This window comes from Nyctereutes procyonoides, unplaced genomic scaffold, assembly GCF_905146905.1.
Source record: "Nyctereutes procyonoides isolate TBG_1078 unplaced genomic scaffold, NYPRO_anot_genome, whole genome shotgun sequence".
In the NCBI taxonomy this organism is placed as follows: domain Eukaryota; kingdom Metazoa; phylum Chordata; class Mammalia; order Carnivora; family Canidae; genus Nyctereutes; species Nyctereutes procyonoides.
Genome location: NW_026575046.1, coordinates 37348684 through 37409631, shown reverse-complemented (window position 1 = coordinate 37409631; position 60948 = coordinate 37348684). Strand labels below are relative to the sequence as shown.

General features: G+C 42.4%; 1 long non-coding RNA gene across 1 annotated transcript; it reads right to left on the bottom strand.

Moving 5' to 3' along the window:
* Positions 1-2468: 2468 nt before the first annotated feature.
* Positions 2469-51197, bottom strand: LOC129509874 (uncharacterized). Its single transcript, XR_008664426.1, has 4 exons — positions 51085-51197; positions 21664-21790; positions 11067-11143; positions 2469-2868 (listed from the first exon to the last, which is right to left on the bottom strand). It is a non-coding gene; the product is annotated as an uncharacterized LOC129509874 (long non-coding RNA).
* Positions 51198-60948: the final 9751 nt, after the last annotated feature.

The following is a 60948-nucleotide window of genomic DNA, read 5'->3' as shown; positions in this document are numbered from 1 at the left end:
GCCTTATGTTAGTTAACATTTATTCAACACTTGTTATGTGCCAAACAGCACGCTAGGTACATTTTGCATTTTCTCACAATCCTAAGAAAGAAGGGCTCTTCTCATCATTATTTCCATTTCGTGGGTGGGACAAGATACAGTGAAGTTTGTCTTTGCCCAGGTCCACACAACCATCATGGAGAGAAACTGGGAACTGAACCCAACTGCAGGTCTATCTAGAGTTGAGCACCAAGCAGCTGTGTCACATTTCCCCCCTAGAAGCACCGAGGGGCTGGATTTCCGCACCCCACCCCCAGATCTATTGAGATATAACTGACATATAACGTTGTGTGAGTTTAAGGTATACAGTGTGTTGATCTGATATATTTGCAAAATAATTACCATCATAGTGTTAGCAAACATCCTTGTCATGTCACATAAATACTATTTCTTCGGTGGTGAAAATATTTAAGATCTACTCTTTTAGCAAGTTTCAAGTATATAATAAGTATTATTAACTATAATTACTATGCTGGACATTAGATCCTTAGAACTTATTTATCTTATAACTGGAAGTTTGTACCCTTTGATCAACATCTTCCCATTTCACGGTCTCCAGCTCTTGGCAACCACCACTCAATTCTGTTGCTATGAGTTTGGCTTTTAGATTCCACGTATAAGTGATATCATCTAGTGTTTATCTCTATCTTACTTCACTTAGCATAATGCCTTCAAGTTTCATCCATGGTGTCACAAGTGGCAGGATTGCCTTCTTTTTCTTGGCTGAATAATATTCCGTTACATATGTGAACCATATCTTTTCAATCTACCCACCAGTTGATGGACACTTAGGTTGTTTCCCTATCTTGGCTCTTGTGAATAATGCTGCAATGAGCATGGAATTACAGATACCTTTCTGAGATCACGTTTTTATTAGCTGTGGCTACATATCCAAAGTGGAATTGCTAGGTCATAGTTCTATTTTTAATTTTGGGGCAGACCTCCATACTATTTTCGGAAGTGACTCTACCAATTTACATTTGAAGAGGGGAGTAGAGGGAGCTGTCCTCCAAGGAGTAAACTTTGGGACCTGAGTGACTAGTGCTACAAGGGAATTCACATTTATTGAGCTCCTACTGAGAGCCAAGCATGTACTCATTTTCTTTTATTCTTCATGACAATGCTTTGAGAGGGGCATAACCATTGCCCATTGACAGATGAGGAAACTGTGGTTCTAAGAGAATTAGTACATTTTTGAGGTCATGTGGCAGAGCAACAGAGTGACAGATGCAGACTGAAAGGTAAAGCTTGATGCCTCCTTTTCCTGTTGTCCAGAAGCCCACATCTAGGGCTTTCCACTGTCTGCCCTTGATAATCACTATAACCTGATATGCAGGGGTGAGGAATGAGGAAGTCACTCAGGGTGATTTACATTTAAACTCCTCAACCTAGAGGTAGGTTCTTAACCTCTTTTAAAAATTATATAAACATATAATAAAAATAGAAACACCTTTATATATGTATTTGGGGAGTAGGTAGTTATCACACATCTATAGAAGGTTTTAATCTAAGGCTTTAATCTTCTCCACCAAAATGCAGAGATTCCCAAATGCACAAAATATACAGTTTCCAGGGGTTCCCTGAGATTAAGAAATATGTGGTAGCCCTGAAAACAGATTTTTTTTCCTATTTCAATTAAATTTGCTTAAGTTGTATCTGAAGATTCTAAAATAAGAGATTCACAGGTTTATAGTGATTTAGCTCTTCAAGAGCTAACAGAGCTTTCACTTGCCCATCTTCCCATTTTGGAGGTGGTCTAGGAGGCAGAGGGAATTGGTAAACTCTCATAGATAGTCAAGTATAGAATTGGTTATCAAACTCCATTTCCCCTAGACCACAGAGTAGTGCTCCTTCCTCTGCCCCAGAGGGAAGTCACACATGATAGCCACTCACGACTTGGTTCAGGTATCAGAATGTGGAAGAGATTATTGAGCCAGATCAAAAAGTTCAAAATCCGTGTAGATTTTAGACATATTAGCATTTACCCGTGTCTTTTATGAAAGCAAAACAAACATCCTACCATAAGGGAAACAGGTATTAGCTTTAATAGTGGTCATGTACCAGGACCCCACTAAGCAACCTTTGCTGCTCCTCCCCTCCCTTTGCTGGAGATGCCTCTTAACCCCTCTGGCTGATATCTGACCCATGGAATTGACCATTTGTTTAGGTGTCATGAGGATACAGACGATATTTCATTTTCTCGGTACTCCCTGGGGCAAAGCCAAGCATAGAGCTCTGACTCACTCGAGGCTTGGGGAAGAAGAACCTTTTCATTATCCATCTGATTACATTAGAAACCTCTGATGTTGCAGACTCCCATTTCTGTGAGCCCTCTAGGAGAAGCTGTCACTGAGTTTGACCTGTGGGAAGACCAAAGCTATGGGAGGTCCCGAGATCACCTTATACGCTTGATGGGAGGAGATCTCTCACCTGTGACCAAGCAGTTTTTCATGGCATTTCCTCTCTAACTCTCTCAACCAGCTGCAAACAGCGACATCTGCTCTGTGTAAGGTATCATGTTAGGTACTGTGGGCAAATCAAAGATAAGTTAAATCAAGCAAGCGATGACCTATCCCTGAGCTAGGTGCTGTGGGAGAGGATGATGATGGTAAAGCGTCCCTCAGAAAGTACCTGCTATGTGCCAGGCACTGTACTATGTACCCCATGTGTGTTTACTCAAATCTTCACAATGGTGCAAGGTAGGAATTGTTCCCATTTTACAAATGATGAAACTTAAGTCCAGAGAGGCTCATTCACTGAATAAGCAGCATTGGTATTCGAAGCATTGTTGTCTGGCTCCAAAGCTTGCATCCTTCTCTCTGCACCAGACTGAGATAAAAAAAAAAAAAAAAAGTGGCAGAAGGTTCATTGTTAGCCCTGAAGGAAATTACAGCAGAAAACAGAATGTGATCAGGGTCCTGAGCAAAGCAGAGGTCAGGGAGGGGACGGCAAGGCAGAGCTGTCCAGAAGAGAGGGCTCTGCAGAGGGACTCTTGAGGTCAGTCTTCCTTGCCTAGGACAGCACTCGGTCTGCCGACTTGGATTCTAATCCTGCTTCCCTCATTTAATAGCTATCAATGTGACCTTGGGCAAGATAATAAAGTGAACTCTAGCATCAAACAAACCTCGGTTATATCCCAGTCCTTCTAATTTATTAGCTGTGTGTCCTTGGGCAAGTTGCTTAATCACTCTGAGCCCCAGTTTCCTCATCTGTGAAATGAAGATCAGGATAGTCCCTAACTCAGATTGGGCTGAGGTGAAGATTGAATGTGACAAGGTGTGTAAAGTGCTTAGGACAGAGTAATAGTAACAGTATCAGTCAAGAGTTATTAAGGGCTTACTAGGTGCTAGGCATCGTGCCCCAAATGCCATATATACATTACCTGATTTAGTCCTGATAATAATATTACGAGGTGGGTGCTATTGCTGTTATGAATGACATTTTATAGGTGAGGAAACTGAGTCTCAGAGTGGTTGCCCAAGCCTGCAGGGCTAGCAGGTGGCAGAGCTGGAATACAATGCACCCAGCGAATGAGAGTAATAATGTAAAAAGAATTGGAGGTGTGTGAGGCGTCTGCTTCATGAGGTAGATTGAGGTCTTAGGGACTTGAAGGAGAATTTTTGCCCTTGATGTAGCACAGATGGGAGAGATGAGAAGCTCCCCTTCTCCTGGACAGGGGACACTGGCTATAGCAGAGGCATTTCCTTTGCCTCCAAAGGCAGCAGATCAGAGGATCCCAGAACTGAGAGATTCCAGCTCCCTCTGGGCAAACCTGTCCTCTCTGGTAATTACAATTTGTCAATTTTGTTGTGGGTTCCCCAGCCCTGAACTTCCGGTAGCATAGCATTGCCCGCTAAGGTAGAGCTCTGTAGCAGTCCTTTGTGCAGTAGGCAGGTGAAGATTAATTGCCAAGTCATCCAGGGCTGAATTCATATCACGTGCTCAGGGAAAGTCTGGAAACCCTGAACTGGGGGCTGGAGTGTGAGGGCACAGGGTGCCAGAACACAGAGTGTGAAAACCTGCGTACTCTGGAACCAGGGAACCGGTCCCTTCTTCCTTATGCCCCGGCAGCTCCTCTGGTAGGACAAGGGAAACAGGTTGCCAACGCCAACCTGTGTGCTGCAGCCTGGAGGGCAAAAGGGAGTGTGTGCAGTTTTCTCAAATGACTCTGGCTGTCCTCTTATGGCTGTGGGCTTTGCCCATCATTTTGCCCAGGAATCTATGGTGGTTCCAAAATTTCTCCAGAAAGAGCCTTTAAGTTGTGATCTGGTTTGAAGGCAGGTGGCGGCTGTGTTTGCACTGTGCTCTCTACAAGCCCGATGCCATTGTCCATAACAAAGAAACAAAGACCGAGGGTAGGGAGCTGTTGGGAGTTTTACTGGGGCTAAAGCCCTCCCAAGATGCCTGTGTATTGCCACTGCCAGGATTTACTTTCCAACCAGATTTGTTAAAACCATCAAAGTTAATGGAAAACATCACAAAGCAAAATTTATGGCAGTAGGCTCCTTACAGCTGACTTTCAAGTCACTGGCCTGTCTGAGCTCTTCTGGTATAGTCAGGATCACCAACTTCTGAGATGTCAGAATCAGAAGGACCCTAGAGATCATCTAGTTCAGGGCTCAGCAAACTATAGCTGGTGAAACAACCCAGCCCATGCCTGTTTTTGTAAATAAAGTTTTATTGGAAAACAGCCATACTCATTCACTTGTGTTTTGTCTGTGGGTACTTTCATGCTACCAAGACAGAGTTGAGTAGCTGCAGTAGAATGATCTGTCCTGCAGAACCTAAACTATTTACTCTCTGATCCTTTATAGAAAATGTTTGTTGACCCTTGATCTAGTTTAACACTGTTATTTTACATGTGGGAACACAAAGGCACAGAAAGGGGAAGGGATTTGCCTAAAATAGAGCCAGTGTTAGTAGCCTAGATGTTTGACCCCATCCCCATGACTGTTTTTTGCCACTGGTTTTTTGTTTTGTTTTTTTACCTCTGTTTCTGCAGCCTGGTGCGGGTTCTGAGTTTGAATCCTAGTGACAGTTGATGAGATGTGAGACCTTGGCAAGCTATGTAATCTCTTGCAGCTTCCATTTTTTTCACCCGAGACCTGGGGATAATGCATCCTTGAGATAAGGCACATACTAGGTGGTTGTGAGAATTAAAGGAGCTGTAGTATATAACACTTTAGGATGGGAACTGGCTCATAAAAAAGCACGATAAAAAAAGTGTGCTACTATTATTGGTGTCCTCTGTGATTTTATATGTATTAATCTTATCCCCTACCCCTGCCACATTTCATGAAGGAAAGGGCTACCCCTTACCACTGGTTCTTTAACTTTTTCGGTCCTAGACTTTGTTGGGGGTCTACTGAGAGCTGTGGACACATTGCTTTATTCCACACTTTGCCTGAATTTTTTATAGGAGCTTTCTCAGTGCCAGGTTCCTGTCAGGTCCCCTTGATCAATTGATCTCCACTCTGTTACTTCTTATTTTTGTTTGCTAGGCTTCTCTCCCTCTAATTCTATCTTGGTGTGACATCTTTCACTCTTGGGCAACAGAATGAATCCAGTGTTTTACCTTTCATCGTGGAGCAACACTTGAACTGAATAAAGTGAGTGGATGCTGACTTACTCTGTCTTTCCAGACCTCATGGTCTAAGATGAATAACGGGAATGTGCATCTGAGGGTGCACAGAGAATTGTGTCTGACATTGAACATGTATGTGAGTTAAATAAAGAAACAAATACATGGCATAGGTCTTGAATTTCTCCATCCTTCTTCTTCCTCTTTTGTACTGTCTGAACCAAATCATCCAACCTTTTTTGGGGGATTTTCACTTGCGTTGGCCACCAAGTTCAGAAAGGTCTAAAGGAAGTGGTGGGAAGCTTTTTCCTTGGGGGCATCTAAAAATTGTATCGGCTATTAGAAACCAGCTTTGGAGAGGGCAGACCCGGCCTCTGGGGAGCAAGGCGAGGAAGTGATGTCAGAGGACGATTTCTGTCTTCTTATTTCCATTCTCTGACAGAGATGACAGCGTAAGGCCCTGGGGTGAGGATGGGCTCTTTTTGGGAAAAGATTGTGCCATCCCTGTGGGTCCTGTGGGCATGGCAAAGGAGGGAGGAGTGTGAGAAAGAGGCAGTTTTCTTTGCCTATCACTGCCATAGACTGAAGAATGCTGGGACAGGAAATGTCCAGCGTTTCTCAGCTATTTACTGGACGCCAACCCGACAAATTTGGAAGGTTGCCTCAGGAGTCCTGAAAAGATGAAGGAAGAAGGAGGAGCCTTGTTTGTTTGTTTATTTTTTTCTTGCTTTTTGTGGGACTTCCCTGGTAAGTGCTTTTAGGTAGGTGGTATGAGGAAGATGTTGTGGAAACTTCTAGACAGAGCACCTAGTATAATGGCTATTAACCACATGGTATGAATTGCAAGTTTCTGGAGGGGCTTCCAAATGTCTCCCAGCCCTTTGGAGTGCTCTCCATTTAAAGGTAAGCATTGCCTTCTTCCCATGGCCCTATTTTAATTAACTGTAAGTACAGTTCTGCACCAAGCATATGCCAAGCTAATTCACAGGCTTCATCTTATTTGATTCTCCAAACAGCACTTTGGAGGAAGATATTGTTGGCTCCAATTTACTGATGAAAAAACTGAGGATAAGAGACATCAATAAACTTGCTTAAGGTTACCCAGAGATGGGATTAGTGCAGAGGCAGTTTGACTCAAAGTTGATGCTTTTCACCTCCCAGATAATCCAAATTTGGCTGCAGGCTGACCTCACTGCTAAACAAAACTACAGGAATTTCTGGGCAAACCTCAGTGGGCTGGGCACAGAGATCTAGAGAGGCAGAAGTCACTTTGGGCCATGTGCTACCACACAATACAAACATGAATTTTTTTCTGGAGTTGGATCTAAGGACTACATCTCTCTTGCTAACTCATCCTTGTGAGCTCAGGCTTGAATCTGAATTCTTCCAAGTGGAAGGGTGGGAGACCTGATCCAATAATTGTCTTTAAGGACTGCAAAGTTTATGTTATTGGTCCCATCATGGTAACCAACTATTGAAGGGAAAGATTGAGAGAGAGAGAGAGAGAGAGAGAGAGAGAGAGAAATAGAGAAAGAGAGTGTAAGCACATATATAGACTCCAAAGAGCATGAGAGATGCCAGCTGGACCTCAGGAAGTAGCTTATCAAATATCAGATCAAATTCTAGTTCCTGCCACTTCCTAGTTTTGTGACCTTGGGCAAAGTTACTTCATTTATTTAGGCTCCCAGTTGTTTATCTGTAAAATGGGGATTTTAATAATATTTACCCCGTATCAAGTTGTTATAAGGATTAAATGAGGCTTTGGCACCTAGAAAGCTCCCAGTAAATATTAGTTATCATCGATATTTTCTATCATCCTAAAAATACAGACTAGGTTTCTCAGTATCTGGAGTATTTAGGCACACATTTTCCTAGCTAATTTCTCAGTGATACTTTCAACCCTTCACTTGCTAGTTCATGCAACTGATTCCTTTGTTTTGTTTTTTTTTTTTCTGATACAAATAGCTCTGAAAAAACAGTGGCTGGAAAAATAGCAATAATATAAACAACAATAGCTATCATTTTTTTGAGAAATTACTGCATGCTAGGCTTGTGTTATGGGCTTTGCATGCCCCATCTCATCTTAACACTAGAATCCTATCAGGTAGGAGGAAATATCTATCTGACCTTTGAGATGCAACTTATGAAAATAACTCTATCACACTCAGAGCCCAGTGCTTGATGGAAATATTTCTTCATGCAGAGAACTCCTAGTGATAATGGAGACTGAGCCAGGGTGGGTACCGTTGGGCTCGGGAAGTGGGGAGTCGTAGGCCATTAGCCCCAGAAGCTTGCTGTGTGCAGAGGTAAAGGGAACCAGCTTGGTCTGGCAGGCAGGGCGACAGGCTCTTGGCCTATAATTCTTGGCCACTGGTACAATTAGTGTCAACAGGAATTTTCATCGTGTATCAGACTGAAGAGGGTCACAAACCATAAACCATCACATCAGAGGCCAACCATTTGTGCCCTAGATAGGGAAGAAAGGGGGACTCATGAACCTCCACCTGCCCTGGACAGTGCAGAAAGGACTAGATCCATGAGAAGGGGAAGAAGAGAAGGTGGGAAAAGGCAGGGAACAAACTCCAGTGAATACACATTTTAAATTAAATTCCGAGGTTTGAGTAGAGCAGTGAAAAGAAAATGAGGTATTCAGTCTAGAGCTATTTTCTCTCAAGTTAAGCTGGAGAACTTGTCCCTAAAACAGCTGGACCAGCTCCAAGTATAAAAGTTCAGTCGTTCATTGTCACCTTAAAACATTAGAATGTTCTTTTGCTCAGTCTGGGGTATTGCCCACTTTACGCCTTCTGGGTGCTGCTCTGTTGGAAGCCTAGAAATTTAGAAAGGAAGAAATATGGAGCCACTGAGCTGGCAAAGGTTTGCTTAGAGAGCCAGTGATGCTCAAGCTTTACTGGGCCTGAGTTACCTAGAGTGAGCCTTAAGATGCAGCCCCAGAGATTTTGATCCAGTAGGTCTGAAGTGAGGTCCAGGATGAATAAAGAATATTTCTTCCCCACAAGGATCTTTATGGGAAGGTGGGTCATAAACTAGCATTTACTAACAGTGTGGCATTAAATAACACTTCTAAAATCTTCAGTATCTCATCATTTGTCACACAAATGATGGCAATCGCAAATGCTATGAGTTTGAATTATACTGTGTGTGTAATGTGCTTTGTGTTGGATTTGACACATAGTAGGTCCACTCAATAATGTCAATTCTTCTTCCTCTAAGGGAGGAAGAGATTTCCCATGGCTGACTAGGTTAGCTGGTCTCTGCAGAGGAGGGGTGCTCTCTTTGGGGCTCTGGGGGAGTATATTCTACTCTCAAAGTAATTTTTTTCAACTCCATAAATGCAACCATTTTCATTCAGAATGAATATCTATCTAGAAACAATTATTTGTGTTCAATCTGGTCCCCTTGAACCCAACTGATCCACTTGCTCGATGTAACTGGAGGAAGAGAGGCATTCAGAATCAAAGCTGGAAGGGTTTGGAGAGGTTGTGTGGCCCTTCCCTCATGTCACAGATGGGGAAACCAAGGCAAGACAAATGATGTGACTAGGGTCACTCAGAGCCAGAACCAGGACTGAGTCCTCTAAGGTCTAGCCCAAGACTCTTAAAAATAAATATACTTAATATAACTTTTATTTGCATTATTTAATCACTAAACCGAAGGAAATAGATTTTAAAAAATTATTGAAGTAAATTGTTCCTATGGTAAAAGCTATGGAAAGGTACAGAGAACCAAAGAGAAATTTCCCTTTATTCCACTGTCCAGAGAGAACATCACTGTAAATATTTTGGTAAATGGTTTCTAGCCTTTCCACTCATACATGCACATGCATGTGCAGGTATGCCCACATATGCATGCACACACATAGAAGCACATCTTGTTTGGGTGCCTAACCCCTGTTCCCCTTGTACCCACAACTGTCTCCCGAGTTCCCCACAGCCAGACCCAGGCTGATGGTCCCCTATGGCTCTAGAGAGGGAGACACTGACCCCATCAGACCCAGAGAGAGCTCAAGGACCCTTTTGGTAAGGGATTAGGAGATGTGGGGATGAAGGTTTGGAGTAAGGTATGGCCGGGTATTCCAGTCATCATGTGACCACAGTGTGGGCTGTGGACATGAACGGAACTGAGTGATGTCTGTCCTCACACACTCCCACAGGAGTCACCAGAATAATTCCTGTGCGTTTAAGTGGCTAGTTGGCTGTTACAAGTGGATCCAATTCTTAGTAGAACTTTTGAATGAGTGACTTAATCTCTCTGAGCCCAGTTTCTGCCTCTGTAAAATGGGATAATACTTGGAAGACTACGGTGAAGATAATATACTACTGCTAGTACTACCAATAGCAATAATAATGATTAAATTTATAGCTGCCTCTATTAATTGTTTGCTGTGGTCAGGACTTATGCCAAGCAGTTTAATATATTGTTTCACTTAATCTTCACACCCACAGAGAATGGAAGGGGGATCTGTTGTGTGTGATTGCTTGCGTAACAGTGAAGGACTGAGATGCGGGACCAGATTCCAGCTGCCCTGATTCCTGTCACAGTCATTTTGCTAACTGATCCCTCCTGCTTCTTTGAACATTAGGTAGGGGGATCTTGGTGCTTTTCTGGGCCTCTTGGCTGGGAGCCACCTCTGCCCTCTGCAGGGGACAGGACATTGGTTCCAGACTAGAGACTGGGAAGTGCCTGCTGGGCTGTCGCTGAGAGGGCTGGGACACTGGCCAGAGCCCTCTCTGTCTGCAGCATCCTTCTTCCTGGCTGTGCCCCAGTGTTCCCTAGGTAACCACGGGGGACGCGGCACAGATTTATGGCCCTGCCGTTCCTGAACAAGTACCTGACATGTTCTGTCCGAAAGCAATGGTGTCTGGCTCCCAGATGACTCACTGGGCAGGGAACAGACACATGCGGGTGGCACAAAAGGAAGGAAAACCCCCACTTTCACCTCCCACAAACAGAGACACTGAGAGGAGATACCGAGAGGAACGGATCCATCATGAAGACTGTTTAAAAGTCAGATGCTCAAGGCTCCCATTTTATAGATGGGGACATTGAGGCCCTATTCCATCTGCTCCTTTATTTCGCAAGCATTGGTTGAACTTGGTGCCAGGCTATGTTAGATGGCCTGGGAATCACAAATACGGAAAAAGCACAGACTGCCATCAACGATGCTATTGACTAAGCAAAGGGAATAACGCTGTGCAACAGGGAATTGTCACCAGGGTGGGATGTGAAAAGTGTGGAAAGGCCTCAAGAGTTAGCATGTCAGTCATTTTTATTTAAATAGGTTCACGTTTTTGGGCTGGGGGGCAAGGAATTCTTTGCAGGCGGGCTGAGATTGCCTCTCCACCCCCTATCAGAGCCAAGGCACCTGCTGCAACTCTCCACCTGGCTGCATATAGGTCCCAAAGAGAATTCAATGTGTCTCTCTTACCACCAGCTTCCCCCATACTTCTCAAGGGAGACTCCGGCAACATACATTCTTGATCCGATGCAGTCCCAGCTGCAGCACTGGAAGAACAGAATGCATATTGGATGTTATTATAAGAACCAAGTGTCAATACAAAAATCATTTTGTCAGTAACAAAAAATACGTTCAATTTCATTTCATTATTTTAATATCAACTAGGTGCTAAGGAAAGCTGAGATGAACATGAAATCCCTCAAGAAGCTTCTAGAAAGGTTTTGGGATTTTTTTTTTTACAAGGTAACATCTGGATGATTTTAAGATAGTTGGATGTTACAGAACTGAAATTACAGTTTACAGCAGGTTCATTAGTTCATGCTGGTAGTTAGCACGTCTTTATTTATTTTTAAAGTATTGTTCCTATTGGGATTCTATTTGGTCTATTTGGCTGGTGCTGGAGGCAGGAGGGGATGCACCTGCTGAGAAGTCTCCTCACTTTTCCCTCTGAGGAAGGTGAACATGCTGCTCTAAGACAGAGAGAGAAAAAGAAGATTTGACTGGGTTGCTGTAGAGAGTCAACCATCTTTGGTCTCCACTCCTTAGGAGCTTGTTGGAATAGCACACATAGTTTACATAGTAAATAAGTCTACATTAACGTACTTACTTAAAAGTAATGTCAATGCATCCAAATGTAGGGGACGCCTGGGTGGCTTAGTGGTTGAGTGCCTGCCTTTGGCTTAGGGTGTGATCCCAGAGTCCTGGGATCAAGTCCCACATCAGGCTCCCTCTGAGGAGCCTGCTTCTCCCTCTGCCTATGTCTCTGCCTTCTCTCTGTGTCTCTCATGAATAAATAAATAAAATCTTTAAAAAAATACACCCAAATGTAGATTTTCTCTTTCAGAATAGTAACCTCAGCAGGCAGTAAGCTTGTTTCAATAATTCATTTAAAACTATGTTTTCCTCCTCTTTCAATATTGTTCTCAAACCAATGCACATTCTTGCATCCATCATGGTGGAGTCAAATATCCATTAGCTGAGAGCAGATGTGATTTTCAGAATTGATAGTCCTAGGTACCTAGCTCTGGTCTGTCTCAGATCCATCCATGACTTCCCCTGTGCTGTTTTATAAGGCTGGGGGCTGATCCCACCCATCCTCCAGGCTCCCTTGCTTCCAGCTGGATTTGGTCAGAGGGGAGCATGGCAGCAGGGCGAGAAACAGAAGTTATTCTTTAACAAGAAATGTATGGGACCTCTATGGAGGAAATGACAAAACTTCAGTGAGCAGCACTAAAGCGGACCTGAATAAATAGAAAGATATGTTACACTTCTGGAAGTATTGTAATGATGTCAATGTCCCACAGTTTAATCTATTAATTGAAGACAATTACTTAAAAAAGATATCAATGAGATTTGGAGGGAACTTAACAAATGATTCCAAAGTGCTTTTGGAAGAATACATGCTTAAGAATAGCCAAGAAAATTTGGAGAAAGGAAGGTTATGTGCAGGGAATTGCCCTACCAGATTAAAATGCTTGACCATGTGACTGGCAGAGGTTAGGCAGGCAGATCCCCAGAATAGAACAGATCATCTAAAACTAGATTCAACAATGCATGAAAATTAGTATGTAAAAAGATGACATTTCCGTTTTTCACAAATGGTGAAAATTTTTAAATATTTGGAAAAAAATAGTTAGAGCCTTACTTCTCACTTTACATGAATTATACACTCCAGATAAATTAGAGATTTAAATGTAAAATATCTAAATCATAGAAATATTAGAAGAAAGTCTAGGTACGTATTTTTAGTTCTTTAGGGTTAGTGAAATTCTTTTTAACAATCAACATCAGAAATCATGACAGATTAAAAAAAAAGAAATCATGACAGAAACAAGTACAAATATAAATAAAAATGTGAAGCATATAACAAAATTTCCTACATTATCAAGTTAAAACACAAAGGAAGTATTAAAAAGATTTTCAACTTATATGAATAAGGATAATTAATATTCTAGATATTCAAAAATCCTTGTAGATCAACAAGGAAAAGATGAATAACATCCAAATAAAAATGTGAAAAGAACGTGAATGGATAAATCTTAAATAAAATATATTGATGATCAATAGTCATATACAAATTTGTGTAGTGATAAATATCTAGCTTTTACCTACTGGGCAGATAGAAAGGAATAAAATTAAGTCTGAAAAGTCTGGAAAGAGTGAGAGAAAATTGATCATCCCATACAGTGTCTATAGGTGTGTAAATCAGCACATTTGTCAAGGGAGTTTGACAAGAGGTGTTATAAGACTTGCAAATGTGTATTCTTTAACATAGCAATTCCACTTCTTCGAATTTACCTTAAGGAAACAAGCAAACAAATGCACAAAGATCTGTTTATCACAGTTTTGATATAAAAACAAATCGACACAAACACACTCACACCTAGTTGGAAGCATCCTAAAAGTCTGCTAGTAGGGAATTGCTTAAAGCATTCGGAGAAGGCAATGCAGCCATTTAGAGGACAGAGATGGAAAATTGTGATGTAGTATATACTTAATGAATAGCCTTTCCAGAAAATATTGGAAGTGAAAAAAACTAGATGACAAACTTTACGAATAAAGTCTGCTGTTACAATACATATAGAAATGTGTAGGTGATTTTAAAAGAGGTGATAAACATATAACAAATACATTGGCTGGGATTATATTGGAGTAGGTAGAGGGATTATAGAAGGTTTCATAATTTCCCCTGTTTTCTAAAGGCTTCCCCCCCTTTTAAAACAGACATGTAATCAATTGTCTTCCTCTTCTAAAAAATAATAATAATTTTGGAAAGACAAAATCAATTGTATCAAAATCTGGAATCAAAGCGGGAGGCTTTTTTTAATTTAGAGCTTCACTAAAATGGTACTTAACCACTTTTCCACAAACTTTTTGGCCCATTTTGTTCCTTTAGCTAGAAATATTCTTTCCAAGATGACTTCCCCCTAACAATCCCAATCTTTTCCACTTATTAAAATCCCACTCAGACTTTCAGGGTTGGCTAAGTACCAGCAGGAACTCCCCTCTCCCACACACCGTCCTCAGCCTTGCAGCCAGATTTGCTTTGTCCTTCTTCAGTGCTCCCAGCACACGTCAGACACTGCTATAGCACAGTCCACACCTGCAGCTGGGTGCAGTAGTTTCTTGGGAATTTCTTGTCTTAATACCCCCGACCCTGCCTTTGCAGGAGCATCAAAGTGGAGTTTTATGGGCTGAGATACAGGTGGGGAAGCCCTACCTGGGATATTGGAAGGCATCATGTTGGAGGGGGATGCAATACTTACAACCACAAAAGTCCAAAAGCAGGAATTAGGGAGAGGACCAAATCTGGCAGGCTGGACAGACTTATGCTGGGACTAGACATCATATCTATCAGGCCCACGAGTTTGTAAGGACTCTTTGCTCTAGTTGATGGAATATCAGCTGCAACTGGCTTAAGCAAAACCAAGAATTTATTATAAGTCAGTTGAATATAATAAGCAATTCAAAACCTGGCATGTATCCGGGCTTCAGTAGCAAATGGAACCAGGGCTTCAAGACCCTTTGGATAAATTCTCATATACTGTATCTCAGCTTTGTTTCCCTTCACAGGATGAAACCTCTTTTCCTCTGATCCACATGATGAGAAACAACCACAAAACAACTCCCGTTTTTACATCTTAGAATGTAGGCAGCCACAAAAAGCCTGGCTTCTTTCCATCTTGTTCCCAAACTTCCACAGAAGGGCTCAGACAAGTCTGCATGGGTCAGAGGTTCTGCCTCTGGGCCAGTTGGCTATTTCTGGGAAATGGGTCTTATGATTGGCTCAGGTTGGGTAGGTAACCAGCCCCGGGCCATCTACCTTTGCCAGGGGAAAGGGGGGTGTCACATTATTCTGAGATGACTTCTATGGTGACCATAGAAAGAGGTGCCTCACAGCTATTCACTAGAGCACATAAGGATCCAAAATGGGATGGAGGAGAGAAAAGCAGGAAGGGTTTGCCTACAAAACCACTCAAAACTTGAAAACTATTCTTAAGAGCCAGCAGGAGTACACTGTTTGGGTGGATTGGGCAGCTGCCTTATTTTTTCCTTCTAAATTATAAATGCTCTGAGGCCCTGGATGTTTTTGTTGTTGTTTCTCATTTCCTAGTGCTTGTCCTAACCCCTTACACCTAATGGGTGGTCAGTGAAGGTTTGTTGTAATTTTGATCTATAGCATTCTCATTGGGGTTTTTGCAAACTGTATCTGTAGTACTTCAAAAAAGAGTACTAGAAGCATTTTTGACATTAAGAAATAAATCCACAGCCTCCCTCCCCAGTTAGCTGCTTTGATAAGAGCACTCACTTGGAAGGGGAAGTCTTGGTAAGCATGGCAATAACTTGTTTCATTTCCCCAGTCCCTTTGTGTGTGAGTGATATGTGTGGGAGAAGCACATAGATGGAATTTGGGATGCATATTGAGCATCTCACAGCGGCATGCAGACTTCCCATTTCTCTTGGGCTCTTGTCAGTTATACCAGGGCCAGTTTTAGCCAGAGGTCAAGGGTGCAAATTTCACTCTATAGATTCAAGAATTCAGATATATTCAGTGAGGATTCTTTTTTTTTTTTTATGATAGTCACAGAGACAGAGAGAGAGAGAGAGAGAGAGGCAGAGACACAGGCAGAGGGAGAAGCAGGCCCCATGCACCGGGAGCCCGACGTGGGATTCGATCCCGGGTCTCCAGGATTGCGCCCTGGGCCAAAGGCAGGCGCCAAACCACTGCGCCACCCAGGGATCCCGTCAGTGAGGATTCTTTTAGTGGAAAGTCTGTGCCAACCTACTTAAGCACAAAGAATTTATTGGTTCACGTCAAAGAATCTCTGGCTTCAGGTGAAGCTTGATACAGGGCTCAAACAGTACCAGAATACAGATTCTCTATCTTTTTTTTTTTTTTAATTTGCTTCTTTCATAAGAGGGCTATTTTTTAAATTTTTATTTGTTTATTTTTAAAATATTTTCTTTATTTATTCATGAGAGACACACAGAGAGATAGGTAGAGGGAGAAGCAGGCTCTTCGCAGGGAGCCGATATGAGACTCGATCCCAGGACCCCAGGATCATGCCCTGAGCCAAAGGCAGATGCTCAACCACTGAGCAACCCAGATGTCCGAGGCCTATTTTTTTTAAAAAAAAGACTTATTTATGTATTTTGGAGAGAGAAAGTGGGAGGCAGGGCAGAGGGATAGAGAACCTCAAGCAGGCTCCCTGCTGAGCACATAGCCCTACTCGGGACTTGATCCCACAACTCTGAGATCATGACCTGAGCCGATATTAAGAGTCAGACGCTCAACTGACTGAGCCACCCAGGTACCCCAGGGATCTATTTTTAAACAAGGTTTCCCATCATGTTCCCACAAATTACTGCCAACACTTCTTGGGGCTACTACATCTTTCCAGGTTTATATCCAGTAGAAAAGATGAAAACCCCTTTCTGTGCTATTTGACTTCAGTCTCATAGCCCTATTTGAGTTATGGGTCCAACTCTGAACCAGTCACTGGCTGGGGGTTACGGGGTGCATGAGATGCACTGCTTGGTTTAGTTTAGTGATATGCTCACAACTGGAGTAAAGCTTAAAAGTTGAGAGTGGTGAGGTCAGCTCCCTCAAACAAAATTGGGGTATGATGTCACAAGAGGGAGAGATGCTGGGTGGCAAAATCAGCAGCAAAGGTCACAACATACATGTTTGGCAGGGATTTCAGGGACCTGTGGTCTAAACAGCTCATTTCATAAGCTAGAAATCTGAAATCTAGAGAAGGAAAAGAGCTCACCACAGGACACACCACAAATTAAGAGCAGAGCCAAGGGTTCTTAAATTCCCATTTAGAGCTCTTTGCACTAAAGCACCTACCCTTTAAGGACCCATCTCTACACCTGGGTCATCATCTCCTACCTCAAGTTTTATGTCCATGAGAGATAATAGAAGCAGGGCTGCCAGGTACAGTTGTACAGGCTAAGGACTGCACAATTCTGGGGGTTCCATTTACATAAAAATCTATATAAATGGTGCTCTCTAGACAGGCATATTTTGGAGTCCTGCACAGGAGAATAGATCTGGAATTTGTTTTTTAGCAGGGATGGCAAATACTTGTCGCATGTAGTGACACTTCTCTCACTAGTATCCACGACATGCATTCCCTGTCAATCATGTCACTCTTTCCTACTAAACTCAGACTTAATCACAGAATCTTTTTCAAACCAACACTTTAGGTTCCCACCAGTTTTCAATTGTAGCTGGCACTTAAGCTAATATCTATTTGCCTTCCTGTTCTAAAATGGGTAGCTCAAATCTGTCTTCAGAATGATACTCCTCCCAAGCTTTTACCTTAGTTTCTATTCATCAATATTAGCACCAGATAGTGAGGAAACTTTCCCCCAAAATAAGCAATCAGTACTGCCATGATAATTTCAAAAAGTGTTTTAAGGATTAAATGAGATAATATAAATGAAGTTCTTAGATAGTGATGGGTATCTTGCAAATAGTCAATAGTTAGTAATTTAAAACAATAAGAAAATATTTAAAAATCACCCTGTTGAGGGATCCCTGGGTGGCTCAGCGGTTTAGCACCTGCCTTTGGCCCAGGGCGCGATCCTGGAGGCCTGGGATCGAATCCCACGTCGGGCTCCCGGTGTATGGAGCCTGCTTCTCCCTCTGCCTGTGTCTCTGCCTCTCTCTCTCTCTCTCTCTCTCTCTCTGTGTGACTATCATAAATAAATAAAAATTAAAAAAAATATTTAAAAAAAATCACCCTGTTGGAATCTATAAACATATATCTGATGTGCTAACAGCGCCTAATGTTTATATTCTTTTTTTAAAATTATTTATTTATTCATGAGAGACACAGAGAGAGAGAGGCAGAGACATAGGCAGAGTGAGAAGCAGGCTCCCTGCAGGAATCCCAGTGTGAGACTGGATCCCAGGACTCTTGGATTATGACCTGAGCCAAAAGTGCTCAACCACTGAGCCACCCAGGTGTTCCTAATGTTTATATTCTTGATCTAACCCCTAGGTTATGAAAATAAGTCAGAGGCAGAAATTATTGAGTATTATTGAGAATTAGAGCTTTATCAGTGTTTCAGTTGCCACACGCAGACACACAGACATACACATACCCCTCCTGGGAATCAGGTTCTGGGATCCAGTGGCTTTTAAAATCTATGCAGTAATTGTCTCTATTCTTAGGTCTTATGGCTATCTCATGAGTCAGTCTTTCTTTTTTCTCTTTCCCCAAACCTTCTATCTCTCTCAGTCTCTGTCTCTCTCATCTCTGTTTTTAGAGGAGAGCAGCAAACTTGCAGGGTTGTGGTTATGGCAGAGGCCAGAAGGGGCCGTCCTTCAGTGGTACTCTCTGGCAATCCAGAAGCAGCCAAACATATTTGGGCAGGGTGACAGATACTAAGACAACTGGTTTCTTTGAGTGGAGTCATAGATAGAGCCAGCAGAGATACTTTGCTCAGGGCTTCTCTGCCTGTGGTTTGCCAGCCTTGCCAGGCTGAGTGAGGAGAGGGGGAGGGAGCAGGAAGGGGCAGCGGGTGTTATTAGCTCGATGACATTGGAGGCAGGAGCTGTGCCAACCTCCGAGTGTCCAGGCATACCAGGCTCTGGCAGAGATATTTCTTTTCAGGTGCCAGTGTCCCTTATCCCTATCCTGATATTGGGCCTTTACTAAGTGGACCTAGAAGAGGTGGCCAAACTCCTAAGATGCCTGCTTACCTCAGAGTGACAGAAAATGTCTCTGTAGGAAGGGACTTTGAAGACTGTGTGATTCAGACTTTTCATATGAAAGATGAAGGGAGCCTGGAAGCCAAATCTTTTTTTTTTTTTTTTTTAGTTTATTCATGAGAGACGAACAGAGAGAGAGAGAGAGACAGAGAGGCAGAGACACAGGCAGAGGGAGAAGCAGACTCCATGCAGGGAGCCCGATGTGGGACTAGATCCCGGGTCTCCAGGATCGCGCCCTGGGCTGAAGGCGGCACTAAACCTCTGAGCCACCCGGGCTGCCCTGGAAGCCAAATTTTGACTCAGTTGTTCCACCAACAGAGATAGTCCTGGGCTGTTTTGAAGACTCAGATGGAACCATTCTGTGGAGGGTAATGTGTTGACTCTTGACCTTGGAGAGAGGTGGATAGGGATCTCAGGTGCCTTGGAAGGCCATTGAAAGAAACATATTTTGGGGCAGAAAAGTTTTAAAAAATCTGCTTCAATGACAATCTGCTTTATCCATGCATGGGACTGGTCTGAGACATAGCCAAATAAGCCAGTGAGAGAGGCAGAGGCATCCAGGAAAATAGCCTCACGTCCCAGAATCTGCATGTCCATCTCGGCTTTGCTACCTCCTTGCCGTGTGACTTTGGTTAGCGGCTTGCTGGGCTGAGCCTTGATTTCCTCTTCGGTTGCGTGGGGGGACAATTAAACCATTGCCAGTTGTCCTTAAAGGGTTGCTGGGGATTTAAAAAAAGGAAAGGAAAAAAATGCAAGCAATTTCCAAATTGCTCCATATTATGTAAATAATTATTTGGGATCTGGACAGAATTCTTCCATGGAGCTCTTTCATTATCACAGAAGGGAATTTTTGGATTCTCATGTACTGGGCACTGAGATTCTGTTGTGGTGACTAGGAGAAATAGGTGCTTTTCCTGCCCCATGCTGGGCAGTGCTCTCTGTCCTTGAGCATTTTGTCGAGGGGGTGGTTACACTTAAGTTCCCAGTGGAGCGAGGCTGATGAGTATGCTACCCTGAGATGATCACATCGTAAAACAAGAATGGATTTGACAGAGGACTTAATGTGCTCTTCAATATGCACTCGGTTTCACATAATATTATTTTTCCAAATCCTGCAAAATAAGCGACCTATTGAGCCCCTACCTTTCTTCCCCACACTTCCACACCCACATTCCCTGAACAATAAATCATCAGATGTGTCCTCTCCTCCCAGAGCATGAACCTTCCATCTGAGTCAGAAGGAACACTTGAGAATTCCAGGAACACATTTAATCACTTAAAATTGGTCGATGCCATACCGTCTCTGGGGAATTGATACACGCGGTGGGAATTATAGCGAGCGTTCTTGTGGCAACATGGTGCTGAAAAGATGACTCCTTTCAGGCTCAGGTTTGGTTTCAGATCCAAGGCTTTTAAGGTTTTAAGCTGTCTACATTGATCTTGAGTAACTGAATTGGAAAGTGTTCTCTCTTCTTCCTTTGCCTGTCGGTGCTTGTTTGCTTATTTATTTACTTAAGCAGAAGAATGCCCCATTTAAACTGCATTCATTTCTAGGAAATAAAATTATAAAATCTTTGTTCTGCTTAATCTTCAAGTAACAGATATCATTTACGGATTCCACAAATCTTCCTGGAGATCCTTGTATGTGCCAAGCACTGCACTGGGTACCAGGATACCAGATTCATGGGGTGGACACTCAGCCATCCTTTTGCCCATTATTCATTCATTCATTCATTCAACAAATATTTACTGAGCATCTCCTATGGGTATCAGGCACTACATTCTATGAAGGGGACACAGAACAAGACAGTTTTCAGAACACAGAACACAGAACACAGAACACAGAACCATCCCTGTTTTCATGGATCTTAGAGTCTTCTGGGAGCATTAAAACATGAGTTGTGTCTTTTAGGAGCTCATAGTTTGATGGGTGAGGAAGACACATGCACAACCCCTGCAAACTGCTATGTTAGGATTTTAGTGCAGTTGCATAGAACAGGTCTCTGGAATGCCTAGGAGAGGATGGGGATGACATTAGGGAAGGCTGGGACTGTAAATATTGAGTGCAAGCTTTGGAGGCCTAAGACCTGAATGCCAGCTTTGCTTCTGGTGACTTTGTGATCTGGACCTCCTCCAGTCTTGGTGTCCTCTTCTATGAAATGAAGATAGCTGTGGCATCTACCAGGGTTGTTAAGCTTCAACAAAGTTCTGTTGGTAAAGCACTTAGCACAGTACCTGGTGGCATTCTTCTTCTTCAGAGTCCATTCTGGACAGTTTCCTAAAAAGGTGAAGGTCCCATTGGTTCTGAGATGTAGTGGGCTGATTTTGAAATGGATCCAGTTGGTCTTTCCTGCCATTCTGGTCTAGAAGGGCAATGCCAGGTGAGAGGAAGTGGATTGGGCTTAGGCCAGGTCCACTTGTTGGCCTAGGTCAGCATTTCCCAAAGCATGATGTGCATAGATAATGTTTAGGTGGTGCCGAGGCAAACACTGAACACTGTTAAGAGCTATGTATTTTACATGCACTACAAAGATACTATTTTTCCATTTTCAATGGTTCTATAATGCTTACTTTAAAAATCAATTTATATAGTTTAAAACAACTGATATGATTAAAAGGAGAAGCTTAAGGATTAGCAGAGTGCATGTGAGACCAGGCATGGTACTTGCTTGTGGAGTTTTGGGGAATGCTGGCCTAGAATGAGGCTCTTAAGGGTACCAGTTCTCCCATTCCTGATTTGTCAAAGGGAAGTGACAACATTACCCCTGGGAGCAAGAAGATGACATGAGAGGCTGTGTGGCAAAGGCCGTGCAGGGGGCTTTGGATGAATGCCCACCTTACCTGAGCTGCTCTGTTCCTGCCTCCTTATAGATCTCATTTCCCCCTTTGATTGTCTTCATTGCCTGTATTGCTATTTCAAATCATCTTGTTTACAATTCTCCTCCATAATTCTGAAAATCCAAATGCCCTGAAAATGGAACATAAGAACAAAATAGATTTGGAATTCATCTGTTTATTTTTGATATAAGCTTGCAGTTTTTGCAGCAAAATCTGAACTGAACTGAGGTAAAGCTATCTTTCTCTTTAATTTATCCTTAATTTCTGGGATAATTCATCCAAGCTCACACAATTAGTAGGTGGCAGAGCTGGGACTGAAATCCCAGGCCTGGCTGGTACTTCTGACATTTTTCCTACATGGACTGGGCCTCGTCGAGCTTCTCCATTTCCCTCCTTTGAGTGGTCCCTGTAGATCACCAAGATGGAAACTCCAACTCCACCTGCTGAGCCCTGCATCCTGAGATGAACCACTTGACACTTGGAACAAGCCCCCTTGGGTCATGGTGGACATAGAAGCATGGGACTCTCTGGCTTTGCGCTTAACATGTCAGGCTCTAGAATCCCACGGGGCTATAGTTTTAGTTCTACCTCTAATAGCACATACCTTCCAGAATATAAGTTCCAAGAGGCCTTGGTACATATTAATACAAAAACATGTGTCTGATTAATCAATTTGGTTAAATCATTAAATCAAATGATATCTATAAAGGTCATAGTTCAGTGACTGGCATAAACTAAGCATCTTCAAGGGATAGCTACTACTTTTATTTACCAGCTGGAGCCCGTTTTGAGTTTCAGTATCCATAACTCAAGCTTTTTTGACAAGTGCAATTGACTCCTATTTTGCAGGCATAGTAGAAACCTAAAGTGACCAAAATCAGGGCCTGGAACATCTGTGTTTTGAGCAGCCAGTGTTGGTACCCAATTCTGACTTCCCTGACACCACTTTGCCCTTGGCTCACATGGAGTAAGGCCTGGACTACAGCAGAAGAACTGAGGGAACAGGGCCACAGGAGGGTGTGAGGAACATTCTCAGCAATGAATAACTGATGCTTTGCTGGAAGGCTAAAAGCACAGTCAATTCATTTGATGCCTTTCCACCTTCAAATGATCCGAATCCTACCAGCTTGGGCATATTAAGTCAAGTTCGTGATGACCTCTTCTTCCTGTTGTGTGAGCCACCATCCTACCTGGTTTCCTCTCCCACCTACACAGGCTTGATCACGTGGACCATATTTCATGCCAAGTGTCAGCTCTGGGGGGGTTGGGTCTTCATGAACATAATTCAAGACGGCAGAAGCTGAGCTGGAGAAGCGTAGCATGAGTGATTTTCGAGCCACGTTTGTACTTAACACTGAGTGGTTTTAGTTACTTCCTTTTTTTCATCAGAAAAGTCATCTCAGAGTTTATTGATTAAATGAGTCTATGAAAGCAGAGTACAATGTGAGCTCTAAAGCAGTGTAGAGCTCTGAGGGGTTATTGCAATTTTTTTCTTTTTTCTTTGTATATTTTTTAATTGAAGTTCGATTTGCCAACATATAGCATATCACCCAAGCTCATCCCATCAAGTGCCCCCCTCAGTGCCCATCACCCGGTCACTCCCACACCCAGCCCACCTCCCCTTCCACTACCCCTTGTTTGTTTCCCAGAGTTAGATGTCTCTCACGTTCTGTCACCCTCACTGATATTTCCCACTCATTTTCTCTCCTTTTTCCTTTATTCCCTTTCACTATTTCTTATATTCCCCAAATGAATGAGACCATATAATGTTTGTCCTTCTCTGATTGACTTACTTCACTCAACATAATACCCTCCAGTTCCATCCACGTTGAAGCAAATGGTGGGCATTTGTCATTTCTAATGGCTGAGTAATATTCCATTATATACATAGACCACATCTTCTTTATCCATTCATCTTTCAGTGGGCACCGAGGTTCCTTCCACAGTTTGGCTATTGTGGACATTACTGATATAAACATTGGGGTGCAGGTGTTCCGGTGTTTCACTGCATCTGTATCTTTGGGGTAAATCCCCAGCAGTGCACTTGCTGGGTCGTAGGGCAGGTCTATTTTTAACTCTTTGAGGAACCTCCACACAGCTGTCCAGAGTGGCTGCACCAGTTCACATTCCCACCAACGTGAAAGAGGGTTCCCCTTTCTCCACATCCTCTCCAACATTTGTGGTTTCCTGCCTTGTTAATTTTCCCCATTCTCACTGCTGTGAGGTGGGATCTCATTGTGGTTTGTATTTCCCTGATGGCAAGTGATGTGGAGCATTTTCTCATGTGTGTGTTGGCCATGTCCATGTCTTCCTCTGTGAGATTTCTGTTCATGTCTTTTGCCCATTTCATGATTGGATTGTTTGTTTCTTTGCTGTTGAGTTTAACAAATTCTTTATAGATCTTGGATACTAGCCCTTTATCTGATATGTCATTTACAAATATCTTCTCCCATTCTGTAGGTTGTCTTTTAGTTTTGTTGACTGTTTCTTTTGCTGTGCAGAAGCTTTTGATCTTGATGAAGTCCCAATAATTCATTTTTGCTTTTGTTTCCCTTGCCTTCATGGATGTATCTTGCAAGAACTTGCTGTGGCCAAGTTCAAAAAGGGTGTTGCCGGGCAGTCCCGGTGGCGCAGTGGTTTGGCGCCGCCTGCAGCCTGGGGTGTGATCCTGGAGACCCAGGATCGAGTCCCACATCGGGCTCCCTGCATGGAGCCTGCTTCTCCCTCTGCCTGTGTCTCTGCCTCTCTCTCTCTGTGTCTATGAATAAATAAATAAAATCTTAAAAAAAAAGGGTGTTGCCTGTGTTCTCCTCGAGGATTTTGATGGATTCTTATCTCACATTTAGATCTTTCATCCATTTTGAGTTTATCTTTGTGTATGGTGTAAGAGACTGGTCTAGTTTCATTCTTCTGCAGTGGCTGTCCAATTTTCCCTGCACCATTTATTGAAGAGACTGTCCTTTTTCCAGTGGATAGTCTTTCCTGCTTTGTCGAATATTAGTGGACCATAGAGTTGAGGGTCCATTTTTGGATTCTCTATTCTGTTCCATTAATCTATGTGTTTGTTTTTGTGCCAGTACCACACTGTCTTGATGACCACAGCTTTGTAGTACAACCTGAAATCTGGCATTGTGATGCCCCCAGCTATGGTTTTCTTTTTTAAAATTCCCTTGGCTATTCGGGGTCTTTTCTGATTCCACACAAATCTTAAGATGATTTATTCCAACTCTCTGAAGAAAGTCCATGATATTTTGATAGGGATTGCACTAAATGTGTAAATTGCCCTGGGTAGCATTGACATTTTCACAATATTCATTCTTCCAATCCATGAGCATGGAATATTTTTCCATGTCTTTGTGTCTTCCTCAATTTCTTTCAGAAGTGTTCTGTAGTTTTTAGAGTATAGATCCTTTACCTCTTTGGTTAGGTTTATTCCTAGGTATCTTATGCTTTTGGGTGCAATAGTAAATGGGATCGACTCCTTAATTTCTCTTTCTTCATTAGTGTATAGAGATGCCACTGATTTCTGGGCATTGATTTTGTATCCTGCCATGCTGCCGAATTGCTGTATGAATTCTAGCAATCTTGGGGTGGAGTCTTTTGGGTTTTCTAGGTACAGTATCATGTCATCTGCAAAGAGGGAGAGTTTGACTTCTTCTTTGCCAATTTGAATGCCTTTAATGTCTTTTTGTTGTCTGATTGCTGAGGCTAGGACTTCCAATACTATGTTGAATAGCAGTGGTGAGAGTGGACATCCCTGTTGTGTTCCTGATCTTAGGGGAAAGGCTCCCAGTGTTTCCCCATTGAGAATGATATTTGCTGTGGGCTTTTTGTAGATGGCTTTTAAGATGCTGAGGAATGTTCTCCCTATCCCTATACTCTGAAGAGTTTTGATCAGGAATGGATGCTGTATTTTGTCAAATGCTTTCTCTGCATCTATTGAGAGGATCGTATGGTTCTTGTTTTTCCTCTTGTTGATATGATCTATCACGTTGATTGCTTTACGAGTGTTGAACCGGCCTTGCATCCTGGGGATAAATCCCACTTGGTCATGGTGAATAATCTTCTTAATGTACTGTTGGATCCTATTGGCCAGTATCTTGTTTAGAATTTTTGCATCTGTGTTCATCAGGGATATTGGTCTATAATTCTCCTTTTTGGTGGGGTCTTTGTCTGGTTTTGGAATTAAGGTGATGCTAGTCTCATAGAATGAGTTTGGAAGTATTCCATTCCTTTTTATTTTTTGGAACAGTTTTAGTAGAATAGTTATTGTTTCTTCTTTAAGCATTTGATAGAATTCCCCTGGGAAGCCATCTGGCCGTGGACTTTTGTGTCTTGGGAGGTTTTTGATGACTGCTTCAATTTCCTCCCTGGTTATTGGCCTGTTTTCTATTTCTTCCTGTTCTAGTTTTGGTAGTTTGTGGTTTTCCAGAAATGTGTCCATTTCTTCTAGATTGCCTAATTTATTGGCAGATAGTTGCTCATAATATGTTTTTAAAGTTGTTTGTATTTCCTTGGTATTGGTTGTGATCTCTCCTTTTTCATTCGTGATTTTATTAATTAGAGTCTTTTCTCTTTGGGGTTATTGAAATTAATATCTTTGGGTTTACGTGTATGACAGGGAGCCTGGCTAAAATGACATTTGCACTTGTTTGTTTTTCTTTAGAAGAAAGATCCAGAAGACTATCTGGGACTCACTGAATACAGTCCTCATCTTAGAAGGTGGGTAGGTAATAGTGCATCCTGTACTCACTGAAGGTGGTATACTTAGAAGGGCAGGTACAGAGTGAGTTGTTGCGTGATCCAAGGAGAATGAGCCCACAGAGACCTTCTTAACCTGTGAATTACTGAAGGTGGCTGGGGCAGAAACTATTTTCCCAAGATGGCCACATCAATATCTCTCCTTATCTTACAATGTGACATGGACACTCCTGAGACATGAAATCTCTGTTCCCTCTCCATGAAACAGGATGGATCCATGTTAACTCCCTTGCACAATGGAATATGGTGGAAGTGATGCCATGTGACTTTCAAGTTTTGATTGTAGAAGGCAATCCAACCTGGCTCTTAGAACCCAGCCATGACATGGAGGAAAGCCTGAGCTATGGAGAGACCATGTGTGGGAGTGTTGCAGCTGATGGCCCAAGCTAGACCCCAGCTGACAGCCAGTTTCTGATAGAATCTTGGTGATTCTTGATAGCCCTTGGGTGAGTGCAGCCTCCTCCAGGCTTTGAGTTTTCTAGCTGATACCCTAAAAAACTGTGAAGCAGAAATAAGCATTTCTACTCTGCCCTAACTTTATTCTGCCCCCTCAAACCATAAGAGACAATAAGTGACTATTGTTTTAAGTTCTAAAGTTTTGAGGCAATTTATGATACAGCAATAGATGACTAATTAAATAGTTGATGATTTGGAATAGGAGGAGCAGGGCAAGCATCCTACCCTTGGAAGATCCTTGGCTAATATTGCAAGGAAGCTGGAAGTTCTGAAACTGCAAGGGAGCAGAGGTCAATCATTTCTGACTGTGATTGGCCTGGAAGAGGGCAGGAGATGAGACAAGAGCTTTCCAGATGGAGTGTTTCTCTGGGAGAGGCAGGCAGATGACTCCATCTCTGCCATTGAGTTTTGAGTTGATCCTTGAGACAAGGGACTCTTTGGCAAGGTCACTGTGGCTGGAGATAGCATGCTGTCACACCTCTGGATGCTGGATGCTGGAAGCTTATCCAAGCTCCTCAGGACTTCTGGAGGGTTTCATACCAAAGCCTATTTACCTGCCATTGCCTATTTCTCTTGGGTATGGCAGGAGATAAAATTCCCTGAACCCTTTGGGCAATCATAAGTTTTAGATTCAAGATATAAGTTCTCTGGTCACAAAACAGTGAAGGAGTTTATGCTGGCCAAGATTCTTGGTTACAAACAATGGAGAATTATTCTAGATGATTTAAGCAGAAAATGAAATTATTGAAAAGAGTTGGGTAGTTTTCAAAATCCTTGGGAAGGGTAGAAAATCAGGGCTAGATCAAATGATAGAATTAGTTCAGTAAGGACACAGTGGCCACAGCCATTGGAACCTGGATGTCACTGAACCTCAGATGTAGCTACTATTGTGGCCCTGGGAACCCAGATAGAGGTACTTCTCTACCAGGTTGGAACCTCTCTGTCTGTACTCTGGGTTACTAGCACTCAATTCCAAGTCCAAGAGCAAGTGTGTCTGATTGGTGGATTATGGGTCATGTGCCACCTCCTAGCTGCAGGGGAAGCTGGAAAATCAAGGATCTAGCTGGGAAATCAATTTGTCTTTGTACAACAGAGAATCTCCCCCACATTGAAGGAGGTTTCAGGTACTGGGCAGACCAAAAATTACAAAGGTCCACTACCAAGTTCTAGGCTCTTTACTATTGAGGATATATCAGTGTGTCAGTGTGTCAGTTTGTGGAAAGGAGGAGAGCAGAGCTTGAATTTGAGAACTATGGAGAAGCTGCTGACAAGATCATTGTATTTAGAAAATGTGATGTGCAGTTATCTGCCTGCTTATTCTTAGCACCATTCTTGCCCTTTAGTGTTCTACTTTGCACAGGGCCTGGACCCCTGCAAACCATGGATCCTAGTCTCCCTTGATAGGTTCAGCCAATGTGAAGCACTGGTAGGAAGTTGGAACATAGTAGGAGGTGGGAAGGTATGTTCTCTCTCTCACCATTTCTCATGGGATCTTTGGGAGTCACTGTATTCTTTACAGTTCAGCCACAATAGCTCAGCACTGGTCTGGGAGAGGCCTCCTGACTGGTCCCAGTACAGTCCCAGTGGGTCCTCCTTGGTGGTTCTATCACTCTTCCTGGCACTCTTTCTACCAGTGGTGCGGTCTAGTGCATTTTGGGTCTTGGATAATAACATGTTCTCATCTGTCCCAGCCCTCAGAGAAATAGCTGCTTTCTGTAGGCTCCTATGTTCTGTCTTATGTCCTTTTCTCTTTTTGTTCTTTTAGCACTTCCAAGACTTTGCAACTAGTTTCTTGGATTGAATCTGCTGCATTTGAAATAGTAATATGCTTCCTGTTTCCTGACGGACTCTGACTGATGCACATGGAAACTTGGTAAGAACAATATGCCTGACATTGATAATATTCTCAATATCAAAGAGCTTTAATGTTGGGAGTGCTGCCATTTCTTGCCTTTTCCAACTGGTAAACTCATATGCACCATTCAAACTTTGTTCAGATATTAGCTCTCCAGGAGGCCTTCCCTGATATTATCCTTTGCTCCCTAAGCCCCAAGGAGCCAAATACAGTACCATTCACTCTTAAGTAAGTATGTGGCGGTAGTGTCTGTTGATGTTGACAGGGGCAGGCAGGAGGATTAGAAGTGCATGTTTGCAGGATAATACTTCAGTGGTTTTTCTTAGGCAAGAGTGCTGATCTTCAAGTCTGGAAGTCTGGTTTGGATTCCATTAGTAGGTAACTGTGCAATCTCAGGCAAGTCACTTGACTTCCCTGGGCTGCAGTTTACTCTCTTGAAATATGAGTGGGTTCAATTAGGAGGGTGATTTCCAAACTTTGTGTGTGTGTAAGTTTTAAGTAGTATTATGTGGAAACCCAATATGTAAAACAGAAATAAATGGTCTGACCGAAGTTAGGGGTGGGCATTTCCAGTGCTCCTCTAGCCCCAGACCTTTGTTAGTACCTCTACCACACCTCTAGGACTCCATGGAGCAAAATTATAACTGCAGTGGATCACTTTGTTTATGTATTTTAGCTTTACACATACAGGCACAACAAATAGGTGAACTGAAGCCAATTAAAGATGATGCCCATCCATTGCTCATATGATAATCTACTTCTATCCATAGATTTAGGGAACCTGAGTACAAATCTTTCTTGAAACCATGTCAAATAAGAGATGTATATTTTGGCTACTAGAAAGCCACACCTCATTCCATGGTAAATGTAAATTAAATCCTGGGGAAATATTTGAATAAGGATGGTCCAAATCTTTTCACCATGAACCTGATAAAATCATTGTAATAGGTCTGAATGCTGAGGCTCAGTTACCTTATAACCAACATTCCCTCTTGAAACTAACCATATCCATGTTGGTTCACTTTTTCCAACCCTGTATGTAGCCTAACTAATTGGATATACTGAGCTGAGGTGGATATTTATCATTAACAAAGCTTGATACATTAGGAAATCATCTTTGTAGCAGCCACAGTAGAGACAGTTGATTGGGTAAAGTTCAAGTGCACTGACTTGTACTTTCCTTCTGGAGGGAATGTAGGGGCACGGGGCAGAATAGAAGCGGAAATTTTGAATAAGGCTAGAATCTATCTGGAGTTGTTCTTAAGGAGAAACTTTGACCATGAGAGTTAACATATGTTCTATATTCAATTTTTCATCATTATCTTTGCAGCCAACATCATTATCTTCAAATGCATTGAGCATTTACTATGTGTCAGGAATAATGCTCAGCACATCTAATTCCTACAACCATCTTACCCTCATTGTTTATAAATGAGAAAACGGAGATTTAGGAAAGTTCTATTACTCACTCTTTTGTTGCATTTATCAGCTAACAAGTAACTGAATTTGGAGTCAAATGCACATCTGCTTAATTATAAGACTATGCTCATAAATGACATCCTATTGCCTTTCCAGTTCCTGAACCCCACAATGCAAGGGTGGGCCCCCTCTGCCTGTTTGCCTTATTAGCATGATGACATTGCCATCATTAGTCTGTCCCCTCACTCATAGACACAACAAGGCCTTTGAGTCCCCATGGTAAAGCTCCTGGTGACTTATCCTCAGCTTGAAGCAGCTTTAAGTGTTTGCTTTCCTTCCATGCCTGCAACTGCTAGGTACTGTTGAGCTGTCACCTGGCTTGGGGGACCCGATGAATCAAGACTGAAACCAATTAACATAGGAAACCTGCCAACTCATACTCCACACCCCGAGTAGACAGCCTAATTTCCTTGTTGATGAGAACTTCTCACTAGCAATGATCTTGCCCTTGCTACAGGGGTTTTCCAGGAGAATCACATGTCTCTCTTCAATGGCTGCAAAAAGTAAATTAATGAGCTAACAAGACCGAAATGAAGAAAAAGGTGGCAAGGAGATGACTATAGAGAGCCAGAGAATGTGGCCAATGATTAAAGAGAAGGGCCAATCATTTAAGCCAGACTGTAGGTCCCATGAGAAGGGATGCTTTGGTTTAATGGTGATGGGAGAGACCACACTGGTTCTTGATCTCTGAAATCATCACTGTCTACATGAACATTGAAAGAGCACTAGACCTCAGTTTCAATCCCCGAGTGATACTGATGTATGGTACTTTTGGAACAAGTTTTTCCCTTTTTTGGGTTGTATAGCAGTTAAAAGTGCAGGTTCTGGGATTGAACTGCTTATATTTTGAATCTAGTCTCCATCACTTACCAACCGATTTTGAGCACATTATTTAACCTCTCCAAGACTTCATTTTCTCAACTGTAGAATGGGATAATGATAATATTCATCTTACAGGGCTGCCACAAGGCTAAAGGAAAATAATTCTTCCAGGGTATCAAGCACAGTGGCTGGCATATGGTAAATATTCTCTAATTGGGGATGTTTTTAGCTGCAAGTGATTGAACTTCCTGCTCAGAGAAGCTTTTTTTTTTTTTAAGATTTCTAATTTATCTAGTCATGAGAGACACAGAGAGAGGCAGAGACACAAGCAGAGGGAGAAGCAGGCTCCCTGTGGGAGGACCCTGGGATCACCATCTGAGCCAAAGGCAGATGCTCAACCACTGAGCAACCCAGGTGCCCCTCAGAGAGGCTTTAAAAGAAGTGTGATAGCTCATATAACCGGAGGTTCAGGGAGAGGATATACTCAATGTTGGTTAAATTAGTTCTTTGGTGATGTCCTCAAGAACCTGGTTCTTTCCATATTTCTGTTTTGCGATCTTGAGTTTTGTCTCCATAATCAAGATGGTAATAGAATGACTGCTGTCTAGATGTGTCAGTGTCCTAGGGAAAAAGAAGAATGAAGAATGTCTTTTCTGTGACTCTATCTGAAACAAAAAGTTTTTTTTTTCAATCCCATCAGCAAACTTGTTTACCTCTCATTGGTCAGAATTGGTTCACATGCCTGTTCTGACCAATCACTGTAGGAAGCATTTAACCAATGGAATCACCTAGGAGTTAAGGGGTATCTCAACTTCCCTTGTGGTTGCATGGAGGGAGATTGGATGGCTGAACAAAATTGAGGTTCTGTTAGGAAAGAAGAAGGGAGGCATGGATGCTGGCTAGGCATCTGATTGAAATCTCCCCAATCAGTACATTTCACTATTATGTTTATTATTACTGTCTTTATCATCAGTTTCTACTTTGGACTACTTGCTAGGTATCCCAGTCTCTTTTGCATTCTGAAAGCATACTTTGATCTTACTCATTGTTAGTATGTGCTGGGCTAAGTTTGGTCTCTGCCTCTTCTGATGAGAGGGCAACTGAAATGTAGCATTTCTGCTTCCAACATTCATTCTCCAACCAGAAACATCTCATGCCAAACACTCCAGGTACACAGAGCTACTAAGAATGAGCCAAAGGAAATTAATTTCAAGATCCCAGCATCTGTCACTCACAGTAGTGAGTTGTGTAACTGAGCCGATGATATAGTTGATTATGTGCCAAAGCCTTTTTCTACTTTAGAAACACTCCTGGGAATCCTTTCTCTCCTTAAGATGACAAGCCCACCTCAAACAGTGTTCTGGATTGAAGGATGGTAGATTTAAACATTTCTAGCTCATTGAGATAGCTCCTCTATGTTTTCTGGTCACAGACTGTGTGGCTAACATTTTTTTCTTCTTTCTTTCTTTTTAAAGATTTTATTTATTTATTCATGAGAGAGAGAGAGAGAGAGGAGGGAGAGAGAGAGAGAGGCAGAGACACAGGCAGAGGGAGAAGCAGGCTCCATGTGGGGAGCCTGACGTGGGACTCGATCTGGGGTCTCCAGGATCACGCCCTGGGCTGAAGGCAGCGCTAAACCACTGAGCCACCCAGGCTGCCCTTTTTTTCTTTTTTAAAGAAAGACCCATGTTGATGGCTTGGTGACACATTACTACCATTTTGGAGAAACAATCCAAACCATGACATATCAAATATTCCTCAGTTACATGGGACAACCAATTTTCTTTATCTCCTTCACCCCAAAGCACAGTTTAATTCCACATGCATAACTGAATTGATTTTTTCTTTTTAATTTAATTTATTCTTGGCTTTTGATCGCAAAAAAGGCTGCTTGTGGAGCAGATGGCATAGACCATTTCCACGTGTTATGAGTGGTCAGTTCAATCGACCATCATCAGCCCCTCATCTGCTAGCCAATTGGCCTGAGTCAACCAGAAAATGATGTGTTTGGTTCTGAGGGTAGATATGAGTCTATTGCCTCATAGTTTAGATAACATTTTTCTTCCAAGGGTCAAGTCAGACCCTGCTCTCTGATATCATAAACTCCCAGGCAAACGGCAGAAATTCAGTACCATGGGAGTGCTCTCAATGATCAGCCAGGAAGTCTCCAGAATCTGGTATAGTGAATTATGGTTCATTGAGTAAGATGTTCATCACCTTCTTCTTAGAAATACCCTTCGCTTCATCAGAGAATCATGAACCCTCAGAGCTAGAAGTGACTTTGGAGGTTATGTGTTTAAATGTTTCTACTGCCAAGTCCACAGGGTGCTCCTAATTTGTGTCTGCTGCAGGGACTCTGATGCAGAGATTCTGTTTGTGTGAAGTCCCCATAAGCCTTCTAAGGAGAGCCAGTGATGGAATATGTTAGAGCTAACTGTTCACTTTAGGGTAAAATTCTTGAAGTGAGATGGGGAACAAGGTTGCCTCTTAACTCTTGAATAGAATTTACTCTAAGTTTGAGTCTAGTTCTTGGATGGCTTGTTAAAGAAGGGGGATAATTTTGGATGCTATACATTTTACATCTTGCCCTCTATCCTGGTCCCAAAAACCTCTTCCAAGTTCCCAGGAGGGAAGACATGGTAAGAAATTATATGTGTGAATCAGAGAAAAGAATCATAACCCCAGACTTCAAGATGCTGAGAATATAAGGAGACTCTGATGAGTTTTGTTTTATGATTCTTGGAGTGGTGGAGGCATGATGAGAACCAGATCTGGGAAAGCAAAGAAAGACTACAGCTACTTGTGAGCTAGAGAGCCTGTGACTGCTTGATCAATGCTATTTAAGGGGAGCAGTAAATATAATGGCCCACAGAGCCTGGCACCAGCAGCTGCACAAGAGAACTTTAGTGGTCACTAAGGAGTAGTCATGTGAACTGAGCTCATCTATGTGTCTCACTCTTCCAGGACCTCACATGTTGGGAAGCTTGGTTGACCTTCATTTATTCTAGCCATAGTGCTAACCACATTGTGGTTTGGAGAACTCTTCATTGTTTTCCCTCATTCTCTGTTGCAAGAGTTAGAGTTGGGTTCTATTGATTGCAATTAAATTACACTGTTACAGGGTCGCTTTATGAATTAGCTAATTGCAAAATAGGCAGACACCAGAGGAGTGAATTTGGCCGTTTAGGGGGCCTGAGCCCTGAAGCTGTCAGCTCATCACTGTCCTGCTACTTGAACACTGCCGAGCACAGCTGTATGTTCGGGCTATTGGGCAATGGAAATGTGTCAGTAGCGAATGCTTGGTGCTTCACTGCAGGTGGAAGACACAGATGGTTAGCTGTCATGATACTTATCCTTGTCAAAAATCATTGCTCTCTTTCTTGTCTCAATATGACCTGTGCCAACAGAAAGAGGGCTCTGGGAGTCAGCACAGCTAGGGACTAGCCCAGCTCAGGTTCTAGATAGCTGTGTGACCATGAGCCAGTCATTCTACCTCTCTGCAATCAGTTTCCTCACTTGGGAAAGAGTGAAATAACACACACCAATCCAGCATACAATACTAAGGACAGCAGAATAACTCTGGTGGCCAGAAGGATGCTGGTGGGCCAGGAGGTGGTGACGGTGGAAATCTGCCTACTCAGGCTTTCCTGTTACCTCTTCATTTGGTTCTTGAGGTACTTGTGGGGAATTCTAGAGATCTGAGGAACACATCGATGACCAGGTTGGTAAATGATCTCTAAGGAACTTTCCAGTCTACAATTCAATTTGTTTCAATTATTATTATTATTATTATAAAATAGTCACATTCTTGTTTCTGCCAGCCCTTACTAACTATAGCCTCATCACTCCATACATATATACTTTCTCTGTGTGTACAAGGAAGGAAAAAAATGGGCTGTTTATCCACTTAATTCTTGCTGATTAGATCTTCTGTATTTTTGAAGATGGCCCAGATTACTGACAATATGCCATGGAACCATTAACAACTCTGATAGAACTTTCTACTGGAGGAAGGAATCTTCCAGGTCACTTGTGGCCACCTGTCAGGCTTTTTAGGGCTCCATGGCCCTGAAATAGACTTACAGAAGCACAAGAAGTTCTGAAAACTCCTAGTCTCTAGAGCCCATGCTTAGATATGCTAAGGATAAAATGCTTCTCTGAGAGCATCCTCAGAGGTGTTCATCCTCTGAGAACCTTTCAGATCAACTTGTAATGCTGGTACTTAAAGGAATACAAGAGATGTTAGCATTTCTATTCACCCATACTCCTTTCCCAAAGAATCTTCCCTCCTCTCACTCCTTGGAAAATTTGCTAAAAAAGGAGCTGAAGGATCCATGTTGGATCACTAGGTGATCCTTTCCTGATGCCTGCCAACCATCTCTGATTGGTTTAGAAATGACCACCTGACTCAGGTGTGACCAATAAATTCTACTCTACTGGGACACAGAGTCCTAGTCATTTAGATGTTGATAGACATGGAGCCATATGGGAATATGGCCCTGGGAATATGGCTCATGTTGGGCCATGAGCAATAGAGGAAACAAGTATGCCAAGAAAAGAACATAGCAGACACACAAAGAGAAGGTAGACAGTAGACAACACAGGCAAAGAGAGGGAGAGAGAGGGAAAGAGGAAGAGAGGGAGAGAGATGGGGAAGGAGAGTGAGAGTGCCCACTTTCTGATATTGTTCTCAGTCCACAAGGCCATTTAACTTTCCTACATTTATCTTTTCTTCAGAGTCCCTTGGATCCTTGGATCCTTCCATCAAACCTGAATTGTTACTTGAACTAACCAGAATAGGCTCTGTTCTTGGCCATCAGGCAACCCTTAATTAAGACAAAAGACTTAATGAAACAAGTCATGGCACCATCTACCCTGAAAGAGCTTGTTCATCTCTTTATTCACTCAACTGATATTTACTTAACCTCAATGTGCCAACACTGTGGATAACAGCATGAAGGATACAGTGGTGAACAAATATTTAGGGATTAAAAATTATTTCAAGTGTGGAGTGATTGAAAGGTCCAGCTTGGTGAGGAAACAGTGTGATAACCATCATCCTTTATTTCAAGGGAAGTGATAGGAAGAGGAATTAGACTTGCTTTGTTAGCCCCAGAGGGCATAAGAGAGTTGATGGGTAGAAATGAGAAGGGGCATATTGGGACTATGAATTTGGCAGCACTTTGGCACTGTTTAAAGATGAAACAGATTGTCTTGAGAGTTGAGTTTCTCCTACAATGGGGTCAAATGGCCAGTTGTGGGGAACTTTGTAGGATAGATGCAAACATTGGATGAAGGTTTAGATTGTATAACTTCTAAGATTCTTCCCCAGAGCTCTAGATTATAATTTTACCTTGGACCTTTAGCTTTGCATGATTTCAGGCAAGTTATTTAACTTCTCTGGGGCTCTTCCTCACATGTGAAAATTAGGATAAGAAACTCTCTTGCTCTGTGGTTGTGAGGAATAAATTATACGGCACTTAGTAAAAGCCTGGCACAGAGAAGGGACTCAGTAAATGAGTGTTTTCTTTATTCTTCTCTGTTACAGGTGAGGCTTTTCTTTTCATGAAATGCTGCTTTCTCCACTGCTGTTGCCACTTCAGGGATTTTATTTGCTTCAAGCAGCTGTATAGTTCATGAAGATGATATAGTTTATGTCTTATTCTTGCTTAGCATAGGGCTGTGCACAAAGGAGGGCCTTAGGAAATACTAGTGATTCCATATGGAGTCTTAGCTAACAGTCCCCATGCCAAACTTATACGAGAATGCTCTTCTCCACCCTTTGAAATTAAACACTGAGTCACACAAGTAGACACTTGTCCACAAAGAATTGCATGCATGCATGCACACAGACTGCACCTAAGTAAATGCACAAGGCATGCAGACAAACATGACTGTGCACAACTACACACACACACAGACACGGACTTTCACTTCCTCCTCCCCGTAATCAAGAAGATAGAAGAGGAATCCGCCTGTGGGATGAGTCACGGAGGCGGTTGGGATGAAGGGCAAAATTCAGCATCCCTGGGGAATCTTTATTTATAGCCCCAGTGGCTGGAGAGGGGGCTGAAATCATTCCTAAGGAGCTTCAGCGATGGAGAGTGATAAGATAACCAAAAGAGGTTGTTCCCACCACTGAGCTGTCTTCGAAGCAGGCGCCTGTTGCTACTGAGCAGAGAAGCGCTGTGTCACTCCAGGGCTGCTGTGGACAGGGAAGAGCTGAACTGACTGCATTCTAGCTGGTTCGAGGGCTGCTGCTGGACCCCTTTCCCCAGTGAGCAGGCAATCGCTATGCTAATCCCAGCAAATCCTCCCAGCTCCAAACAAACAGAAACCTCTCTGGGCCTGCAGAGGCCACTGATCACAGAGGATGCAGTTTAGATTCATAATGATACAGTCTAATCCGCTGGCCCAATGGTCCTGCCTCTGTCAACAGTGTGGTTTCTGTAATGAGCAAAGCAAGAGGCACAGGGAAAAGGCAATGCTGGACCCAACCTGCCTTCCCGAGAGAGGGGGTGTAAAGAGGCAGCTGGCTCTTTGCTGAGCTTTGAGGGACAGTCTGGTGGGGGGGTGAGAGTGGGGCAGTGAGTTTTTTGAGTACAGACTCTGTGTCTCATCTACTGTTGCACCCCTAGCACCCAGCACACTACCTGACATAGAGGCAGTACCTAGGTCTTAGTTGGCAACTGGATAACATGCATGACCTCTTTAATTTCCCATTATATGAAGGCCCCAGTTATAGTTCTTGGGTTAGATGCATACTTGAGAAGAAAGAACATATTCTAGGGAGCCAGGAAGACCAGGGCTCCAATCCCGCCTCTTCTTCTAAAAGCCTCAGTTCCCTTATCTGTAAAATGGGGACTCATGGACACCTATTATGTTTGGAGGGCTGTGCTAAGTATTAGAGATGGTGCAAGTATGTTACTTCCCTATAGTATATGCTACTGGGAGGAATGGATATCAAGTTATTATCAGCCAGTAACCTTTCAGTTGAATTAGTTGGTCAGATTGCACTAGGTAGGAAACAGTGAACACTGCACCTCCCGCCTGCCAAGACTACCTGGGATGGTTTGTTCTTTTTTTTTTTTTTAAGATTTCTGTATTATTTATATATTTATTATTATATATAAAATTATATATTTATGTTTTTTAAAAAAGATTTTATTTATTTATTCATGAGAGACACAGAGACATAGGCAGAGAGAGAAGCAGGCTCTCTGTGGGGAGCCTGTTGTGGGACTTGATCTTCTGACCCTGGGATCAGGCTCTGAGCAGGCTCTGAGGGAAGGCAGACACTGGAAGGCAGGCACTCAACCACTGAGCCACCCAGGTGCCCCTATTTAATTGCAGATTTGAGAGAGAGAGAAAGAGAGAGGGAGGGAGGGAGAAAAGGTACACCTGCGAGCAAAAGCGAGGGGAGAGGCAGAGAGAAAGGGAGAGAGGCAATCTCTCAAGCAGATTCTATGCTGAGTGTGGAGTCTGATGCAGGGCTCAGTGTTAGAGCCCTGAGATCATAAAGATCATGACCTGAGCCAAAATCAAGAGTCAGACGCTCATCCAACTGAGACACCTAAGTGCCCCCTGGGATGGCTTGTTCTGTTGGCCCCTTACTTCAGAGGTGTCCTGCTTGGCCTGAGCCCTGCTCTGAGTATGAGTTTTCCTCAGCCACCACTGCTCTTAGTTGGCTCAGATGTGTGCCCGGACCTTAGCTCCTAGCTGAGGTGGGAGAGCTCTTGGACTGGACACCAGCTGCCCAGTACAGATCCTAAGCTCTGCCTTACATACTTTTCCTCTTGGCCTTTGACCCTCACTTGGCTCCTGGCCCTGAATGGTTTAGGTATAAGCTCCTTCTCTTTTTTGAACTCTACTGCTGGTTCTGATCTTCATAACATGTCATGGTTGCTGGAGACTGGCCTGGTATTTGGTCCTGTGAGTTTCCACCTCTGATTCTTAGGGTTAGTTCAGCCCTGGCCTGAAGAGACCAAACTGCAGAGCCCTGAACCTACGTTTCAAAGATAGAGAGCATCAAATATAGCACTTGAGCTCTGAAGTTATTCCCAAGGTAGACCAGAGGGCAAGGGAGAGCAGGACGTGAGTCTGGGGAGAACAGAAAAAGTCAGGAAGTGGAGGACAATCACCTTAATGGTATAATGTCCATCTTTATTCTTAATAATAGTCACTGCAACTGCAATTAAAACATAATTTCCTAGACTGGCAGAATAATGTAGTGATTATTTAAAGCCCAGTCTTTTGAACCAGACAGATCTGAGCTTGAAACCTGGCCCTCTTGCTTGCTAGCTTGGACAAGTTGCAACCCCTTTCTGAGTTTTGGGTTCCTAACTTATAAAATGGGATCCAAAATGATCCCTGACTCATAGGCCTGTTGAGAATGTTAAATGAGACAATGGATGTAAATGCTTAGCACAGGGCCGGGGGCACAGTAGGCAGTCAATAAAATAGTGGTTATGATGACTAAGATTTGTTCTTGTGAACCCTGCCCTAGTAGCTGCTCAGGGTCATCAGGGGGATCCCATAAGATAACGAATTTAAATATGTTTAGAAGAAGAATGGAGGACTTGATGTCAACAGAGAGTATTGAAATAATTACCTTCTTTCTTGGTCTTTGAAATTTGCTAAGCGATGTGCTATTGAACATAGATTGGGTGTCTCACAGCTAGTGGGTGTGATGGACTCCCCCAGACCCAGCTCCTGTATGACATTTTGATATGGTGCAGTGGGATGGAAGGGGCTTCAACAGCATCTTTCTATTTTCACAGGGCCTTCTAGGCCATCAATGTTGCTCAGTCTTTCAAGCTTAGCAGAGTGGGTTATAAGTGGGGAAGGCACATAGGACCAAGAGCTAACTATTTTGTCAACAGTTTGCCAACTGTTTCTCAGAGCCTGTGGCTTCGAGTCTGCCTGGGACTGAATGATCCAAGGAGGTGACAAAGGACCAGGCAGCAAGCCCTGATTTATGACCCAAGGTTCCCATTCCAGAGGCCACATCATTAGTCCCTTTGGGAAAGAGCTTTAACCAGATGAACTGCCTTTTCAACTGCAGGATCGAGTCCCAGGCCTGCTCCAAAGGGCTTCTCCTTTTTATGTACCTTCCTCCTTTCTTAGGGGGAAGAAAGCCCGGAGAGCAAATTCTGGGACTGAGTCAGTATGGGAACCTGCCCTCCTACTGGCCAGGCAAATGTGGAAGATAGTGGTAGAGTTGTTAATGTATGCTGGACATATGTAGAGTCCAGAAGAAGGGACAAATAATATTTTACTTTGTATTCTGATCTTATCTTACAACCTCTATAGACACCACTGTGGCTAATGGTGCTCAGCCACATTTCAGTTCTTCCCTAGCATCCCAGCTGATATGGTACCATTATAGTAGAATTTTGGGATGGCTTGTGTGGCCATGCCTTTTGCAGATGGTAGGTATTACAAAACCTACCATTATCCCCATCTTTCTTTTTAGCATAACAGAAAGCATAACTGTGTGGGCAACAATGTGCTAAGGTGGTAGGTATTACAAATACCTACCATTCTCCCCATCTTCCTTTTTAGCATAACAGAAAGCATAACTGTGTGGGCAACAATGTGCTAAGATGGACCCCTCCGCTAGACCCAGGCATGAGCCATGTTTGGTCTCACTCAAATCTAACATTTCTAGTCCTATTTGCTAATGATTGGTTTAGGTGTGGTCATGTGGTTTAGCTCTGGTTAATGGGACCTGAGGCAAAGTCTTCTGGAATCATCTAAAAATATTTTGCTCTTTGATAAGAGAGAGACATGTGAGGAGAAACTGTGGTCTCTCTTTTCTTTCTTTTGTATGTCATTGGGTGAAGATGTGGTGCTTGAAGCTGTGGCAGCTATCTTGCCACTGTGAGGAAAAAGCCAAGAACACAGAGCCTTGAAATTGTTGAACTCCTGATCTAACCCTGGATCTAACTGCCAAGTTGTGGATTTTCTGTTAAAGTATCAAAAGCCTTTATTGTTTAAACAAATTTTGTCAGATATTGTTACATGTATCAGAAAACATTCCAACTAGTACATCGGGGAAACCTCTCTTCATTTGACTTTCTCTTTCCTCTCCCTTCTCTGCCTTAACTTAAAGGACTCCAGCCTGACTGTCTGCAGGGACCAGCACCGGAATACAGAAAGGTGAATTTGGCTTGGTATAAGAGAAGCAAATTGGTGAGTGCTTCTTGTAAAGGGGCTGGTACTGGTCATACAAGAATGCTAGCATAGTATGGCTAGATGTTTTCATTATTCAAGAGAAATTGGAAAACTACATTTTTATGTGGAATCTCTCAATTTTATATGTGCAGTTAAATTGTAAAGATACTGTAATGGGCCAAACCAACACATCTGAGTATTAAGTATAGTCCAGAAGTCACACATTTGTGCCATGGTATTAAATCCCAAAATACCATCTCTTCCTGGGCTTGATCTCAAGTGTGGCCTGTCAATGACTTCATTCAGATTTTATGTTGAGTGGGGCTATGGCTGTGGGCTTGGGTGGTACAGGGATGGAAAATGGAGGATGGGGGAAGGGAGGACAAAGGTGATGACTGTGGCCTGCCATTAAGGTGTAACATCTATAAGACGACAAACCTTTATCCTGTGGGTCAAACCTTTTCTTCACATAGGGCCTGGGTGTGATTTTTACAGAAAAGTTCCTGTCACTTTCTCCACCAAGTCCCATTACCAGACTTTTCTTATTCAAGCATCACTGTTGTTCAGGTTCTAAAAATGGAGGTGAGGAGAATCTATTCCACCAAACAGCCAAAGGGCCAGGAAGTTGGATGCCCACCTCCTAGAAGATTGCCATCCCTTAGGACTTGGTGAATGCTGTGGAGACACACGTTCTGTCTGGAGCAAGCCATTTAGTCCAATAAGCACACTGTTCATTTCAGCAAAATAAAAATATCCCATGGAAAATCCAAGGACACTGTCTGCAGAATGAGGCTGGCACTGGAGGATCATTCTCCTTCCATGCTAAGAGCATTTTGGTGGGTGGGTAAATACAAATACATCCCTCCAGGGAAGACCTGGAAGGCAATGGACATTTTAGATCTTTGCTAAACTAACTTTCCATGGACCTAGTGACTCTGCTCTTCAAGGGTAAGTTGGGTCCTGGTCCCTGTGTGACCCAAGTAGGTTGTTTGATTTAAGTCCACAGGCTATAAAATTGGAAATCTTCATATTTGCCTTTAGGTCATCAAATTAAAAAGTTTTTGGAGTGCCTTTGTTGAAAGGCATCAGAGAAGAGCTAACATGAACTTTATGCACTGTACTGTATAGAGCCCAATGATGCTCTCTCGATGACAAGGTAGGATGAGTCACCACCAGCTGCAGGGATTGAGAAGAAATGTCAATGAAGCCATGAATAATAGGTGCTGTACTGACACTTAGGAAGGTTAAGGGCAAGAATTTGTTGGCAGGGAAGAAAACTAATACGGGGGAGGCCAGCCCCAATCCTGCAGAGCCCCTATAGCTCATTGCTATTTGATTAGATACTCAACAAAATAGGGAGTTTCTTTCATTTTAAAGGGAAAAAAATGTGGAGGTGTTGGAGAGAAGGGTCCTTTTGCAAGGGCAGAGAGGCAGATTTGATGGCCAGGGAAGGGTACTGTCTTAAAGTGGCTCTCAACAGCTGAGCTGGTAGCACCTATAGCAGTGGGCATGGTGAGTTCTTCCTTGAATGGAGGTCTGTGTCCTTCACAAAATCCAAAACTCAAACCCAGAGAAGGTCCTCTTACTGGTGTGATAGCCATGAAACAGCCCCCCATGCTATCTCCTGATCAAGGCAATTGGACAAAGCAACTGAAATGTCATTGATGGTAGTGAGAGTGAGCATAGTAGAAGTCGGCCTTTGGATTTGGGTAGACCTGGATTCAAAGTCCACATTAAGAGTTACCAGCTGTGTGACCATGGGAAATTAATAATCTTTGCTGAACACCATGTCCTACTCTGTTTAGTGGGGATAATAATATGAGCTGGTCCTGGGCTGATGTGTCCTTAGATCCATGCTTTCCCCTACTTCCTCTGTTTTTTGTCTCTGCAAGCTGCTGTACCCAGGCTCCTGTGTTGCTGGCTTCTACTTGGGTTTGGCCAATGGTGGGAGATCTCAGGCCAAGAAGAAGGGGCCCATCAGCATTGGTGGTGTCTCCAGCAACAGCTCTATCTCCACAGAGGGAAGCTAGTATTAATATGATCACACTTTAAGGACTATGTATAGAGGTTTAGCAATGTTGATGAGCTAATGCCTTAATAAAGATCATTTTAATTGATTAACCATCACTCGTATAGATGATGGGAATTTTTTTTTTTTTTGCAAACACACGAGGGTTTATTTACAAGCTCGAGCTTGGGTCCAAGTGTGCCCAACACAGCGGAGCAGGGACTTGGACCAGATGATGGGAATTTTGATTAGGACATGGAAAAGCAGATGATGGAAGTGTGTCAGGGCTTGTACTGCAGAGACGTGATGAATAACCAAAGTAGAGTGGGGAGGGCTTTGGGGTATCAAATAGTGGCATTGGGGCAAGGGGGGGCCCTGTGGTACGAGATGTTTAAGTAGCTGTGGAAGTAAAGATTGTCAGTATTGTAACTCTGCAAAAAACTAATCCCTCAAAGATATTTGAAATTAACATTCAAAGCCCGTCAAAATAGAGCTTCAACCCACCTTTATTATTCTTTCTTGAACCTTGTAGTGGGTTGAATTGTGACCCCCAAAAGGTATGTCCAAGTTTTAACCCCAAGTACCTAGGTAAGTGATCTTACTTAGAAATGAGTTCTTTGCAGTGTGGTACTGGCACAAAAACAGACACATAGATCAATGGAACAGAATAGAGAACTCAGAAGTGGACCCTGAACTTTATGGTCAACTAATATTCAATAAAGGAGGAAAGATGATCCACTGGAAGAAAGACAGTCTCTTCAATAAATGGTGCTGGGAAAATTGGTCATCCACATGCAGAAGAATGAAACTAGACCACTCTCTTGCACCATACACAAAGATAAACTCAAAATGGATGAAAGATATAAATGTGAGACAAGATTCCATCAAAATCCTAGAGGAGAACACAGGCAACACCCTTTTTGAACTTGGCCACTGTAACTTCTTGCAAGATACATCCACGAAGGCAAAAGAAACAAAAGCAAAAATGAACTATTGGGACTTCATCAAGATAAGAAGCTTTTGCACAGCAAAGGATACAGTCAACAAAACTCAAAGACAACCTACAGAATGGGAGAAGATATTTGCAGATAACATATCAGATAAAGGGCTAGTTTCCAAAATCTATAAAGAACTTATTAAACTCAACAGCAAAGAAACAAACAATCCAATCATGAAATGGGCAAAAGACATGAAGAGAAATCTCACAGAGGAAGACATAGACATGGCCAACATGCACATGAGAAAATGCTCTGCATCACTTGCCATTAGGGAAATACAGATCAAAACCACAATGAGAGAATGGGGAAAATTAACAAGGCAGGAAACAACAAATGTTGGAGAGGATGCGGAGAAAAGGGAACCCTCTTACACTGTTGGTGGGAATGTGAACTGGTGCAGCCACTCTGGAAAACTGTGTGGAGGTTCCTCAAAGAATTAAAAATAGACCTGCCCTACGACCCAGCAATTGTACTGTTAGGGATTTACCCCAAAGATACAGATGCAATGAAACGCCGGGACACCTGCGCCCCGATGTTTCTAGCAGCCATGTCCACAATAGCCAAACTGTGGAGGGAGCCTCGGTGTCCATCGAAGGATGAATGGATAAAGAAGATGTGGTTTATGTATACAATGGAATATTCCTCAGCCATTAGAAACGACAAATACCCACCATTTGCTTCAACGTGGATGGAACTGGAGGGTATTATGCTGAGTGAAGTAAGTCAATCGGAGAAGGACAAACAGTGTATGTTCTCATTCATTTGGGGAATATGAATAATAGTGAAAGGGAATATAAGGGAAGGGAGAAGAAATGTGTGAGAAATATCAGAAAGGGAGACAGAACATAGAGACTTCTAACTCTGGGAAATGAACTAGGGGTGGTGGAGGGGGAGGAGGGCGGGGGGTGGGGGTGAATGGGTGACGGGCACTGAGGGGGACACTTGACGGGATGAGCACTGGGTGTTATTCTGTATGTTGGTAAATTGAACACCAATAAAAATTAATTTATATATATAAAAAAAAGAAATGAGTTCTTTGAAGGTGTTAATTAAGGATCTCCAGAGGAGATCATGTTGGATTTCGAGCAAACCCTAAATCCAGTGACTGGTGTCCTTTTAGAGAAGGGAGGAGGAGGTTTGAGACACAAGATAGAGGGAAGGTGGGCACTCAAAGACAGGGGTAGAGATTGGAGCTGTCTCATCATAAGTCAAGGAATGTAGGAACCACCAGAAACTGGGAAAGTCAAAGAACGAAATCTCCCCTACAGCCTCCAGGGGGAGTGAGGTCCTGTTGACACCTTGATTTGGACTTTTGGTTTCCAGAACTGTGAGAGAATAGATTTCTGTTGTTTTAAGTCGCTCGATTTGTGGTGGCTTGTTATGGCAGCCTTAGGAAATTAAAACAGACTTAACTTTCAGGTATATTGTTTCACTGAGCTATTTCTTGGAAGTCCAATTCTTTGCTGACTTCAGGTTATGTTACGTTGGACATGAATCATATTTCTATTTCATGCATGCAAATTTAACTATTTGGCAAAAATAATAAGAGATAGCTATTGATGGATTAACAGAAGCAGAGTAAAAGTGAGCTAATAGTCAAGCTACTGCCAGCTGTGCCCTCTTTCCACACAGTAAGTGGTGAGTGTCCTCCCTGGAGGATGCTGGAGGCATGCCAATGACTGCTCCTCTCTTCTCTTCCATAAACCTCACACTATGTGTGAGTTCAGTATTTAAGAATTCCCATTTTTCGTACTTCATGGTACCTCAAAGCACACTTATAAATTCATTTGATGTTCAGATGAAGCAACATAAATTTATTTCAGGACTAAAGGAAACATTGGTTGTATTGGATTTCTTGAGAGATAGAATGCCATATCCCAATATGGTCCCTGTTGACCATAATCTAGTCATGATTTTTTTCCTTGCTTTATGAATGATTTTAGAGACCAGATGCTGAGTAAGATTTGATTCCTTCAAATTCACTTTGCTTAGAATTGTCTAGCATGCTTCAACATGTTACTTTTTCAAAAAATTTTCCCTTCATCCCCTCGTCTGTGTTGAATTTATAGATTCTTCAACTTCCATGAATTTCCCTCCTCCTTGTTGACATATTTTTGCTTATAGAAACTTGTGCACATACTAGGCTTCTTGATACAAGTTCCTTGAGGTTGGGGACTACATATCATTGAATCCCCCCTACATAAATAGATGTAGGTATGTATGTATATATGTATAAATTGATAAATTTATAGATTTCAGAGAAAAATCAAATGAAAACTAGTAGCTAAAGTAAAGAAAACTTGTCTACACTTCCACTGCCTAATGTGAGATTTGATGCACAAATTGAGACTAAGATCAACAGGTGACTCCATACCATTGTAAACAGTTGGCTTCATTTCTCTGTTGATTTAAAGCCAGCCATCAGGGCATCCCTTTAAACCACTGGTGCTGGGATACATCTGAATTGCAACTTAGCTTAAATATCAATTCCTCAAAGAACTCTTCCTTGCACCTTCCAATCTAAATGAATCATTTTCTCTTCTGTCACACTCTATCATAGCATCCTCTTTTCCTCTTCATAGCAAATGTCATAGTTTAAGGCTATAATTATATCTTTTTGTGACTTTTAGTTTATTATCCTTTATACTCTCCCACCTCCTGGCTGACGTTAAACTCAAGAAAGGTAGGATTCATGTGTTCTTAACCCTGGTGACCTAATGTTAGCTCAATACCTGACATATACTACCATTGCTACTAATGTCGAACATTAATCAACTGTGTGTAGTGTGTCAAACACTGTTCAAAAGTGCTTTACATAAATCATTTCCTTTCATCTTCAGAGCAACTCTATAAGCAGGAACTTTTATTATTCCCATATTATAGGTGAGGGATTGGAAAGTGAGAAAGTGGTGGAGTTGAGATTTAAACCCAGCTATGCTGGTCCCAAAGTCAGGACCAGTTGCTAAATATTTGTCAGAAAAATAAATTAATAATGATAAATATTACTGTGTATTGAGGAACACGGGACTCAGAACTGGGAAGATACACATATATTTTCTGGGATAACCTCCTAGCCCATGTAGTCACATCTGCATTAGCTATTCTGTTAGTTCTTCAGATCCTTCTACAGCACTTCTGGCAATGGAAACTCACTAACTTATCTGATGGGATGACTCTAACCATTGGGGTGCTCTTCCTTATATGACACTGAAATCCACTTCCATGGTATTTTTACCTGTGGATACTTGTTCTACCCTCAGCAGTTTAAAAGAATTTTAGTCCTTCCCATATATCTCTGAGAAAAGTTTCCAATTAGATGACAGTTTCCATCCCAGCAATAGCTCCAGCTTCTTGCTAAATCATAGCATATTGGTATCCCTATTAAACTGTCGTGTCCATATCTGAATACAAGGTTTCTCAGGCAGGGTTAGTGCAGGAGGAGTAGGGTGGGATTATTCATCTCTGTATCTGTGGGACTGATGTGGTTCTTGAACTGAAACTGAGTGATTTCATAGTGGTAATAAAAATCCCTTTATTTTATAGTTGAGAAGTTATAAAACAGTTCTGCATGTTTGATTTCAGCTGATTTTCTCTGCAGTATGACATTTGACCTGCATTACTTTTTGATCAGATGTTTTAGGATGTTGGAGCTATAAGCAGTATAAGAAGTACTCTGAGTCCCAGAAAGATTGAGTGGCTTGTTTAAGATCAAGCTAGTAATAAAATTAAAGTTCTTTTTAAAATTGGTACTTTCTGGAAATAGTCCTTGCCATGATCTCCCATATACCTGCTGGGTTTCCCCACCTCTGGTTCTTTTCAATATGTTAACTGTGGTCAAAAGTGTTTTGGCACTGAACTTCCTGTCATTGGAAGTGTGCAAACAGATAACTAGATGTCTTTTGGGCAAGGATATTGTACCTACAATAGCTGAGACATCTAATGAGTACTAGTTTATATAATCTTTCAGTCTTATAGTTCTATGCCACCTCGGGGCATAGACTGTTTAGGGGTCAAGTAGAGTTTTAACCATAAAGCTTTGAAGAGTTCTATCAACCAAATAATTTCTAAATATAGCCACAAAGCTTTTCACCTAAACTGGTAGAAGCCAGGATCATCATTCTCCAAGATTAAGATACTAACGGAAATATACAACACTTCAACACTGATTATCCACTCCTTGTGGAAACTCCCCAAGACCTTTTGTCCAAATCCTACTCATTCTTCACTCCTAGCTTGACTTCTATCCACTCTGAGGAATCTTTCTCAATCCTGTCAGCTAAAATGAGACTTTCCTTCCCACATATCACCCTGGCACTTGGTATCTTTTCTATAAAACTTATTAAAGTCTTCCCTGCATTATGTAAGCTCTCTTATTTCATTTAGCAATCAGTATTGATTTATGTATTTGCCCTCCATTTATTATTTTTGTTAGTCATGCACCAAACCAAGCACTTTACATGTTTTGCCTTATGTATATGTGTGATTTATGTGTGTTGCCTTATTTGCTCTTTGCAGTGACCCTGTGAGGTAGGTGTATAACATCACCATTTTATGGATGAGAAATTGAACCTTGGTTGTCATTTTCATAAGATTACATGGTAAGTTTGTGTCTCTTTGAGGGCAGAGGCCATGATTCTTTATTCCCCCCAAACCCTAGCATAGTGTTTTGCATACACCAGGTGTTTAATAATTTTTTTTCTGTTGGTTATTGTCACAGACCCAGAAAATATTATGCTATACTCAGAGTATGAAAAGCACATGGTGCCAGAGAGTCAAAGACAGATGGGTATGCTGGGCATTGGACTGAGGTAAAAGCTATCCTCAGGCTGAGCCAGGAGAACACTGAGGAGCAGTATTATGATAGGAACTCTCTGCCACTTTCTATTCTGTGGCCACAAGGATTATTAAAAACAGTGGTCTACGTCTTTGATTTTAGTTTTAAGTGAAATGAGAGGTAGAACATTTTTGTTGTCTTAGCAGTTGGTCTGAGAATTATTTCTGAAGAGAGATTTACCTTGGTGGGGAAAAAACTCCTTGATAGGCTCACTTACAATAGAAGCTGACACTCTGGGTGTACAGTATAACTGTGTCTGAGCAAAGAGGAAGAATTTGTTGCTTTCGAAAGGAAGAAGGAAATATGAGAGATGGAGAGGGAAGGAGTTGTGGAACAAGCAAGATGGTGAATCAGCTGTGCTGGGTTGTGCATGATATAAATACTCTCTAGAACTATCCGATCTTCAGTAAATTTTGAAGAGCTTAGCAAATGGTAGATAAAATGAGGAAAACACTGTGCCTTGGGGTATGGTGGTAGAATGGTGACAGTGAACCAAATGGTAAGATTCTTAATACCAGGAAAAAGCAAAGATCTTGAAGTTTTAAGGCTTTCTCATGCTGTAGAACTAGGGGTTCAAGGCAACATTACTGAGATCTCAAGTGTTTGGGAGGGACCAACTGCCTTTCATTTGGTGACATAGCCACAAGTGGTCATATGGCTAGTTTGAATTCAATTGAATTGAGAGTAAATAGACCTATTTTGAGGACTAACTCAATGCCAGACACTGTGCTAGGTTGGACATCATCTCAGGGCTGACTGGGAGAAATTGTGACCTTGATCAATGGGAGTGCTTCCTCCTTTGTTCTGCTGAGAAATCTTTCTCAGTTTTGTTCATTCCTAAAGTAATTAACTCAGATTACTTTTCTAAGAGGAAGAACCTCAGTCTGGAAGTTTTCTTTTCCTCACTTTGTCCCATCAAAACTTGCTCATTTACAAGAAGCTATAGGATTTCTTTGAAAGTGATCTCAGCATAGCCTTAGGAGACCTAGGAGGAAATTTCTGTTCTGGAACTTTCCAGCTGTTTGAGTTAGGGCAAAGCATTTCACTTTTAAGGATCATATTCATTTTGGTTTGTCTCCCTATAATGATTTTTACATGTCTGTCACCTCATGTACTGCAAGTTGCTTGAGGGTGAACAACATTATCTTGTCTATAAATCTTTAGCACCTTAGCATAGTGCTTGGCAGTTGATAAAATTTGTGATCAGAATAAATCAATGAATGAACACGTACTTATCCTTGCTATCTCTGTGAAGCTTGAATGAGTTAATGAGTATGAAAGAAGTTTTTAAAAAAACCCAAACTTTCTTGTTTATTAGTAACCTCATCACATCTAGATAGCTGTTAAATTAGAAATTATAAAGCTATCCCAATTTAAGGCATTAATGTTTGAGAGTCAGCTGTATGGGTTACCTCTGCTAGGGACTACTTAGTTTTTTGCATGTGGGTTTTGGGAAAGAATGTTATATTTTACAAAGGGGATTTAATTAACCTATAGGAATTGTGGACAGCAATGACTGGCATACTAAAAAGAGATTTTTAGATAAAGGACTTGCTTGAGTTCCTTAAGCAGGAAATAAAATCTGTCAGCTTCAGTCATCCTCACAAAGGCCACAACTACAGCATCTTTTCTAAGACTCCTGTAAAAATGCAGTATAGTTATGACAGGCTATATCTTTAATTTAGTCTCTATTTAAAATGAAGAGAAGCAAGAGGCCAGAAACAAGTGACCAGGCCACATAGTGATTATGGGAATTAGTGAGCAGCATGAGCTATGAAGTGTATGAGTTACGTTTGTCTTTGGGTTTCATGCAAAAACTTCTCTCATTTCAAGTTACATCTGCTTTGCACAAGTGATTTTTTTTCCCCAGAGCACCATGAATGATTTATGACTTTCTGACGCTGCATCCCACAAGATTACATAAGGAACAGAGAAAAACAAGTGATTGAGCCAAACTTAAAAAAAAAAAAGAATCAAACATTTTCAAAAAGTGAATTTTATCTTGGCTTCAGTCAGATAACAGTTTTCTACTCACCACAAGTGCTTCCTTCTTCCAAAGTGCACTCCATTTATGTGGGATCCACCTGATTTCATTTCACCTTTGGCCGCACACAACCATCAACTTCATTTGGCCTCAGTGATGTCCCAGAATGTCCAATGGCGCGGATTCCTCCCTTCTCCCCCAAAGTGAACTTTGCAGTTGGATTGCACAAATAGTCTCATTAGTTTGGTTAATGATTGGACAAAAACACTGATGGGAGTAATATCTACCAGATTTGTCATTTTTAAAATCAGAGGATAGTAGAATTGCAGAGTTCACAGGGCCCTGGACCATCTACTTCTATCTGTTGTTTGACAGATAAAGAAACTTATGACAGAGAGCTGAAGTGACAGGTCCAAGGCCACACAGTGAGATTACCTCAAGCAGAGAGATGGACAGAATTCTACTGCAGAGTAGAATAGTTTCTGTGCATTTACCAAGAAACTCTCATCTCCTTAATTAAGAGGATATGTTAACATTGGACATTATTTTTCAACTACAGGGAATTTGGAGGTTATCTTATGGAATGTCTGTTGCTGACTTTGTTTATTGAGCCAGAGCCAATCTAGAAAAGGTGGCAAAAGTTTGAAAGGCAAGGGCTGGTGTTCAGGGTGTGAGAATGGGGCAGCAGGCTGGATGGGGCGCTGTGGCTCCCTGGAATAGTCAGAAGTAACCACATCACAGGATTAGGGTTTGTTTGAAACTGGAGGTCTAGGTCAGTGGGTCTATATGCAGTGCCCAGTTTAAGGGATAAGTATAAGATGACAGCCTGAAGATAAGACCAGTGTGAGGAGTCAGGGAGTGACTAGGGGCGAGAGAGTTGGGAGGAGTGGCCAGGGTGAGGGCTGGGGCTGAGTATGAGAGCCACCAGGTGGGGCAGGGCCAGCTGTTGGCTTCAGGGAGCAGGACTGGGCCATGCCATTTCAAGTTTAAATGCAAGGATTGAAAACCCACTACCCTTACTTACGAGAAAAACAAACAGGTTACAGAACAGTGTGTAGAGTGTGACTCCATATATTTGTAAATCTGTCTCTACTGGAGGAATGGAGAGTGACATGCAGTTTCTTGGTTAAGAACACAGAGTAAGGAGTAACAATTCCTGAATTTGCTTTTTGGCTCTGCCTTTTACCAGCTGTGTGATTCTGGGCAAGCCATTTAACCCCTTTATGGCCAATAACAGAATAAAACCTACTTTATCAATTTGCTATAAGGGTCTGAGATAATGTGCATATAAAAGTATAAAAAAATGTCTGGGATATAGTAAAAGTGTAAAAAAAATGGTCACTACATATATACTTTTAGTCTTGATATTTGGAATAAGGTAAACTTAGATTTGAAACCCAGGTCTGTCACTTATTAGCTGTGTGCCCTTGGGCAGGTCACAATCCCTCTGAGCCTAAATTTCCAATCTGTAAAATGGGAATAATACTTGTCACATTGTGAGGATGTTGTAAGAATTAAAAGAGGTAATATAAAGGGCTTGGCTCCACGTACTCAAAGGAAGGTAGTTCTGGGGGACTGGAAACACCAGGATGAGGTGAAAATATTGGAGTCCATTGGAATGGTGGAGTCACAGAAGTGAAAGGAAAGATGCTCATAAAAATGTTGGCAGTGCTCTTTATTTTCTTCATGCTTAGTCTCCCTCCGTGTTGTTTGAAGAAAAAAGTGTGTTTATGGTAAGCCTGCTTACTGAAAGGAAAGAATGACTAGAAAATAGCAACATTTAAATAAACAAAGATAAAGCCTACCGCTTGCTTTGCAATACTCTGGTGCTAATGATAAGTAGGTAAAGCCGAAGCAAGGCAAGTTTGGCCTGTAATGGAGATAGATTGATGCCTAGAGATTTCTCTTAAGTGGAATCACTGCGCTTGTTTTGGATCAAAATAACTTCTTTTTTTCTAAATCTCTTTATCAGGCTAAGTGTTTTTAGGGTGTTGACATGATCATAGCCAGTAGCAGAAATATCCTAATTTTTAGTGACCTGGTGTACTGAATTACAGACTTTTCCAATTGGACATAATTTCAGCCTTGTCACAAGGCAAACTCTGGATGTACCTCTCTCTGCCTCAGGCCTCAGGGAGGGATCTGAGAACCCCCTGAGAGGGGCTGGTGCAGCAGCCTACTCTCCATCACACCTTCTCATTTGGGACTCTGAACCATATCGTCCGTCCTCCATCTAGCAACCTCAACTTCTATCAAGAATGCAGTTTGCCAAATATGTTTATATTTGTACCATTGGGAAGATCTCTGATGGTCTAAAAATGGGCGTTTAAATAAAATCCCCAGCTTTCCATCAGAGGGGGAGATTCATTCATATATTCATAAATCTTTTATTCAACAAATACTTGATGAGAGTTTATGTGCCAGGTACAGAGCTATATATCAATCAACCAACCAATAGAAGAAAAAAGAAAAAGAAAAAGCAGGGCTAAAGGAAAAGACTGTCTTTTACATTAAGATAGAAAAAAGGGCCCTGTACCAGGAGTTAGGAAAAAACTGGTATTTTTAGTTGCAGATGTGCTACTAAAAAGCTCTGAGATCTTAGGCATGTCACTTTTCCTTTGGGTCTCAGACTTTCCTCTGTGAAAATGAGGAGTTTGGGCAAGTAACCCTGGCCAGAATGATCCACTGAATTTTCCTCTTTGGAGAATAGACTGGCATGGGGTTCACATTGAACCATTCCTTATTTCTTTTCTCATCAGCAGAAGGAAGACCTACAGAAGAGGGACTTCCCACTTGTGTTCATCAATCCGGTAGGTGGCCTTGGCTGCCCACCTGGTTTTCCAACTGCTATCAAAGTCTAATGCTGGGGTGGCGCAGTCAATTAAGTGTCTGTCTTCGGCTCAGGGCATGATCTGAGTCCTGTGATCGAGCCCCACTTTGAGCTCCCTGCTCAGCAAGGAGCCTGCTTCTCTTTCTCCCTTCTGCTCATGCGTGCTCTCTTTTGCTCACTCTCTCTCTCTTTCAAATAGATAAATAACATATATATATGTATATATATACATATAATTTTTTATTTTTTTAAAGACTGGAAGGCAGGTGGCTGAGCTGGGAGTTTTCAGTATTGACAACAAGAGATCTAGACTCAGAGGGGTGGGTGCCAAAGTGGATCCAAACTGACACAGGCAATCCAAAAGCTTCTGGAAACCAAAGCTGAAATCTTTCCTTTCCCATCTCGATTTCTTTCTGTCTAAACTTGGAGTTCATTCCAGTTTAGTGACCTCAAACTTGGCTTTCTAGCACTAACTTGTGTTGTTCAGTTCTTCAGGATTTTTACCCCTGGCTACCCCCCTCAAGACGTGTTTACTTGGCACACCTTCCTGCAGAAGAGGAGACCAAATTTTGCACAGCAGTGTAGAGTCCGCCTGTCCAAGATGACAGGATTTCTGGTGGGGGTGGGGTGGGGAGTACACTCCACAATGGCAACAACACCAGCTGCTGGCATCCCCAGGGGCTGCTAATGTTTGGTCTGGAGTGAGGGGATGTGAATGACAATGGGCTTTATCACTGTGTTCTTGAAGATAGTTCACGACAGATCATTCTTTCCTCCCCACCCCCAATCTTGGGGGAAGAGCATCCCAGCCCTCAGCAAGGGCTTCTCCGGTGCTTCCGGGGAGGTTGCTGCTGAGACGGAGCCAGTGCTTTTGGCCTCCAGCACTAACTCGTGGTGTCACCAGAGACATGGTACATAAATTGTCCCATCTGTAAAACGAGGAGGATAAGTTAAATCATGGCTTTTCCCCTTGTGGGGGAGAGGTGATGGGGATTTGGTCCTGAAATCAGGCAACTCCTCTTTAGTCCCTTTTACATCCTGAACTTTGCTCAGATTTCCTTTGAAGAAAGTGTTCTCTTTGAAAAAAAAAGTTTTTGTAAAACCAATAGAATAAATACATACATTTGTGCAACATTGTTTTTGAGCACCAGTTGTGTGCTGAGCACTGCAACAGGCACTGGGGGACCCAAGTATACCAGCCACTGTCAGTGTGTCTTGCTTCTACTGGCCTGAGCTCATCCTTCTCTTGCTCACCAGCTTCTTTTTTTTTTTTTTTTTTAAGATTTTATTTATTTATTCATGAGAGACACAGAGACAGAGAGAGGCAGAGACACAGGCAGAGGGAGAAGCAGGCTTCATGCAGGGAGCCGGTGGGACTTGATTCTGGGTCTCCAAGATCACGCCCTGAGCTAAAGGTGGAGCTAAACCGCTGAGCCATCCGGGCTGCCCTCACCAGCTTCTTATTGCAAGTACTTGTGACTCTGCCTCAGGGCTTTCTTAGGCTGCAGGGCAGTGTGGGGATTGATACTGCAGAGTCGTCTTCAATTCACAGATGAGAGTTGGTAGAAAATACTCCTTGGTGGGGGCAACTCTGAGGCACGTTCTCCATCTTTTCCCAGAGGTCCCCATTGGGAATATGACTCAGTTGCTTGTTAACACATCTTGTTTTGGCTGCCTTCCCTTCCATCTTACTTTCCCAATCCCCTATGGGTGCTTCCTGGGATTATTTCCCAAGCGAACCACTGCCCTCAGAGTCCTTGACTCAGGGTCTGCCCTGGGAAAGACGGGATATTTCAACCTGTCCTTGGGAAGCTTTCAATTATGTGTGTGTGTATGTGCGTGTGTGTTAGTTGATGGTGAAGGTCCTTGTAGTTCTAGCTTAGTTAAGGAAGCAGAGCCAAGGACCTGAAGTTGCCTTTGATCAGGGTAAGCCCCCCATCAGCCTTTAACCACCCTCCTAATTAAGACCTAGAAGCACACAGTTCTAGACCATTCTGTTGCTGACACTCCACTTTGTGACACAACACCCCCTGACTCCTATGGTTAAGTATTTACTGTGTGCTAGCTATGAAATGGTCTCACACTTGGCTCTGGGACAGGGAGCTAAACATTGGATGGGAAAAGAAAACTTTAAGACCTCTCCTTTAAGATCCACTGGAATTTTTTAGGTTTAGAGAAACAAGAGATATTCTTAACTTGGTAAGAGAAGAAAAGGTTTATCTATGAATAAAAGCAAGGTAACAGGAGATAAAGGTTGGGTTGTATGACAGTTCACAGGTAAAGGCAAAATATAACATTATTATTAATATTAATCACATAGTAATATTGTGTGTATGTGTACACTCATACACCCCCCCCAATACACACACTACTTCTTAAGACTAAAGAATAAATGTACCAGTAGAAGATGTGTACCTCTGTTAGCTTTTGGAGGCAGAGAGGGGCTTGGTTCCTTAAGAAGGCTGGTCTGCAGAGCACATCTGGTTAGAGGCAGGGGACTCTCTCCAGTGGGCAGACCATAGGAGTCAGGGGGTGTTGTGTCACAAAGTGGAGTGTCAGCAACAGAATGGTCTAGAACTGTGTGCTTCTAGGTCTTCTCAGTATTTGCAAGTGAAACTCCTCTGGGAGAGGATGTAGCCACCCAGAGTCCAGCTCCAAATGGCATTGTTTTCCCCTGAGCTCCACAGGGGCTTGGACCTTCATTACACATAGGCTGTTATGTTTGACCCTCTTCTCCAGCAATCACCTTGGCTCACTGTGCTAGACAATTAAGTTGTATGTTTCATCAGGCTGGGCAGGGGTGCAAAACTGTTATGTGAGAAACTTTGCTAGGTTGTAGGAGAATATGAAGGCTATGTTGCCTGGCGCTCAAACAATTGATCTATTTGTTTGAATAAAATGGGTCAATTCATTTAAAGAAAACCAAGCCAACGTGCTGGTTGTTTGGCATGGTGAAGACAAAACCACTGTTTGAAAGGGGAAGTCCTCATCTTTCACCAGGCAGTACAGACTCTCCATAATCACCCTTGGTCAAAAGTTTTTTCCCTTTCCCTTTTTATTTTTAATAAAATAAACTTCTGAATTCAATAGCTCAGATCCCAGTTGGCTGGAAAGGATCTCTTCCCTTCTCTTGGCTCTCCCAGATCTTCTGTCATGGAGATTATGAATTACTAGGTGTCCAGTTGCAGGGCTAGGGAGGGGCTGACATGGATGGAGAGGGGGCTCTGCAGCCTGTCTTAGTTTCCTCAGGCCAAAGTATGAGCCCCAGCCCAACTACAGTGGTCTCTAGTCCAAGAAGCTGTCCCTGTTCATTTCCCCACAGGGCCAAGAAGAGGCCTGGCTCAGCTGCTAAACAGTGTGGCGTTCCTCTGGGGTGGGGTTGGTGGGTGTCCACTGTATCAGACCTGGAATCTCCTGAGGGTCCAGACAGCCCCCTTGCACAGCTCAACTTGGCTTAACCCAATTTCTGCAGTCTTCAGAGACCAGCCCCAGATACCAGGTCTGGTTTTCTTCATCATTTGGCTCCTTAGTGATCAGCTTAGTGCAAACCCTGGCAAATGGAGTGGAGGTGTCTCCCTCTAGGTTGATGGCAGAGTAAGAACCAGAAGCTTTTGCCCTCCATCAGGCTCTCTGTTGATCCAGTGATAGGAGGCATAATTTCTAAGGGAACTGTGTTCCAAAGTGAACACACAAGGAAAAAAATTGGGTGTGGTAGAAATTTCCCCTGAATGTCTCTTGGAAGGATGTGCCCTTGTTGGAGTTTGAAGAGGTCAAAACACAACAATTTTCCTTCCAGTATTGGACTGGACCACTGCTGCTTCTTAGAGCCTCAGATGTCATAGCTGGCTTACTTTTAGAGAAATGAAAAAGTGTGTCTAGAGTCACTCTGCATGCAATGATGATGATGCTACAAAAGGTGGCAGTGGACTGATCACTGGAGCGCATTGTCTATCTGAAGCTCACCTTGGGGTCCATGGTCTGTGGTTAGAAAAATAGGTGAAATTACCTATAGTATTAAATTATTTCTCTCTCTCTGATTGTTTTTGCTCCCTTGCTTGAACATCTCTAGATGAATTTTTATTAAGTTTCACGTAGTTTTTGGGTGACTCCACTTTATACCATAGTTAAGAGCAAGAGCTTTGGAATTATACTGACGTGAATTCTAACTTTGGCTCTTTACCTGTCTTGTGGTCTTGTGCTATTTACTAATTCTCTCTGTACTTCTTTCCTTATCTCTATAATGGGAATAAGAATACCTCATATGGTTCTTGAGAGATTCAAATAAGAAAATATGTGCAAAGTGCTTGGCACAGGGCCTGGCTCAGACACTCAGTGGCTCTGAGGATGTGCATGAGGATGGAATGATGATAATTTAATGGTGTTCCTGGGGGCTAGACATTGTACACATCCAGAATTCTTCTAATTTGGGATTCTATGCTTTCCCTTTTCTCTTCTTCCTTATTTCTTTGCTAGCTCTTTTTTTTTTTTTTTTTTTGCTAGCTCTTTTAATTTGGCTTGGTTTTCATGAGTTTGAAAATAAAAGCCAAAGGAAAGCAACAAAAGGTAAAGATCACAGGCACAAGCATATATGCCTAAATGAGATTCCCCTTCTCTCTGGATATGAGATAACGTTTTAGCCCACATCTCAAAGGGAAAGGAGCACATCTGACTGAATGTGACTTTGATCTAATTAAGGACAGAGTATTTGCATGGGGAATATTGTTATCTAATAACTAGTAATTCAGACTAATTATTGTTAGTGCATAGCAAATATTTGGAGACATAAAACCCATTCCTGTGTCTGTTACACAGTCACAAAGTATCCTTGGGCAAACCACTTTTCTCTCGGTCTCAGCTTTTCCCTTTGTATAATGAAGAGGTTGAATTATTTTTACTAGTGAAAACTTTTCATCCTGAAAAATCCTATAAGGACCTTCAATATAAAAATTAGATCAAAGTGGAACTATTCTGGCTGAAGAGCTCTTGGGTGGCCTAGGGCTTTGGTAATTGGGGATCCACTTTGTTTCCCAAAACTGCTTCTTATGTACTTTCAGGATACCCTCTTCTCCAAGGCAAAAAAAAAAAAAAAAAAACAAAACCCTCTATCCTTAAGTCTTAATTAAATGGTGCTTCTACCTTTAATAGCCTCCAATCCCCCAGATCCCAGTGAGAAAGGAACTAGATTGAAGATGGAATTGCAAAGTGGCTGTCCAAGACAATGCTCTACCTACCATTGTTGGATTGCTCTCTCTGAGAGAACCACTGTGCTCAGCACCTTGGAAAGCTCACCTCCTTTAATCCTATCGATTTTCTTGAAAGTAGCTACTGTTGTTATTCCCATTTTAGTGCTGGAAAGACTAAAGGTCAGAGATAAGTAAGTGGCCCAATGTGAGATAGCTAGGATCTGAACTAGATCTGTTTGTCTCCAGAGCCCACATTCTTACCCATTTATCTAGTTTCCAGCATTGTGGTCAAGGAGAGATTCTAAGCAGGCTTGAGGATATCTGCTCTATTTTATTATGTTGCTCACTTCTTAAAACCACAGTTACCGTAATTGTTGAGAAATTGTTGCCAGATGTAATTTTTGGTAATGGATCTGAGTATAGTTGGATGTTATGAACGTAAATAATTCACACCCCGAAGGAACTTGTTTGTTGGAGTGCCCTCTTCATCAACACTGAGACCCTGGAAGAATCGTTACATGCATACCCTGGGAGTTGGACTGTCAGATGAGTTTCATAGATGACCTGGTTGTCCTTGAGCTGGATAAGGAAGGTCGCTTTCTCTTTTGGCTGCCGTCTTAGCTTTTTCCAGTTCTTAGCCAAGTTCAGGAGCTCCTCCCTACTCAGTCATCCAATCAGCTTGGAGTCAAACTCCTGGCTGGCCAGGCACCTGTTAGTCAGGATGACTCAAGCCAAGAGCTAGCCAACAGCCGTCTTGACACGTTAAATGAGGCAGACAGCCCAAGAAACATGTTGGCTCTGCACTGTCCTTCTGACTCATCATCGTCTACGTGACTTGACTCTTCTGTCCCCCCTCCCACTTCTGGGGTGTTTTTCAATTTACAAAACATTTAAAAATCTTTTATTTCACTTGATCCCCAAGTCACCTCTAGGAGCTAGGTAATCTTAGCTTCCATGTCTAGATGTGGAACCAAGACTCAGTGGGATTCTGTGACACTCCCCAAATTACATGGCTACTAATTAACAGAGGAGTGACTCAAATCCAGACTTTCAGTTGCTAAGTGATATACCTCAGTTTTGACTCAAGCTATGGGATTTAAAATCCTCTCTTTCTTTATTCCCTAGTCTGACCTCTGACTTCATAAGCTCCATCCTTTCCATCCCTGATTATGTTACATGGGTTGGTAATTTCTGCTTTGGACCCTGGTCATTATTCCTTAAGGACTACATAGTGATTCCATTTGTCTTCTAGTTCATTCCTTCATTTTGTCATTCATTCATGAACACTTATTAAGCACCTACTGTGTTCAGGGTTGGGACTATAAGGAAGAACAAGAGATCACCCTGAGCTCTGCCATATTGGATGCCACTGACTAGGCTCTTTTTTCTTTTTCTTTCATTGCTTCCTTCTCCTTCATCCATGTCTCAAATATTGGTCCAAAACAAACAAACCAACAAAAACACAGGAGGAGGGCCTGAGCTGATAAATGGAGATCTAGAGAGCTGGTGAGGGCCAGGCTGAAATATGGCTTATGGAGTCTTTGCTCAGGTGTTGTGCTTAAAGCTCAGGAAAGAATGAGGCTGCCTAGGGAGAAGACACAGAGCAGAGCTACCTGTGGGTTGGATCTGCTGTTCAGATGCTTGTGTTGAGTCGATACTGGATTTTAGAAAAAAAGCAAATTAGTCACCAACTCTAAAAAAAATCAGAAAACAGCTCATAAAAATCTAGATTCCTGGCTTCTCTTTAATGTTGAAAAGCTCTGGCAGTACTGGGTCCACATCAGAGAGCAACAGGTGATGGGAGTTGAGCATCTGTGCCCCTTTAGTGAGGCACATCCTTTTCAGGTCTCATTGTCCCCAGACAATGGGAACATTCTCTTACTTCTGTGACCTGTCTGGCCC